Consider the following 66,785-nt stretch of genomic DNA (forward strand, 5'->3'; position numbering starts at 1 on the left):
AGCTTATTTGAGACCATTCTTAATTTCTGTATTACTTTTACATTACTTTTAGATTTCACAGAGGGTTTGAGGTGTGAAGGGATCTCTGGAGGTCATTTAATCCAGCAGGGCCACCTCAAGCCTGTTCTCTAAAACCATGTCCAGCCAGCTTTTGAATATCTTCAAGGTGGGAGTTGATATTTCTTCAGTTTAGGTGTATCAGGCAACATGTGGCTCTGAGAAACCGTGAATTACCATGATAGTCAAACCAATGCATTATTTTTAACTTTAAAATTGGCCACTGCTTATGCCTGATATAACTGTCTACTATTTAAGTCTACATCCCAGCATTGCTGCTTGGTTGTGATGGTGTGATGACAGGACCCCCTCAGCCAGGTTTAGGGCTCAGGTAACCACCTCATCAGTCAGAGGCCATGAAAGCCTCCAGGCTTTGGCCTGGAGCTCCAGCTGAGCTCCAACCAAGATCTTGTTTGGGCAAACACCTAAGTATGTGGAGGGATCATCTTCCCAGCCTCCCTGCTGCTCATGGAGGCATGATTAGAGGGGATGATCAGCCCCTGGATGGGTGAAGTTGGCTGACATGGGCCTTCCCTACAACTGCCAACAAGCTGACTGTGCATTTTACCTCCATGAAACTGAGGACCCCAAAGTTGGGTGCCCTAACAGCAGTTGGCATCACTGCCTGGCTCCCTGCAGCTGACAACAGCAGCCAGCAGGGATGCAGCCATTTGTAGGGGGTGGCTCATTCTTGAGATACCCGATGTTACCCTGAAAGAGCTCATGTCTCCCTGACAGCACCCAAACCACAAGCTTTGACCTGGGTTTTGTTTGAGATGCACGATTTCCAGCCCAGGAACACCATACAGAAGGTGGCTTAAGGTAATCACTCTCACAGCACGGACCTCTCTGAGTACCCTGCTCCGTGGGACTCACCTTGGGCAACCCATTTTCATTTTACCATGTGTGCTTAGCATTGTCTGATGTTGCCTGCATCCCATGAGGGGAAATTAAATGTTCTTTGTTGCTTAAATTTTGTTGACTGCTCTCAAAGCAGCCTCTCTCAGGGGCTTTACATCTGACTGATTTGGAAAACTCCTCCTCCTGTCTATGGCAGGATTTATCTCCCTGACTTTTAGACACAATTGTGCGAAAGTTGGTACATCAGCTGTTCATCGCTCCCTTTCAAGATAGGGGAAAAGAAAAGCTATGCCCACAGTGTGAGTCATCTGATTTATTTTAGACAACTACATTAGGATGAGATGAACAGCAGCAATTTCTCTCCATTAAGGAAAAAGGAAGCCCAAGCTCCATGATATAAACATTAGGTATCAACATGACAGATACCTGTGTCTGAGCAGAGCACCTCTATCCTCATGCCTCACTTCCAGACTGCTGGTGGGAGAGGTGCCTGTCTGGTGAAATTCTACTCCATCCTGAAGGTCCTGTGTAGCCCAAAGATTGCACAGCTGCAGCCATGTTTTACTTCAAGGTATGCAAGTGCAATGTAATTACACAGTAACGAGTCTTTCCAGACTTCCAAAGCTTACGTTTCTTTCCAAGTTTGGGCTGAAGCTTACCTGCAGTCTCCCCAGAGGTCTATTTTGCTCTTTCTGTTTTGTATATCTGAGTTCTAATTTTTTTTTTTTAAAGATGTTCTTGTCTTATTTTTAAATTTTGGGGATGTTGCTGTGCATGCTGAATTTTAAGAAAATCCTTTTTGTCTGTTGCTGCTTCTGCACTGAGAAATGTATTGACTTGGCTGAGCACTTTTAATTAAAATACCTGATACTGAAATCTTCCAAAGACTCGTGGAGTGACAGTCAGACACACCTGGCTGAAGCTGGAATCGGCACGTTTTATCTGTCATTTGCAAGTGCCTGTCACAACATGCCAGGTTTCCTCCTTGCTCCCTGCTTAGCTTTTATCTATTTGACAATGAAGAAACACAACAAACAAAGGGAAAATTTGCATCACAAACATGTATCTCTTTGCTCAGCCTTCCACCTTCGAGATAAAGTTTGTAAGTTTTCCATTTTGATTGGTAAACAAACGCTGTCAAATACAGGTGAGCACCTCCTTAGTCTTCGCTGTGAACAGGAGACAGTGGGAGAGTAACAAAGCTTCTGAAGGGTACCGCTCACAGAGCATTTACTCAAAACCGAGGAAGACATCCATCTCGCTGTTCATGTGTAAAGTAACAACCGAAGGATGAGCTGTGAGCCTCAGATCTTATTCACTCTGGTTGACTTTACCTGGAGTCCCTGAGAGGAAGCTGAGGTCAGTGCCTGAGAAGAGCCTGCCAGCCTGGGGCAGCTGATGGCCCCCACAAGGCCACCAACATTGGGCAGCGTCATGACGATGAGGCCAATTGTCAGAGTGGCTCTGAGTGGGAGACTGGCAGCATTGGCACTAAAACCTCCTCTTTCTAGCACATGTATATTAAGGCTGATTTGCTTTGGAGTTCTGCACAGGGGAGTTTTTTTAGGGAGCGTCTTTTTTTGGTAATTATATATCAAAGAACAGGCATTTGAGTGCTCCAGCCATGATCACCAGCAATAGCTGAGGAGCTGTGGCTTCTTGTGCCAGCAGAGCACGAATTAAGGCATCCATGTGCAGCATAGTCATGTGGCCCATGAGACCATAACACACACACACACACACACACACACACACACACACACACACGAAGAATTGGATGTAGTTATCTATTTGGTAATAGAATTAACCAATCACAGCCATAAAAGAAGGATTTTCTAAAAGCAGACAAATGCCTCAGACTTCATTAGATTGGGGCAAGTTTTCCTCTGTCTCACGGAAGGCAGGATTGCAGCAGCAGCCAGCTGCCAAAAGATGCTTCTGCGGTGCCTCTCGATTGACTCCACTCCTGATGAAAAATCTTTCCTCCCGCCTTCCATGCCAACAGAAATAATGTGACACAGACATAAAATCAAGTCAGTGTAGACAGAAGTATTGCAGCTGGATGCCTTCAAAGCCTGCCCTGGGGTAGAAGCACCTGTCCCGGCTGTACTTGCAGCAGCGGTTCTGGCCCAGGGTGGTGGGGTCAGACCTTCCTGGGTCTCGGTCTTTTGGGAAAGGTAGACTATACAAATAGTGAGGGGAAGGTGAATCAGTAGAGAAGGAAGAACAGGGTAACTGAGTGTGAGTGGTTTTTTTAACCTAGCTAAGGCTGATTTACAGCTGCATAAGGAAGCAGAGCTTACTTGAGGAGCTGTAAGTCTGGAAGGAGAAAAACTGAAATTCAGTCTTGCCCATTGGGCCATCCAAAAGCTGCAAACTTTTAGGTAATTATATGTAATTTGTTACCTGTAACATACAGGTAGTTTTAGTTAGTTATGTGTGTAATTATAATATGTGAGTAATACATAATATATAGGTCATAAAGTTATATATCTATAAAACATGCTAGAAAATTACCTACAGTTTCATGTCCTGAGGTTCTGATTGATTACACACCCTCTTTCTTGACCACATCCAAACTGTCAGGGAAGCAGGATGTTGCCAAAACTTGTCCTTGTGCAAGCACTGCTGTTACAAGTAGCTCTGGGCCCAGGCCACGGATTTTGGGTTGTTGCTGGAAATCGGTGCCTCTCATCCTCCTGGAGGGTACCTGAGGAGGCAGCTCAGTACACGTTTGTGTACAGGGCCAGTGACTGAGGGAATATTTTCCTGTGATTGTGTGAGTCCCAGGAGACTCAGCTGATGAGAAATATTTCTCTGTGATTGATGTCTCAGTGGATTTCTGGCAAATACTTTGGGGGAGAGAGAGGGAAAAAAAAAAGAGCAAATCTTTCATTCAAGAAGCTCCTTGCAAAATACAGTTTCTTTAGATTGCAGTTCAGGTTGCTCTGGACAGCTGAGAAATATGCCCTGAAAATGCAACTATTTTTGATGTCAGGGAAGGTAATAAAACTCGCATAGATGATGCTATAATCCAGGGGATAGGCAGTAAAACTGGCAGTACTGACAGATGAGCAGCCCTCGGCAAGACACAGTGTGTGGGACTGAGGACCAACCCCAGACCCTGTGGGGACAAGCCTGAAGAAAGGACATCTTGAGCAGGAGGTGGGAATGCTCAGGGCTCTTCTTGCCTTGCTAAAGGAGCCAGGAGCAGGGAGCCAGCCCCAGTGTCAATTGCAGGGAATTGCTTGTGGCACTCAATACCCTTTCTGCTGCAGCATCACAGCACCAAAGTGACGGGACACAAATGGATGGGAGATAAAAAGGACATTTCAGTGTCCCACTGAAATGGTGTCTGCAGAGGAGTAAGAGACAGGGTCACAGGTTCCAAAAACCACTGTGCCCAGTACTGGAAAGCAGTGGCTGCACTATGACCTATGGTTATCAGCCCTTCGGTGTCCAGCCCTGCAACGGCCAGTGACTTGCTGACTGGGGGCCAAAGATGTTGAAACATTTCTTGGGTGAACCGTGGCACTGAAGGAGTGGGCAGGGCTGGTGGCATGCGGGTGATGACATTGAAGAGAGTCAAGGTGGCCTTGCAGTACATCTGCTACATGGGAAAAATGGTCTGAATCTGCTCTGGACCTCCAGTATACCCAGTACAGAGGAGCAACGGGACTGGCTTCACTAGGAGAGGTGCAGAGTTGGATCCTGGTCCATCTTCTGTGCAGTTCATATGAAAAAGGGACCACTTGTTTTTCCACCCATGTGGAAAGTGATACACTAGATGCACCTCTACTCTGCAGGCAAGAAGCTGAAAGGAAGGAAGCTGATGCAGCAGAAGAGGTGTGAGCTATTTTGCCCCTGCCCATTAGGGCAAGTTAACTAGGATATAGTGTGGGGCTGGCTCCTCTCTCCCTGAGATCAGTTGCAACCCATCAGCAGCACTTCAAAATTTGCTATTGGAGCTTAACTGAGCTGAGTTGGAGTAACTAAAATTCAACAAGTCTCAGAATATTTCATGTTCTGCCCTGCATGAACTCACACAAATATATTTTTCAATGTTTATGGTAAAGCCCCCTCATGCAGCTCAGGTCAGGCTGGTGCTCCTTTCTGCTTTATTAATTCCTTGACTTGTTTTTCTTTTTCCAGAGTTCTCTGCAGGTCATTCTTTCCCAGCGTACCAAGGGATGGAAGAACACATTGAAATAATTATTGATAAACAGTTACATCTCGAAGCTACATAGAGCCCTTATTTCACAAAGATGTGAACACAAAATAATTTTGCATTGTGTGAATTATTTTCCTATTTGAAACACAGAATCTCTCTCAAATAGCTTTAAAACCCTTATTGTAGTGGAGCATCCAGTTTGTTCCATTAACTACTCACAGAGTCAACTGGAGAACCACTGTTATTAATTTGAATGGAAAGCTAAAATGCAGTTCATTTTCTGTAATTGCAGGCCCATCACCTAAAGACCCAGGAAAAGCTTTTAATCCAAGGCATTTTTAGAAGGGTATGATTACATCGTGTATCTTCATAAGGTGCATAATTACCAGGGCACCAATCACAAAGAAACACAAAGAGCCAAACTTCTCAGGCTGTTAGAGTGAGGTCCCCTCCCGTCAACCTGGGGCCACCAGCGTGAGGGGTGCTGGGGTGGGCACTGGGTACCTTTCCAAGACCCAGTCATGATGTTTCCCCTGCAGTGGGGAGCAGAAAACCCAGCAGATGTCCCAGTGCCATGCTGCACATCCAGCACCATCAGTGCCAGCAGTGATGGAAAGCCCAAAATACCCCTTATGCCTCCCCATGCACTACCTGTCAGAGTATGATGCAGAGAGACCCTGAGCCTGGAGGAGGCATTAGTAGGCTGGAAAATGCATTGGAAAAAACAGCACTTAGATGGTTGTACGGGAGCAGCTAAGCATCACTGCAGCAGGACAGTGGACAGGAAACATGCAAAAAAGTTGAAAAAATGATGGAAAGTTTGGGAAGAAAAATCTGAGGATAAATGCTATTTAGTTGAAGGATGAGAAAGACTCCATGAGATGCAAAATATTTAGCTGAAAAAATTTCACTCCAAGGTGAAAACAATACACAGGTTGGTGTGATTTTCATCCTGGGATGAAAATAGGATGAAATTACTGCAGCTGGACAGCTGACCTAGGATCCTTGGACCAGCTCCCCAGGATAGAATGAGGGCTGCAACAGTGTGGTGGCTCCTGGCCTGTCCTGACTGCCCTCATGGATGTCACCCCAAGCCAAGCTGCCAGCCACACTCACACTGCAGCCAGAAGGGACTGTGTGGTTTAAATTTGAGGTCTTTGCTACCTTCACTCTACTAAATCAAAACAAACCACATTGCATCTTCAGCATGTCTGCGGGAAGAGGCAACTCCAGCTGGAGGAAAGAAGAAAAGAAAACCTTCAGTTTTGAATTACTGCTTGACTGTTCCACTCAAGGAGGGACAGCCATGATCATTTGCTACAATTCAAAGCCATGGCAGCCTGGAGGCATCCCAGCAGGACTTGCAGCTGCAGTGTAAGACCACTAATTCCAAGCAGAGTCCTTCGTAGTTGCAAACCTGACTCACAGAGGAAACTCGGATCTATAGAAACATATAGATGCCAGAAAATCAACCCACTTAAATCTAGCATTTGAAATGCATTAACGTACCCTTTCTTTCGGCTCTTGGCTTCAGGTCTCTCTGGCTTTAAGCACCAATGGATGCTGAGCCATGACTGCAGCAGTGGAGTGGCGAGAGAGCTGATGCTCTTTCTTTCCAGGGTTGTTTCACCAGTAAAGAGGAACCGCCTCTTGCTGCATCCCCCAACAAGGGACACACTAACTGATTGCAAAAAGAGTTAAGTGTACTTAGCACCCGGGTAGATGAGGGCTAAGGTGGGTAATAGTGGTGGCAGAAATAGCTGCTTGGGAAGCAATTTAATTAATAAAAATGTAAGAAACAAAAAGGTCAAGCCTTGCCTCTGCTGTGCTGCATTTAATCTGCACATGTACATAGGACTTCAGCCTCCCGGGTGTTGTTTTTTTTTAGCTGGCACATTTCCCCAAACACGATAACATTTCTTAACTTTAGTGGATGACATTTTGTAATATGTTTAAGGATCTGTAATATTTTATGCTTACAGCTTTTTGCGATTGTTGTTCCAATATGGCAGTGATGCCAGTATTAAAGTTTAATATGATTAGAAAGCTCAACTGTATAACCAAGGGGTTATACTCTTTATCTATTCTAATCTGATTAAAAGGTTTCTCTTCAGTAGCTTTCCACAATCACTTTATAGCAAGACCTGGGAGCAAAGCCACCAGCACTTTGGTTTGTCCCAGACTGAATGAAATACCAAATGGGTTCCTTAATTGAGTACTTCATTCCTTACCACACAAAGCTGTGCCCAAACTGCAAACCCAGCTCATTTGGCTTTAGTGGAGCTGCTCATTGAGAAAGGGCTGCTTAAGGTTCAATATCTGCCTGTTTAGGGGCAGAAAAAAAAGCATTTTGGGTCTTGCTGCCTGGTAGTTTTGCACTGTCATACACTGGGAGTAAAACAGAGCTGCTAGAGGAACTCCCTTCACAGCAGAGATTATTCTGCGTGCTATGGATCCATAGTGTTAGCAAATCTAGCTCCAAGACCAGAGTTAGAGAGAGCTCCTGATGTGTTTACATCAACCCTTGCATTTGCATCTTAAAAAGAAAGGGGTGGTTGTTCTACAGACCACCTCCTCGCAAGACCCCCAAGACTGAGTCACCACTGGGACCACTGATTCCCACGTAGCCGAAGCTACTATTCCCTACTGTGGCAGGCTGCTGTGGGATGCAAAGTGGCCTCAGTACCATTATCTCTTTTCTCTAAACCTGAGCCATGGTCTCTACAGGGTCTCTATAGCTGTTTGCTGCAGCTAAGACAGGGTAGGAAAAGTCTGTGCGGGGAATTGAGGCTACTACCACTCAGGAAGGAGAGTGAAGAGGGGCAGCCCCTCTTAGATACAATATTTGTCCCCAAGAATCACAGAAGAGACTTGTGGCCTTCCATTTCTTTCCCATTTCCTCCATGTCCTGTGACGGGAGCAGTTGGCTCTCATCCGTCCTTCGGCAAAACCAACTTGGCATTCCCTACTGAGAAGCATGCTGTTTCTGCTTGGCTGTGCTTGCAACCCACGGACTCCTCCAGCCAGCCTTTACCAGCATAGCTAACAACAAAAACAACCCCCAAACCCAAACACATTTCTTCTCCTTCTAAAACAGCTTCAGGCACAGTGAATGCCATGGCCAATGCAGAGCAGGCTGCCTTTAACCGGACTCTTGGCCCAATTTGATTTCTGAGTTGTCTGAAGTTTTCTGCATGACTCTACAGGAGTTCATCACCATTGTGTCAACTGCAATGCATCACTGACATAGGTGTTGCATCCATACTGCACTGCTAACATTCATGAGACCTATCTATGTGATACGGCAACAAACAGAAGGACAACACCAACATTTAGTCAAGATTAAGCTTTCTTACTCATATATTATTTGAATTGTCCCAAAACTATGAAGCCTAAAGCCTTCTCCATCCTCTGGGCAATAAGTCATCTAAGGACTGTTCTTCACTAGCTGGACAGATTTATGTCAGGTATGACAAGGTCACTTCTGTCTCTCTTTTTTCTATGTGTCAAGAGAGAACCACTTTTTAGGTGAGTAAGCTCGCCCAAAAGATGCCTGAGACAATTGCGATAACGATGTTCACTGATCTTCCTTGGTGTTATAACATCTTGGGCCATGTGGCATCAGACATATGTGGCCTTAACTCCATTTCTGCTGCCACCACCCCTGCCCAGCTTGGCATACACATACTTTTAACTCGGCATGATCCTACCTTAGCTTGTTAATAATTTTTTATGATCCATTAAAATTGCCTCACAAGCAAATGGTCAAGTTTCTTAACTAAAAGGAATTTGCCTTGCTTCTGTCACACTGTATCTGAGAACCAGGCTTAGATTTTGACTATACTCACCCCAAATCTATTAGGGAATTTGCAAATATATGAATTCTTAATTCTTCTGTTTGATTTCCCCCCTCAGTTGCTCCTGACTCTAAACAGAAAGTTTAGAGTGGCAAATGAAGTACCTTCAAATTTCACTTCACTGGCATGCTGTGAAGCAGAATAAACCATTTTACATTCCTAACTGAGATCCCTAGGGTCGTTTGGGAAAGTTGTTCCTCCCATGAAGATCCAGCACACAGGTGACTAAGTCCACCACCTTACACAAAGCTCTGTGCACCTCCAGGTGCAAAAATGAACTCATTCATCTGTCCGTAAACCAAATCTCTGGTGGTCCAGCTCTTACCTTACAGAAGTACAAGACCTCATAGCCTACTGGCAGACATGAGTGGTTTCTTCTGCATTTCTGTACACAGGCACAGTTTTGTGTTAAAGCAACTCAACTATTCATAACCCACTAACTACTGCAAGGAGTAAGAATACAGACTCTAGGCAACTTTACGGCAATTCATTAAGAAATTGCTTTTAGACTTGTTCTAGCATTGCAGACATCTAAAGATAGAGCATACTTGCCTGCAGGAGATGGAAACTGATAACCAGGAGGCTCAAGTTTTCGCTGTAAAACTGATGTTTCCAGCAGGACTGTCTCCTTGCATCAAATCTCTGCTGTGAAAACATCCTCAAGCTGATCAGTACCAGCTGGCAGTGAGGGGGAAAGAGGAAATGCTACTTGTGGCAAAGTACCATAAGGCACAGATCTTACCCCCACTTCAGAAACACTTCTCAGCACTGAGTTCTAGTTAAACAGCTGGTATATTGCCCTGGCAGGATGAGCATGCCCTCAGACCCTTTTGGTACATTCATTAACTGTAATTTATGATAAATCACGGCAGAAAAAAATAACCTTCAAACTGAGTCTGGATTGAGCTACCCGTATCTGTTGCAAAGAGTGAGACAATACTTCGAGTTATTACAATGTGTAGAATGAACTTTTATTTTCATTCATCCTTCATTAATACCATACAATTAGATAGCAGTATCTGGAAAAAAAATAAACTTGAAATAATTTAAAACAGAAGGCACAGAAAACCAAACCAAACTATCAGCTACAAGAGAAAGGGGAAAAATGTTTCAGGAAGCGAATTTATTCTGAAACGTTTTATCACTAAATATTCTGATCAAAAGCTACAGCACACAGAAACAAAACTGCACAGTATAAGCTAACCCATGCTTTTGTTACATATAACATATAAAAGGAAAAAAAAATCTAAAAATATCTTTGCAGAATTTTGAATGAAAAGTGTAATTTTTAAAATAAAAAATATTAAATCTAATACATATGTCAAAAACTTCCCTAAAGTCTACACTAAGATGTACTTTACAAAAAAGTCTGCATTAAGGGCAAAGCATACAGTTAAACACCATCTGAGGATGGGAGCAAACTTGTTCTCAAATTAGTTAGAGTATCAAATAAATTTGGTGTTTGTTTCAGAAACAAGGATTCTCACTACAGTAATATACTGGAGAGGACATTCTTTTGTATTTTAGTATTATGAAATGAAACTGATAGTATACATTACAGAGAGGAATAAACCCACTTCACTTACATGAGCTTTTTACTTTTTTTTTCTTTTTCTTTTTTTTGCAAAAGAGTAACTTCATTTCTTTTGAAAACAAAGCTACTGGAATTAATGACATGCGATAATATGCCCCAATATTATACCAGCTAAGTCTGAAAATAAAGTTCATGCTTCACAATTGAAATATGCTGTGACTCTCAAATACATTCTCTGGTAATTAATAATACAATACAGAGGTCATTCAGAAAATCAGTTCCGGTTGGGAACCTGGTTTATAAATGAAGCTCTTTTGCAAATACTGAGAACACTGACAACGCACAGGGTTAGCTCCAGGTCAGCACACTTTCTGTGCTCCACCCGTCTTTTCTTACACAAATGTGTGCTTAGCCTGCAAATATCATGGAAAGGCAAAGTCTAGAAGTTACAGGTTCGTTTGTAAAAATACTAAATACAATCCAACACAAATAGTGTTACCAACAACTTAATAGCAGGTGCTCTCTAAAGGGAAAAAAAAATATCCTGAAATGCAAAGAGATCGTTTCAGCATTTGATATCAAGGCATTTGCACATTTGTCAGCAGATGACAGAGTAAGAGTGAACTTTGCAGTTGGACTTGAAATCAAAGAGTCTTCCTTCTAGCCTGCCCACCTGTAAACCATAACATATGGTTTCTTAATAGCTTGCTTTTTTCCCTGGAAATAATTCTCTCATTTAGAAAGTACAAGTCAAAGTATTGTTTCCACACTTGAATAAAGACAGCTGACAACTACAATAGAAATGGTAAAAATGATCTTCATAAAAATGTTCATCAAAATTCTCTGACATAGCAAAACATTCATTTGTGAAGTAAAGTCTAATACTGCAAGCCATTTACTCAAAGGCGACCTTGGGCACGTGTATTCTTGCCAGCATTGCAATGGTAATTACTTCCATATTTCTTGTCATTATAGGGTACAAACTCTGTAATATATTAAAGTTTCCTAACAAAGAGTCCAATTATTGCACTTTATAAAAATTCCAGTAATATCAGGCTTTTGTCCTACTTTTCTATGAACACTGATGCCCTGCAAAAAAAATCTGGGGGACCAAGTAATTTCTGATGAGTAAGATGGAATACTTGAATCAGTCTGAAATATGGAATCAAAATTGGAAAGGCTTACAAAATGAAGAGATGTACCTTTAGAAACAGGTTTTGATTCATAGCAGCAGATAAATGTGTCATTCTGGAACTGACACATGTTCTCTTTGTAGGGAAGAGCGGTCACATGTACATTTATATATCATATATAACTTGAGGACTGTGCAGAGAAACCCAAAGAACTGCTAAGTTCTTCTGCTGACTCTACAAGCCTGATGAGAAAAACTCAATGACAACCATAGTGGAGTGGGAGTTCCTCTGTGAGCTTGTGTACATTTGCATTTGTGTCAGCAACAGACACAGCAAACAGAAAAGGCTGGAAAAATATACAGAGTAAGTCTGAGAGGCCTGTAAAAAAGGAAAATACAGCAGTTTTGGCCCTGCTTATAACCAGCTGTATTAATAGGGGAAAAAAAGATAGAGGAAATTTTTGTGCCAGCTATCTAGAAGAAGATGCTGCTTTGAACAGAAGTGATTCACACATCTATATGAGGCTTCCAGGCCAGCAAATCACAGTTAAAGTCACTTTGTTCCTCTGCTCCTTCAGCATGGGAACGAGTGCAGAATGGCTCATTCCAACCGTGGATAGTCCATTTACAGCAACAATCATATCACCACACCTAAAAAAAAAACACAAGAAGAAAAAGAAAAAACGACATTATGAGTCCTGCTCTGCTGTAATTAGTACACACCAACAAACAGCACTGCACTGCTGGGGTTTGCATCAGGCTGGAATGGTAGCTAAAAAAACCCAAAGGGGTTCAAATTTTAAGTCTGTCCTACGACTGATAGATATATCTGCTTATTGCAGGAGTGTTGGACTAAATGACCTTTAAAAGATCCCTTCCAGCTTTAAAAATATTCTAGGATTCTATGAAACTTATCTGGGAAATTCCCAAACTGCTAAAATTCAATTCTAATACAAAGATAGTTCTGTATTAAGAACAGACCTAGAGGGAAACGTGAAAAGAGCGAGTTGGAAAGACCTAATGGAGTCAGGAGAAGATAATGAGGTAGCACGTGCATGACAGAAGCATTTCTGTTTGTTTGTGTGGATTATAGCACATTTACACCAAACATGCCTTTACTGTAGGAGGTGTAAGTAAAGATACTTATGGTTACCAACCAACCACATCCCAACCGAGAACCTTGTTTTCAGTGGCTTATGATTTTGTCAAATATAACTGTTTGGCTTGAAATCTCCCTCAGCAGATGGTTCAACTGAGAAGTTGGAGCATCTCTGTGTTTTGAAGCAGGGAAGAGAAATTTTGGAAGGTGCTGCTTGCTGGCCCTGAGAAAATTGACCTCAAAGGATTAAGTTTTGTTTTTTTCAGACACTCAAGAGAAACTTCAAAAAGGCACATAAGTCCTTCCAATGTCGAGCTTGTTCCATCTCCAGACATCTCTTCTTTGTGACTTGAGCGTGGTGTTTGGCATTCCCCAGAGCAGTTGAACATGACCTGGGAGATCAAACGGGACTTTTCCCGAAACTGATCTTCCCAGTTATTGGAGGCACCGAAATGGGTGGCAAAAAGATGCTTTCCTGAACTCTCCCGGTGCCCTCCACCTGGCTAGAGCAGAGGAAGAGGATGCAGTGTGACCAGTCAAATGTGCGTTCAGAAGTCCTTCTCTGTCAGAACCAAGGAACCACATCACCCAAACCACAATGCTACGGTTCACTGAGTGGCATCTCACTCACCCAGCCTTTCTGCTGAAGTCATTTCACCTTCTATAAAATCACACTAGACAGATCATGTAAGCAGAAAACTGTCTAAACTATTCAGCTGTAAAGTTATTTACCACCTTCCCTTCTAGCCTAACAAAACATTTAGATAACTTAAACAAAACAGAACAGCTTTAAAGAGACCTGCCCCACAATAACTCAAGATGCAGATTCTAAAGAGCTTTCCCTTATTAATGGCCCATTTTTAAGTCCATATTCTCAGCGAGACAGTACATTTGAACCAAGGGTACTATATCACAATATCACACGAGCATCTTTTCCATTCTTTACAAGGGGCTAAATGTGACCATGCTGACTCTTCCCCCCTTCTTAGGAATGATGCCTGAATTTCCATTTGTGTGAAAACTTCTAGTTATTAAGTCCTCAACCTGAAATTATTTGAGTTGAACTGAGATCTTTACTTTAATCCAAACTGTTCCACAGTTGGAAAAAAAAAAAGTAATTTTGTGTTCAGCCAAGTTATTTTTTCATTTATTTATTTAGCCATTGAACTGAAAAATCAATTACTGTCAAGGCTCTAAGCGTAAGCACATTTTTTCCTAAGTTACTTTGTAAGCAAATCTACATGTAAAAATCATGCCATGAAACTTCAAGTTGCATATTCTTGACTGCCACCTTCACAAAATCAAGTTTATGAACAAGAGAAACTTAAATAGGAATTTTAAGTCCTAGTTCTGAACTAATCCTACATGAGGCTAAGATCTGTATCTGGATACTAGACCTGGGGGCTGCATCCAAACATAACGTGTAAGTAAAATCATATAATTTTTAAGGTTAGAAGGGACCTAAGGAGGTCTGCAGTCCACCTTCTGCTGCAAGCAAGGTCAGCTGTAAGATCTCACCAGGACTCTCAGAGCTTTACCCAGGTACGTCTCAGAAACCTCTAAGGGTAGAGACTACACAACTTATGCCACTACCTGACTATCCCCAGGGGAAGTAGTTTCTCCTTACAGTCTCAACCTTGTTTGTTCAGTTTGTGCCTGCTGTCTCTCATCCTCTTGCCCTGCATCACTGAAAAGCTCAGCCTCTGTCTCCTTGATAATCTCCTTCTATGTACTGGAAGAGGCTGTTGGCTGCCCCTGAAGCCCTCTCCTTGTGGGGCAAGTGCTCCAGCTCCTACCACCTCAAGGGCCTCTGCTGAACTTGCTTCATTTATCAGTGACTTTCCTGCCAACTAATGACTCTCAGGGCACTGCCATGGGGACTTGATTCCTTAACAATCTTCTCAGAGATATTTTTCATCTACTTTCTTGCCCTTCCATTAAAGCAGCAGCACCCATCTTCAGTACCAGGGTTTCCAGCAGTGGCTTCAGAAAGTTATATGAAAGGACAAAAGATTTTTCCCTACTTTACAGAGATAAGTTCTCATTTCTAGCTGTTCTCTAGGAAGACAAAAGCTAGCTAGTTCTGCACATATACATTGCATTTCTCTTGGCCTAAAGAAGAAATCTACAGGGAGATGGAGACAGCAGGTGACATCAGCACCACAGCTGGGGAGGAGCACAGGAGAGGCAGAGATGTCAGCACAACCATCCTCTCTGACAGATATCCCTTCCCTGTTAATTCCCTGCATCACACTCATCAGGGAGGCAAAGCGCTACAGGGCTGCACGATCCCCCAGCACAAGATCCTACAGTGTATTTCTTTAAACAATTAGTTGCACCAGCATGTAACTATTTAAAAGTGGTTTGTTGCTGTTATTACTATTAGCATTTCTACCACTATTATATTAGCTTACTTTAATCTTCCATCAAAGTACGCAGGAGTCCCAAGAACAATGGTTTTAATGAAGAAAGGCTGGTTTGTGTGGTTCTCCTCATAGCCACCGACGATGCTGAAGCCCCAGCTCCCTAAATTGCTCCGCCGCAGTACTACATCATGGCAGCTATGTAGGCAGCTGTGGAATGGAAGCACAGGATAGCAAGAGAAAAAGCCGTGTATAATTTTACAGTAGGCACAACATCTGCTGTCTCACCATTACCACTGTGTTAAGTGTGCAAGAGAAGGGGAGGGATGGTGATTAGACTTCTGTTCCCAGAGTAATTTTGCAGTATTCAAACCAATTACCAAAAAACCCAACAATCTTGAGACAGGAAAGTGTTTTAAAAGAAATAATGCAGTACTAGAACAACTACTTAAAACACAGTTAACTCTGTAAACTGACAGTAATAGAACAGCATTCTTGAGCTTTTGCAGGTGGTAACAATGTGGGTGGAAAATTGATACCTGATGTGTTTAGTTCGAGAGTCAAAAATGCAGAGTGTTTTTCTTCCACCCCCAGTCAGTTTAGGCTTTTTCTACTTTAAGTAAAAATTAAAATTCCATACACAATCTTTTTTACCTCTGAACTGATGCATCACCAGTAATGAAAATATACACGACTAATCATTTTATTACACAGAACATAAATAATTCAGATCACGCTTTACTAACTGTCCTGCTATATGGTATCTTCTCTAGTGAAAATTAATTCTTGCCAATGAAGTTGACAATGACCGTAACCAAAAAAAGAACCAAAAAACCCCTCAAAACACAGACATTAACTTTTGAGTAAAAAGAGGCCAAGTTCTTTACTATTTTTAAGAACAGCAGCACAATGCATAACATAACTTTAGGAGCCATACATGGGCATCTGTGGTATAGAAGAAATAACCCACTGCTGAAGCATAGAAAGGAGTACTTTTACCAGAACTGAGGGTCATTTATCGAGATTAGGTAACTTATTTATACTTGAATAAAAGAGAAATTAATTGACAGTTAAACTAAGAAAAAGTGAAATCTCTGGAGGACCAATGCATAGTTAGTCCTGTTATCTTTGGCTGCATTCTGCAACCAATCTGTCTGGTTGTTGTTTTGGTTTTACGCTTAAAGTACAGACCTAGTAACTCTATCAGAGAAAAAGGAATTAACCTGCATGCCCTGACTGAAGTTAATAACACTATTTGCTGTAGCAGAAGCTCTTCTTGATAGCAAGCAATGCCAGAATGAGTTTATAGCTGCAGCCACATGAGAGTGAAAACCAAAGAGTACAAATGAAACATGATGTCCATCAGATTACAGATTACTCGAGGGGAGGGAGCTCACTGCAAACCTTGAAGAGTTTTTGTGTTTGGAAGAGATGGTAGTGGATTCTTGAAAAAAAAAAAAAGATGGGGATTTATAACTATAGGTTCATCTGTGTGTCTATAGTTACATGGCTACAGTCTTGACAAGGGATGTGTCAAGAGTGTCAAACGGCCAAAGCCTAATCCAATATTCTGAAGTTAAATACCTGGCCTCATAAATTCAGGTAGTAGATTAGCAAAGAGACACATGGGTATATACTTCGTATTTTTATTAATGATTACTCTGGTTTTAGGTATTTTACAGAAAGTTATTATATGATTAAACAATATAAATGATGAATTGTGTTCAATGAGAAGATTCCACATGGGTAGTCACTATGATTTGTGAAGGGACGAACCCAGTCTATTCACCTTTGAGTTTCCCAAGGAAACATTGCTCCTGCTCACAGTCTGCTTCATAAGCACATTGCCAACGAAATATAGTCAGGCAGGCAGAAATAATGGCAGATAAGACCTAATAAGGTCTCTGCTTCTTTATCTCTCTTGGACTTAGCTTAAAACAGCTAACTAATTACTCTACTGATTCATTCCATACCTTGGAAGTCCCAGCCACATGACCCACGATGGTGACCAGCTAGCATCATATTCATTTTCACTGATGGTACTCAATTGTTCTTCATTAGCCTGGGGCTGTTCCTCTACAATCTGGACTTCCAGGGCTTTCAGGGCAACTATGGAAGAGGCAGCACTAGCTTTCAGCATGGCCACGGCCTCGCTGTGACTCAGGTTAGTCAGATCGATGCCGTTGATGTTCAGCAGTACATCACCTGTTCAAAGGCACAAGTGAGACCACATCAGTCTGACAGTCCTTCCTACTGACAGCACCTCCCACGCCACAGTTTCATTTCATACTGTGTTTTTTGGACCTGAGACAGTCTGAACTTACAGACTGGGAATGTGAACAGCTCTGAAGCCTTACATTGAGAGTTCGAAACATTAATGTATTGAACTATTAAGCTGGATTGGTATTATTTATTTCCCCATAACACATCAAATACTGTGGCTTTTATTGTATACTGCCCTGAAAATTTGAAATAGAAATTACCTAAGCATTTCACCAGCTCGGCTGCAACTGCTACTGCAGATGCCATGACAATTGTTTCCAGCAGTGGATCTTATGTTCACTCTAACCTTAAAAGTGAAGGAAGAATGCTGGAAGGAACAATACAGACACCTCAAAGTAACCTATTTTTGTAAATAAGCAGGGTTCCACAGAGTGTTTTAAGTTATCCGTTTTCTAACTTGTTACTCGGGAGAAGAAAACGGAATTCGAAATCTACTGGAAAGTTTGGTATAAAACCCAGTTAATTCAAAGAAAGAAACTGAGCATCTCTACGAAGATAATATGGAAAGAGTCAAAGTCACTAAAAAACCAACCAAAATTAAAATTTAACTTCATAATATTTTTTAAAAGTCTCAGGATGAAAACAAGAATGTTACTAACTATTGAAGCAGCAACAGTTTCCTTTCTTTACACGTCTCACCGATGAAAGCCAGAAAAAAACAAAGCAAAAGTGTGAACACCTGGATCACATTCGGAATAAGACTCAGTTTTTAAAAGGTTTTTCCTCCCAGTAGCTGCTGTGGCTACTTTAACGTTACACAATGAAAGAACAATAGTACTTCTTCTATCAAGTGTGTTTTTCATCATAGTACAGAAAAAGAAAGCATACCTGCTGGTGTGTGGGTGTAAATCTCCCTCTCTCGGGAGCATATAAGGATGCTCCCACACTGTTCTTTTTAAATGTACAATCTGTGAAATTTTTTTCCTAAATTTCTTTCCTAAAACATTCTGTAATTCTGTGGACTGTGAATTGCAGATATATTACAGGCAGTCTTTGTTTCACATACAATACGTTTTAATCATCAAATGCTTTGCTATCAGTCATGCAGGACTGCCTTAACCTATGCTGAGTCTAACCTCCTTGTTCCCTTCTGCAAAGCCAAGGAATAAGGGCAGGTGCTGCAACACTCCTGAAGACCAGCAAACCCAAGAGAACGCATTTGGGAACTAGGATCAACACTGATGTGGCTTCTGAGGTAAACTTAGCATGGGTAAACTGTGGCCTGTCATCAGAGCATCTCTGCTGTTCAGACATTATACTGGGGAGCAGAGATTTCTTGGACAGAGATGTGGTCCCGCCCACTATATTAAACACAAAACCAGGATGTGTGTGCTACAGAGCAAAGCATCCCACCAGACCAGCAATCAGGGAATTACTGCCAGCTTTAAAGAATTTAACCAGACATTTCCTGGTCTTATCTGCTTCCCCTGCTATCACACTCTAAACATCCCCTTCCCAGAAAAGGTGGAAGTGTGATACTAAATACTGTATTTCTATTACTGAATCATGAAGAAAAGCATCCATAAGCATTTCCCTACATCTGTGGAAAGACTTTTTGACACCACCTGACTCCACAGAATGTAGTCATCAGAAAGCAATGAGAGGTCACCCATGGCACCAGGGAAGTCAAACCCCACCTCGTTTAATCCTGCCGTCTCTTGCCAAACATCCGTGAGGCTGCACGCTTGTCACAAAGATGGGCAGTTCGCCACTTTTGCTGCCTCTGCCTCCTGCCACTGTCATTCCCAGAGATTCATGTGGCTCTTTTTTCACAGTAATGTGCTTTTCTTGGCATGTAACACACTGGGAGAGATCCTGTTTGATAAGGATAAATAACATTGTTAAAACTAAGGAAAAAAACCAACCAAACAAAACCCAAACTCCAGAACAAAACGCAACTAAATACACCCCAGAACTACACTTTAGCACTTTAACAGAACAGTTTAGAAGGACTAAGTAGTGGAAATCAGCTTTGGTTGAATTTCCTCCAGATCAGACTACCTCTCCCTAAAAAAACCCCAAACTAAAATAAAACCCAACAAAACCCCCATGGCATGTAGATACTTAAATATAGATGGAAAGTTTATAAAGGCCTATCTTGAAAATCTCAATCTAGTTTTAATTAACATCCTACACTGGAACAGGCTCAATTTTAGGACGACACTAGAAATTCATACGGTCAAAAGACTGCAGACAAACCAGAAACAAATCTTTTTGTGTCATGGTGAACATCAACATGATGTTCCCAGAACTGTCCAGAACTACAAAGAAGCTCCTAAGAAATGAACACACATGTGCTTTCATGATGACAATAAGAGACCCTTTAAAGCCCTTATACATCATGTTTTCTTTTGCAGCTGGTATGTAGACTCTCCAGAGCACAAACTAAGGCCAATTGATGCTAATCAACTTCTTAACAGTGAGAAGTTGTATTTTTCTAACTACAAGAACATCTCAAGCAGAGGCTTTATTCCTGCAGGTCTTCCAGATAATTTGACATTAGCTTCATGACAGTCTCCTCATTTTGCCGTTCTCTCCCTGCTTGAGACAATGCAGAACTCAGCGTGTTGCAGCCAGGACTGTTGACTCATGGAGGAGATGACACATTCCTCCAACATGCTCTTTATAAGCTGGATCGTGGACACCACACCTCCTGTCCTTCCTGGTTGAAGCTAGCACAGTGGCAACAAAAACATAACATTCTTGAATGACAGTTCTTCCATGCAAGAATAACACATGAATCACTGTCTTAGACAAGGAAGGTCTAACAACTACAGCTGTATGAGCTCATAGAACTTGCTTCTTTCACTGCAGTCCACAAATCCCAAAACATACTGAAAAGCTGTTGTGTGTCTTTTGTTCCCAATCCAGACACGATGCAGCACCTGAATACTTGGAAGTCATCACAATTTTTTTTCATTAGGTAAAAAAGAAGATATAATCCTTTCTTCTAGTTTTGCCCTGCTACACACTTGGACCATCACATGAATAAAGTGGTATTTATACCTCCCAGAAGGAGAAACACCAACCTTATGTGAGTTAGGTCTGCTGTGAAACAGCTGCTGGGACTGGTGTTGGTGTGAGTTGCTGTTGTGAGTTCCGGTGTCTCGGATAATACTGACTGTCTGTGACTTCAGGGGTCTAGAGATGATCAAATTCACTCTCTCCCCACTAGCCTGTTGAATACATAAGACAAAGTCATCAAGTTTGATAGGATATTGATTATTAGAGAGGGAGGAAAACATGAAAAAATGTGAAACAAGACAACAGCAGAACTTATTTTCCAGTTCCTGTTTAGACTGCACAGTTCCCTACTTGCTTCTTTTTGCAATTCTCCCCAAAATGGAGGGGATATTAACACTCTTCCTTCACCTCTGATGTTACATCTACATCAAGTGGAAATCCCTTGTCAAAAGGATCACTGCTCGGTTTGTGTTACAAAGCTTCAAACCTTAAAATTCACCCCATTCCATTTGCATTCTTCATGAACTTCAGCAACACATAGCAATAAATGGAAGAAATGCCTGTGTGATGGCTCCAGATCTGCAGATTTTGGTCAAAAGCTCTGAACACCTCTGGTACTTCCCAAAGACATGTCCAAGAAAGACATTATACATGAGCAGACCATCAAATTCTGGAGTTTGGGGAATATCAGGAGACTCAGTTACCAGATGTTAAATAAAACATCAACTCTTTCTATTGCTGCAAAACCACACCTTAATAGATAAAAGTTACCCAATGTTAAATTTCAATCACTCTATATAAAAATTGGGAACTGAAATTACAATTCCCAAGATCATTGTTATTTTCCTTTCACTGCAAGGAAAGTTCTTAAAATTATTCCTGAAACAAATATTTACTACTCATTTGTATCAGAGTTCTCTGTGTGGTGCTGGGTTAGGCAAAGATGACTGCACTACACTGCAAGAACCTACTACTGGTATATTCCAACTTTCCTAAAAACAGAGCAATTTTCACCAACATCCCATCAGCAGGAAGTAGCAAAGTGCTGCAGCTGTTTCCTTACAGACTGGGAGAAAGGCATAGAGTAAAGGTTTTACTGTGGGAACAGGGAAGGGTCATATGTCACATTGCATCAAGCTTTGGATAACAGTCGTGTCCAGAGCAGAGCCAGACATGGGGAATAAACCCTTTTGAACACTCAAAAAATGAGTTTTACCATGCAGAACTCATGGAAGACCTACATTAGACTTCCCAGCTGCCACCTGTTGACAGCAAGAAGTCTGACAATTACTTTCCTGTTTCAACTCAATTCCATGCACAGGCAAATCAATACAAAATAAAGCCCACTTTTACAGAGCTTACTGGCAGATTAAAATACAATACATACATAAATAGAATAAAAATAATCCTCTTTCTTTTTTTCTGCTAAGCAATAGGTTACAATAAGCTACTCTGCTCGCTCACATGAGCCATTTTCTAACCTTCAGGCTGCATGCCAGGGAAGACTAACACACTTTTCACTTCTGAGGAGGTGATGTTCATCTGTTAGTTGCAAAAGCAGATCCTGTTCTGCACTATTATTTCCAGAACATAGATCACTGCAATTTGTACTGCCACAGGCTTTTAGGCATTACATGACTGATTCTGTCTGGGACAGACTCTACCTCAGGCTTTGCCCAAGAAATAAAGCTGAGCTCAGGTAGGGAATGCAAATTACCTGTATAACCTGAGCAGCAAGCTCTGGTGTCCCATGCTTCAAGTCATGTCCATTAATTGCAAGAACGCGGTCGTTGCTGCAGAGCCTGCCATCCTGAGCAGCCAACCCCCCTTCCAAAAGGTCGAGAATAAAAACTCCCGGCTCATCTGTTCTGCGCACGAGCTTAATGCCGAGCTGCTCGCTGGAGTCGCGCTTGTGCAGCGTCACTTGGAAGCTGTCCTCCCGCAGGGAGCTGGGGGTGTCCCCGTGGTTGTGTGTGCGGCTGCCGAAGCGCCTCTCCCTCAGCACTGTGAGGTGCAGCACTGAGCAAGGCTGGGAAAGCACAGCTCGAGCATGGTTGTGAGACACGTTGCTGATGTCAAAGCTGTTGACCTGCAAAACAACAACAACAACAACAAAAATATATCAGAAATATATATGTTCCTGGTTATGGAAATAAAGTCCTTTCCTTTCTGAAGTAAATTCACTCACTGCAAAACCAGCCTTAGAGCAACCTACATATCTGACCCTACTAGACTTCCTCTCTTGTCCTTCCATCATCTCCTGCAAACTCATATTGGCTGCTCAATTTAAAAATTTATTTTTAGGTTGGAAAAGACCCTTAACATCATGAAGTCCAACCGTTAACCCAGCACTGCCAAGTCCACCACTAAACCATGTTCCCAAGTGCCACATCTACAAGTCTTTTAAACACCTCCAGGGATGGTGACTCCACCACCTCACTGGGCAGCCTGTTCCAGTACTTAACAACCCTTTTGTGAAGAAATTTTTCCTATCTAATCTGAACTTGGTACACCTTTAGGTTTTTTCCCACAAAAGTGACAACATCTTTCTTGCATCGAACACCCTCTGCCATCACAGGCCAGGGGTTTTGTTCTCCTTGTTTCCTATACTTATCTTCCTTAGATCTTTAACACTGTTTGTTCTCCAGGCCAAGAACTTTGGCTTTCAGTGTCAAGCCCAGCATCACTTAAAACTGTAAAATAATAGCTATAAAAAGAATACATAAAAATCTCTGAAGCAAGCTTGTGTCTTACAATAAGCAGTACCTCCACAACATGAAAAAAAAAAAAACCAACAAACCTCAGAATCCAGAATAATGAAATTTGTTTATTAGGATTGTGGAAAAAGGTGGTTGTCCTAATTCTCAAGTCTTAGCGCGAACTTTGGTGATTTTCCACAGACTTTACCTAGGTCAGAGTTTAAGACTTCTAAGCTGTATCCCTCAAAATCCAGTTGTAAATGAAAAATGAATTAAACTTTCCTGCCTTACAACTAAGAATTGTGTTTGGCCCACTGATACAAAGATCAGTAATCTTCAGTCATTTCTTGTAGAATAAGGTAAGAACTGACAGTGCAATGAGATTTGGCAGAAAACAGAAACACCACAAAAAATCAGCACAAGAGCTGTGTTTGCCTTGTCCTGTAAAAAGGGATTCAAAGTCAACACTAAAGCTTCACCCTCAGAACATACTATTGTGCCTTAGTGGAGGAACCCCTGCCCCGCAATTTCAGCAGACAGAAACTAACATCAAATGATCTACACTGATCTGCCTTACCTATGCCTTCTAATGCTCCCCATTGCAACCTCAGTAAAAATATAAACTTGCAGCTTCTCACCATCTAATAGCAATATTAAAGCTTAAAATGTCTGAGGAGAAAGGACCTAGAAATCTATGTACAACAGCTGCCGCATTTACATCACACGTCTGAGCTGAGGGGCTCCGAGAGGTCTGTGCCAAACCATTTGGCCGTGGTAGTTTCAGAATGGTGAAGGGGCACTGTACCCTCACTGAGCCACCCCCAGCACAAAGCCCAGCACAAAGCCACTGCTGCCAGCGGCACCATGAGCTCAGACACCAAACCATGGTCACGTCCTGCTCTGCTACTGCCCTGAGACAGGCTGTAACCCTGGGCAAAGGGAAGAGGGGCATAGCTAGGAGAAATAACATTTAGAGCTGCCCCCCACAAAAACCACTACGGCTCATCCATCAGAGCCCTTAAATTAAGTCCAGTTTTATTTTTAGCTGTCTCTAGCTAAAGTAAATACATAAAAACAGAAGCATTCAAAGGGCACAAAGAATACATGCAATAAAATGTAATTCTTCTTTCTACAAGGCAGTTCACAATTTCAGAATAAAACAGCCTTAGCATTTCTTGGGGAAAGAGATTCTCATTAGGACATGCTTTACGTGAATTACAGTCACAGTCCAGCATAAAAAAGAGACAATTTGTAGAGCACTTTGAATATGTTAGGCACCTATCTGTACCTTGCAGACAACATAAGCTTTTATGTAGCTGTTACAAAATGCTGTTCCCACAGATCTTAAAAGGGTAATACTTCTCATTTGACCGGGCAAGAAAATGCTGAGTTTCACCTCATAGTCCTTTCTGGCTTTTTTTTAGACCTTTACTGCTCATAAAAGTCCCTAAAGACATTTTCAGAAATATCAAACCAAAGTATGCATGGTGGGCTGCATCTAACTGTACCCAACTACAGACGCCAGAGAATGAGTCTGGTCATTTTAATATAACAGCTCAGCACATGCACAGGTAAATTCAAAGAAATAAAGGTATTGTAACTTCCAAAAAGTTTGGCTTTTAACCTCTGTACCTCTCCCTTCGAAACCCCCCTAGCATCTGACAGCCCCACTGCCAGCATGTTCATAGGGAAGACTCACTGCAGTTTGTAAATTCCTATTTACAGTCAATGTACTGCCATTTATGGCCTTGGAAACTGTAATTGACACCTAACCAAATAGCAGGAATTTCCAAAGCTTCACTGGAGCTCAAACTCTCTATTCTGTCAACCAAGTGGAGCCCTTAGTATCAAAATAAATGAGGCAGCATTCAATCAGTGTCTGCAATTACTTGTTGAAAAGACAACATTTTGGAAACCTCTTGTGTTGTTTTCTTGGCCAGACACTATGCTAACACTCCAGGAGAGGAAAAAGGCATGTTTCTCAAAAGGGACTTTATTTTCTGAAGTGCAAACTGATTTCATTCCAAGTGTAACTACTGTATTTAAGCTACTTCTATCAGCTTGATTTCAAAACAGTGAAATAAAGAAGGCTGATACTACTTTTGTACTGATCTTAGGCTGCCAGATCAAAAGCAATCATTTTTACTGAAGTACTTTTGAATTGACAGTAATATATTTGTTCCAGGTGGAATGATTAAAAATACAAAAAAGCTGGAGGACTGTCCTGTTTATGCAGCACTCAGTTACTGCCATTCTTAAGTGTCCTATAAACAATCCCTTCCCCTAACATAAAAATTAAAACGTCAAAATTAAAAGAATTTGATCTTTTTATACTGTCTGTAGTAGTTACTTAAAACCATAGAAAAATACACAATCAAAACCAACTTATATTTTAATTTTCCCTTTTTTTGAAAATACTTAGTGCACCTTGCTTCAAATCATGCCATTGAAGACTATCACTGACTCTTTCATACATATTGAAAGATGCAGGTCAACTGCCTAGGCTTTTGGAAGATAACAGTGAAGCTAGATTAAAATAGCAGTTTAGATGAAGCCAGCCTTACATTCCACAAATTGCTTTTTATATACAACAAGTTACGCCAACTTGTTAGCCAGAAATAACTTCGGGTTCCTTCAAAATGCATGCATAAAGTTGAGACAAGGACCAAGTCCCACAGCATTTAAAAACAGAAAAATAAACTTGTATTTTAAGCATTGATAAGAGATGCTAAGGAGGAAAAAATTCCAGGGACTGGCCCGAGAAACAACATAAAGCATGATAGCCAAAACTACTAAAACAACAGGCTTTGCTCTGAATATTAATTTGCCTTCCAACTGATAATTGCAATGCTAACACTGACACAACATAGTCTGACAAGGAAAATCTCCCATCTCATTTTAACAGCAGTTCTGCAAGGAGTGAATGGAAAGCAAGCAGATAGAATACACAATTAGGTTCCATACTTGAAGTATTTGGTCTCCAGCAAGAAGTCTTCCATCTCTGGCAATGATCCCATCTCGATAAACCTCCTGAATGACAATGTTGATCAAAGGTGTTTCATTGCCACCCACTATGCTAATTCCTAATTCGATGTAGGGATTGGACCGATGAATTTCAATAGTAGTGATCTCTCCTTCAGGCAAGGCAGGTGGCTGTTGATTTGCTGCCAATTATTTTAAAAAAGAAAGATGATTAATATCCTTTCTACTTATTCATTTTCAATAAAACAAATCACCAAAGGATAATGTAAGAGAGGCCACAAAGCAGTGGTTTAACAACAAACTAAAGCGCAAACAGATTAGTTTCACTACTTGATGAAACTCCTACTGGTTAGAAACAGCTCTCTAATGACTTAGTAGCATCCATGCTTCCTGAAATGGGGTCATTTGGATTGTAAAAGGATACCCAAATCCTTTGGATCCTGTTCCTTATAATAAATTTTATACATTGGGTTGCTTGCAGATTTGCATTTGGTGACGATGATAAAAATGTATTTTAGGGGTTACCTCACGGTAACCTCTTTGTCAGCTGGTTTCACAATTGCACTAGGAGCTGCTATTGAGTTACTAGGTCAAGGGAAGAAGCCCATTTCTGAAGGAAACATGGAGACAACTAAAGAAGGAAAGGTGGAATGCCAAAGGATGGCAATTACAGAGGAGAAAGATGGGGACAGGACCACCTTCCTCTGTGGTAAGGCTCAGCACTTCCTCTCTAAAATTCCAGACGCTAGAGGTGTTACTGCTCATTCAGTACAGATGGATGCAGGAGTAACTCAGCTGCCTTTCTGCTCGAGCAGGACAGCACTCCATGTGCAGGAAGGTTGCTGATCCAGTTGGGGGCAAGGAGGAAGAGGGAAACACAAACCTCATCTTAGAAAACAACTTCTGTAATTTTACAGACATTACACTCCTTCCATCTCACTGTGAGGCCAGTCCTACTAGTAGATTAACATGAACTACTGCACCATGACCATGACATGATACATACCAGCATGGTATCTGACACACACCGAGATATTTCTTTCCTTCCTGTGACTTTATCCCAGTTGTAAACTTACACTTAACCAAAACCCAGTAACATTTCTCCAGAAATTGCAAAAGAAAAGAGCCGAAGATGAAGATGCACATTCACAGTTGGTAAGTGACAAGCTCTGACACCACAAATGTTTCCACATCTGATAAAAGAGGCTTGAGAAGATAAGTGATGACATACTGTCTGCTACTGTGTTCTCCTCAAAAGGTGGATTGTCGATGCCGGACTCGTCTGTCCATGTGGGAAGGGCAGGCGAGGTAAAGCTCTGCTCAGCTGGCACTATTCCCTGATCTGCATCTGGAGATAAACTGCTGGGCTGCTCCATCCCACCGACACCACTCTCTCCCTCTGCTTCTGCTTGCAGCTTGCTCGTTTTCCTTCTCTCCAGAGCAACCCTTCGATGAGAAGCCCCAGGACACCTGTGAAGACAAGGTTTATACCATACTTCAAGGCTGCAGCCATGTTCGTAGCACAAAATCCCTGAGTACTCCATTGAACAGAATTAGCCTTCTTCAAAGCCACAGCTTTAAGCTCATTATAAAAATAAATATTAAACACATTGAATTTTAAGGCCAAAATATGTTTTACTGGACAGAACCCCAAGATAATACTGCCTTTTCCCCCAAATGTCTACTACTTTTGGCCATGAACTAAATGTGCTGTAACACCTTCTGAATGTGGACTTCATTTGTTATCACTGAATGGTTTGGGTTGGAAAGGGCCTTAAAGATCATCTAGTTCCACCCCTCTGCCATGGGCAGGGATACCTCGCACTAGAAGGTGGATTCTGTACATTTCAGTTTCTGGAAGATAACCCTGCTGAAAAGACTACACAAGACTGGCAAAAAAACCCACATAAGAGAAGCCCCTTTCAAAGACAGGTCTGGAGACCCACTGAAGCAATCTTTTTTCACCTTAGTAAGCATCATATTTTCCCGGGGTTGAGGGAGGAAAGAGATGAAAATTTTACCCATATTGCACTAATTGTTAAAATACTAAAAAAAAATTACACTTGTCTAGGAGTTTGTATGAGAAGTTCAACAAAAGTAACAGCTCTGCTCATCATCTCTTGGACCAGTAGAAGGTGTTTCATTCCCCTTCTATCTCCTGTTTTCTCTGACTTCACACAGGAGGTAAAATTTTTTGCTTTTCCTTATGTAACAATCTTCCCTCAGCATTTGATACTTTTCACTATAAACTCATTTTTGTGAATTTCCGTTCTTCTTAATGCAATATTTATTTTTGCTCATGTTTAAGAAAGAAGGGCTACAATGTTGCAAATTCAAGAAAAGCCTTCATTTATGGAATAGTCTTGCGTTTATGTGTAGATAATTAGATGTGGACACCAATCTTACATCTGCCTCTGTGACAGTTTTGCCAGTGTCTGATATATCACTTCTTACAGTATTTGATGTCCTTAAAGCTCCTGCTTCTGAAGCTGCTGACCACCTAAAAACACTCACATTGTAGCATTGTCAGAAAAAAAGGAAACACATTCTTGAAAGGACTCACTGTTTGGGAACTTGACAGATTGTTATAACAAAAGAAGCAATTATTTATTTTTGCAATGGGAGAAGAAATGAGTTAACAGAGTTAAAGGTAGCAGAAGTCTAACCATATCCTAATTTGTTAAACCAGAATATTTTGGGAATCACAATTCTGTTCTAGTACTCTGTGAAGGGCATTTGATAATATATGGTTAGAATGTTTCAACATGAGGGATTTTGAAGATAACCTAATAACAAAGTTTTTGGGTCCAAATAATGTTGATAGACATTACAAATAATGTTGATAGCTTTTGTGCCCCCCAGCCATGTTATACATACATAAAGTGATATATATAGAGAGAGATACATAAAAATCATTAAAGCATTTATATATATATATATAGTCATGATATGCACAGAATGATAGAATGGTTTGGTTTGGAAGGGACCTCAAAGATCACCTAGTTCAAAACCCCCTGCCATGGGCAGGGACACCGACACCTTCCACTAGACCAGGTTGCTCAGGGCCCCATCCAGCCCGGCTTTGAACACTTCCAGGGATGGGGAATCCGCAGTTTTTCTCGGCAACCTGTTCCAAGAAAGTGCCTCACCACCCTCACAATAAAGATTTTTTCCTATTATCTAACCTAAATCTACTCTCTTTCAGTTTAAAGTTATTCCTCCTTGACCTATCACTACATGCCATTGCAAAAAACCCCTCTCCAGCTTTCTTGGAGCCCTTGTAGGTATTGGGAAGGTGCTATAAAGTTTTCCTGGAGTTTTTTGTTCCCCATGTTTAGAAGACCAGCAAAAGGTAACCCAAATATGCTCTGAAATATGCATAAAAACATACATTAGAGACAGTTCACGTAATAACATGACGCATTTCAGAAAAAATTTCTTAGGGCTTTCCCCAGAGCAACTGCTGGTCATCTTGTTCTTCAAAGTGAAGAAAAGTGCAAGCATAAAAGATGAAAATTATTTGAAAGGTTATGCTTGGTGAAAAATTTTCTCTGATTTTAATGATTAAACACAACCCTACTTCTTGATTTTGCCCAAGCGATATTTACTGCATAAAACCATTGATATAGTGGTGATCAGCTAAGAAATCTGTTCCGTGGCCAGAGTCACGTAAAACTCAGCAGGAAATTTCTCACATTGACCATTTCACAATGCAAACCTCAAAACCAGAATCCCCAAAAAAACAAGAAAAGGAGAGATGCAAATTTCTAAATTTCTAAAATACTTCAACTTGATGGCTTAGCCTCATGCTCCCTCAAATCTTAACTCTGGCAATAGGAAAAAAAAAAAGGAACAATCTCCACCATCTGCAGCAACACAGCAAGAGGTAAATGCTCTTGCAGAGGAAATCTCTGGGAGCTCTGACAGACATGCTCTCTCACACTGCTCCATAAGAATTTAGCACAAAGGCACCCCAAGCTGCACATCCTTGCTGTCCCTAAACTGCTCTGCTATAGGAGTGGGGATTTTTCAGCAAAGAGGGGAATGAACTATTCAAAACTGACGCTGTCAAGAGGACAGCTGAGCCTAGACAGCAGTGTCCAGTGTTATAGACTGCTTCAGCAAACCACATACTCCTTTAGGTATCTTCTACCAAACCACTGTGCTGTAGGCTCTGATTGAGCCAGCTCACAAGGCCTGAGGAAACCAAAGGGCCTGGTGGAGATGGCAAAGCACACCTTCCAGTTTTATTTTTTTTAAACTGTATCAAACCAGGACAGTACAAAACTCAGCCCTGGAAGTGTCCTATTTCTGTCAAAGCCTTCTAAGCTTTGTCCACAGCCAAGTCCTCCTCTACCCTCCTTCACAGAACACATTCTCCCATTTTTACCTGGCAGATGATGAAAGTCATCACACAAAATATAAATAGATTTGAGGTTTATTTTTGCCAATATTGTTTAATTGTCATTTCAAAGGCTAATATCAAGAAACGTAAAGAGCCTTCTGAGCACACCTACTCAGTTCAGTGGAATCCCTTTTGTGCAGTATTGTATGGGGCAAAAAAGAGGAAAACCCCTCCAGATTCTTCCCCAAATTAACCACTAATTGTAACAAACTATGACTTTCAACCTGGTATAGTGCAACTGCACTGCCAGGAAAGTAGTTGTCCAGTGGAGACATTGATTCACAGGATGCCAGTTCTTAGGTCTTTAAACACCATATGCCTCCTACCAAGCAGCAAAGCCCAGTATTGGTATTCAATCACATCTATAAGGAGATTTTTGACTTCCACTTGCAACTTAAAGATTTTTATTAGCAGTAGGAATGTATTATTCACAAACAGCAGAACCATACAGCAGTTGTAACAGTTAACAAGCGCCAGTAAATCTCTAAAGGTGCACACCGTTACCAATATTGCTATTGTCAAATATCTGGGATAAAGAACATTTTGGACTAAATCTTGTAACAAGTAATGTACACAGATGGGCATCTTGTGATCAAAACAAGCTTTGAAGATTGTATGGGTACAGGAATCCATTCTCATAAAATGAATTGCATAACTAAGGGCTGAATTGAGACTGAAACATGTCTTACAGGAACTGCATTTCATATCTACCTACAATGCCAGAATATCTTAGCTAGAAGCGAGAAAGGCGGGAATGTTTTCTAAAACTTGTAAAAATTATTTCTTTCATGAATCAAGATGCTCAAGAGTAAGATTTCAACTCAAACTATTCTATGATACTAAAACAACTAGCTAAAGTTGGCTATTTAACAGGAAACCTGAAGGGCAGTTCTCGGTATGTAAAACAAGCTTCTGCTTATATTCATCGACTTCTTCCTCTCCCCCCTTCAACATCAGTTCTGCACGGTGACGAAGCATAGCTTTTATCTTCCATTTCTCTTAATTCATATCAGACAGAGAAGAAAAATGGTCTTTTTTGGTTTGTTTGTGGTTTTTGGTTGGTTTTTCGTTTGTTTGGGGTTTTTGTTGTTCTGGTTTTTTGTTTGTTTGTTTGTTTTTTTGGCAGCCAAATCTGCTATATTTCTCATTTAAAAGCTGACTTCTTGGAACACTAGCAGCAATCCCTCTTTGCTGATAAAAAGAGCTTTCATACAAAATTGAGATGTAGTTTACAGGGTATTTCTGTGAAATAACAGTAGGAGCTTGAAAAACATATTTGCTCACTGACTACTTACTATAAAGAAAGAATTCATTGTAACTTATGCCATCACCTTCTGCCCAGTCTAGAGGTTTGATAAAAGCAAACACACTAAATAACCTCAAACCAGTTGCACTAAATCATTTTCCAAGCAGGATGCGTATTTAAGCAAAGACTGCAGAGAAGCAACACAAATGCTTTTGCTATTGCTCATAAAACTTTGCTAGCAAAGTGACCTTAAGCAGTAATTCTGGTGGCAAGATTTACAACTGCAATTCAAAGTAAAACCTGGTGCTGCTCTGGAAAGTTAAGCGTCTGGGTCTTGGTTTGTCTTTTGCCAGAGGGAAAACAACAAAAAAAAATAAAGAGGAAAAAAAAAAAAGAAAACAAGGCACTAGGAGTTAACTAGGTTTGTGAATCAGAGAAGACTCAGAAAAATCAAAAAAGACTGGTTTTGTTGCATACTTTTCTCTCCCACCCAAGGACGTGAGAGGCTTACACGGAGTTAAGTGGCTTCAGAGCAGACAAGAACCACAATTTACCTTTGATATTTAGGAAATTAAATTGGCACCTACTTTACTAAACATTAACAAATTTTCTGTACCAAGTGACTGTAAAAAATCGTACGATATTACTTCTGGGTTTTTTCTTTAAAATCAGATTATGTGTATTGTGTTTAACTTTGAAAACTACAGTTTGCAAGTGAATGTAATGAAACTCAGAGTTTGAGAAATCAAGAATATTTTTTTATGCAATGAGGTATCATGGAGTGCAATTAGTGACTGTGAAGTTTGTGTCTCATGCCTCTCATCTCCTTGTTGGAGCATCTTGCAGTAACCTTACACTCTGAGGTACCTAGTGGATATGATAACATTTTCTTCCAGCTTTTATGCTCAAATGGAGTCGATTAAAACAACACCGGAAAACCCGAGTGTGAAGGTTTTTAGGCACTGAAAAGTAACAAACCATACTACATTTCTTAGAAAAACAAACCAGCTCATGTAAAGGCTTGTTCAGACTGGTTTATATTAATCTATGCTGACAATTACAATAATACTGAATTTTATATTTCTTTCCTAAATGTAATGATCAGTAGTAGAATTTTACTGGATTCGCTAATCCATACAGAATCAAATTCAAACTACGCAGTTGCTGCCATCGTTTATGGCAGCAATGATAATTTACAGGTGTTCAGATGTTTGCAAATAAACTTAATTGAAAACTGTAAATCACCATATACTCAAAATGTGTATCGGCATCCCAAGACAACAGAAGGAATTGAAAATGAGCAGCCTCCTGCAACTGAAAGCTTTTTTCCAGCCGACAAACAGGAAAAGCTAGTGATTCAGCTCACTCAGATTTCATAATAACCTTTTGCATTAAGTAAATGAATATTTCATGTATACCTAAAGATGGCACACACACTGTTCCATGTACAAAAAAATTACATGACTCTGTTGTAAACAACCCTAATATCATTCGAAGAGATGTCAACCAAGGAAAAAGGACTGAAGAGGTGAGGGATACAACACTGGGAAACCAGAAGACGAATCAAATATTTAGCAGTAGTCTTGCTAGCATTTTACCTTTTATTAAAATCAAATCGGTTTAATATTAGAGTTATAAATGAAACAAACAATTAGGCCTTCTCACCACCCGCAAGTAATCACACAGATCAGAAATTACTTGCCAGAAGGAAACAAACAGGAGCCTGAGCTGACGTGGAAACTTCAGGGAGAAATAAAAAAAGAAAAAAACGCAGAGGGAAAGGCTCTTCATTAGCCCCCATATCTCCCTGACATGGACACTGCACTACCACAACCAACAAAACCCAGGCAGCTCCAAGGCTCATCAGTCTAGAGCTGCTCAGTGTTCTGAATGCCCAGGGTCCTCCCAGGCTCTGAATCCCCAGAAGCCTTCAGGATGTGGGGAAGCAGGAAGACAGCATGCTGGAAATATGAATGTGAACAAACTGTTTCCAAGGCAGGTGGTGGCTGTCCTCTTTTCCTTCTCTGTGGAGCACTTGCCTGCACGCACACTCACACTGTACCTGACTCTTGATCTCCCTCTGTAACATCACCCTTCACCTAAAGATGGTCTCCAAATGGACAAAGACCAAGACTTGGAAAGAAGTTCATGGGATAGGCCCATGCACCTCCCAGATGAACCTTTCTGCCTGGGTGGTCACCAGTGTTGCTGGACCAGACTGAGGGCAAGCAGAGGAGGTTCATCAGTCATGAGAGGTACCCTGTCCACCTACCTATCTCAAAGCAGAATCAATTCTGACATAACAATTCCTGATAAAGGTCAGTTTAACATGTTCATAAATGTTCTGAAAGTGGGAAATGCACAATCACCACATAAACAATCTGTGCCAGTGCTAGACCATTATAAAGCTTTTCTCCCTAAAACCTGAACTAAATCTTCTTTGTTCCTATTGCATTATTTCTGTCCTCTTTGCAGATAGACTTTGCACATCTCTAATTTTTCCCCTACCATAATCAACCCTCATTTATCATTTTTTTTGACAAATAATTTTTTTCAGACTTCTAATGAATCACGTCATTCCCCCTATGGCTGCATCCAAGCAGTCTTCACTATTTTCTGCTGTGATATACTACCAGTGCTCTAGCTGTACATAGTCACAGACTGACCATTTCCTAGGGTCTTCTACAGGGAATTTAAAAGCCATCACTAACTCTCTCGCCCTCCTGCCACCAATTTCTACTGCTATACAAACTGGCATAGTAGGGTGTAAGAAACATGCAATGCAAGCACTGGCACCGCTCACCTGTTTTTAAGATGTGCCGCCAGGTCACATCGCTGCATGACTTCCTGACACGCAGAAGAGAAGGGGCACAAAACAAATAGCTTGTCTAACAGTTTATGAACAAGGATGCTGGATTTTTTGCAGAGTTTAAAATGGAGTCTTTTTCGATCCAGCGGGCAGAAATCCTTCTCCTGCAGAAAGTTCCTTAGGCACTTGTAGCAGAAAGTGTGTCCACAGGGAGTGTCCAACGGCTGCAACAAGGGCTGAAGGCAAATGTGACAGACCAAGTCATCGTCCACTTCGTTTTGGTAGTTGTAGAGATGGTTCTCCCTTGTCCAGTGTTGCTGGCCACACTCAAAGCACAGAGGGTTCAAGGAGGCATTCTGCTCCACTGCTGCCATGTCATCACCTGTAGTCCCCATTTTACAGCTAAGAAGACTGACGGATCCTCCTCCTCTTCCTCCTCATAGGAGGAGGTTGCTCATGTAAAGCTCATAGGGAAGCTTCTTCCAGGGTGACTTATGCTCTTCAATCAAATGTCATTTTCTGTAACAAATAAAAAAATAAATTATTCATTTTGCACTAAATATGAAAATTCTTTTCAAAACATTCAACTCCGGGTTTATTATAACACAACAGCTAGATAGATTAAGGGAATATTCCTGTTTTCTCTAAGTTTATCATAGAAGAGAGCAAATAAAAAGTCTACAAGTATGACTCCTTTTACAACACAAACATTTAATGTCTCTGTAACAGCTGCTGCACTGCACAGTTTTCACCTGCAAGATGACCAGTTTGTGACAGCAAGGACACTGCATTATGCAATGTCACACTAGAAGCGTATAATTAGCATCTGGCACAAAAATACCCTATTGTGGAATAACAGTTATATGACCAAGTAATTAAATGTGTTCTTTAATATGAGATTATTATTTTAATCTGGTTCTACTCTCTTTTTAGGATTTTGACTATACAGAATATTACATTATTAGTAAAGTTCTAAGTTAGAGTGCATTAAAAATAACAGCAAACGGCTTACCCTGTTCCTTCCATTAGTAATATTGCATATATGTCACCACTTATTTTCAGGTTCTCTCTGTGGGTTGCTACGCAGTAAGGACAGATTCTATCCAATATGACCCACCTGATTTAGTAGAGAGGCCAGTAACACAAATATGGAATAAACTAATCATATGAAGCTGTTGGTTTCAAACAACTTAATCCTGTTTTTCTTTTTATCTAACAAAGTTACAGCAGACTCAATGTGACAATAAAGGACTGTAGGCCTGTCACTGTGGGACTTATTTTCTAAACTTTTTATGTTATTAAACTTTGCCCCTCTTAAAATAGCTGCCTGGTCGGGAAATTGTGCAGCCGTCAGTCTGCAATTTCCAACACTAAATCCTTATCTCTCCCAACCTTATTTACCTTTCTCTCCCTTATGGAATTACACTGCTTGACACTCAAAACAGGATGATTTAGAACATAAAACAAATTTTCTCACAGTCTTAAGAGACCTCTATATTTGTTAGTTTTGGTAAATGTTCGCAGTGGTGGTGGGGGAAGCAAATCTGAGCAATGCTTACTTTGTGACTAAATTCTTAATTGCAATTCAGCAGGCAACACTCATGACAGACACTTACTGTATTCTAGCAGAGTAGCAGCAACCATACGGAGAAATGAAAACTAGTAGTCTAGGTACCAGCCCATCACCTTTATTTTTAGCTGCTGAAATGTAGTACTAAATATATATTCTGAAATTCATGTGCAATACATGCGTTTCACTATATCTTACTGTTTAAGAGATTCCCTGTTTTGGTTTTTGCCCCTTAACCTCACACAGCCAAGCACAAGACTTAGAGCACATTTTACAAGGATTATTATATCCTTTGACGCAAAAAGGATTAAATAGTAATTTGTAATCCAGGCTTCTATTCTGCTGTGGAAATTGATGCTCATCGTTGCCCTGTCTCGTAGTAGATAATGTGCACCTTCTGGAAAGGATTTCACGAGAGAAGAGCACAGCAGTTCTTTCTTGCTGGAGATCAAGAATGCAAAATGAGACCCCAAAAGAGATTAGTCAAAAACCAGTCTTAAACGTATTATATAAGAGCTCAAAGATTGGAGAGCAGATAAGGAGAGCAGCGCACGGGGTCCACGTGCTCAAACCGCAGCTCTGCATTTGTGCTGCTGGATTAATGCAAAAGGGATGAGAACCATCTAATGGCTGTTCTTTATGTAATGCAAAATAAACCAGATAAATGCTCTAGAAAAACACTGCATTGATTTGCAACTTTACCAAATTATTTTGCTACTCAGGGCACCAGGAAAGGAACACGTGGTGCGTGCCGTATTGTACTTGGGGTTACCTGCAACACCAACAGGCAGGGCAGGGGAAAGGGACATGCAGACAGGCAGCAAAAGCCATTTCACGAGTGCATTGTCCAAATGGTAGACTCACTTCTACCATTGACTACGACCAGGATTCTTCCTCCTTCTCCAAGTAACCCAGGTCCCAAGAGAGGACCAAGTCTGACACCAGTAAGGCTACAGAAAAACCCAAGGACCATTCTGTGTACTGCTATTATGGAGCTCCAGTTATGGACTCCTGACAGTGAACATCCTGAATTCACCTTCTTGAAGGCTTCTAGCACTTCTATCCTTTGAAGTCTACGTAACTCACACAGCAGTCTGTGACAGAACTCCAGGCAATGTCATACAGTAAATATACTCATGAGATACTTTGAGCTGTGTGACTTGCTGTGGTCAAAGATACTTGTGGCCCCTCTTTTAGAAGGTTGTAATTAAATCCTTGCATGTGTTAAAAACTCTTTTTAATAGCTTACTATAAATTTTGAACAAAAGGTAAAATCAGAAAAGTTATTGAGCAATTGAGTATTCACTGCCATATTAAAAATTATCACAACGAGTCTTCTCTCCTAGGAAACGTATATCCAGAGACAGGCTCTGTTCACTGAAGTCACAAGAGCTTGTCCTGAGTGAAACACAGGCAGTCACTCTATGGCCCACCACTGCAGCAGGTGAGCAGACACCACGATTGACCCACCCCAGTTTCTGAATGCTGTGCTTTGCTGCAGAGGTGCCACTCCAGGCCAGGGGTAGGCTGTTCCTGCTGACAGCTGACATTGCCTCTAGTCAGTCCTTGGTGCTGCCAGTGTCCTGTTAGCTTAAACTATTAATAAATGCCATATGAAGTAACCCCACCACCTTTTCTGCAGCTGATGTCATCACCCTTCCACAACCATTCTGCCAGCAGAGTTGTGGAAGAAACAGATAGTGGATTGCAACATGAAGATTCAAAAGGAAAAAAAAAATCCCACTGCCACCACCCAAAAAAACCCCTAACCAACAACAAAAAAACCCCAAAACAAACAAAAAATAAAACATCCCTCAAAAATAAAAAAATAACAAAAAATAATAATAATAGAAAAATCGAGATTTCTGTACTTTCACACTTCTGTCTGCTTTTTTCACTACTGTGCTGTACTTGGGGCAAGCCCATTCCATCACTGAGGAATCACTCACCAGGACTTGTATTGTTCATATACTGTGGTGCCTAATTATCAATTTAAAGACTTTTTACTATTTGCTCCCAGTGCAAAATATCAGCTTATTTTCAAAGTCCACAAACACAGTATTTGTAGTCTGAGCAACAGTTGGGATGGCAGGCAAGGTCTAAATTTCACTGATGTAAAGCACTATACCCCTGAAATCCACAGTATTAGAGCATTGCCATTTATAATACCCTACTTCAACCCTCTTTCTGCATCCCTTATACTATTTGCTATATCTGTTATCACAGCAGATCACCAGCATCACAGGATGATAACAGCTCAGGAAAGCTGCAAACAGGAAAAATAGCCAGAATTATAAAAAATATGAAGTGGGTAAAAGAGCCAGCCAGGCCCGTTATTCAAGTCTTATAATTCCCTAGAAAATAATTCTCCCAGGACTTCGTTAAACCAGTCAAATAGTGCAGGTGCTGCCCTGCTTTCAGTTTTAAATCACAATCCATTTGGAAACCAGGCAAGACTGGACATCTGACTGTGCAAATTTTTATTTTAGTTTTTTTGAGTGGAGTGTGCACGAGAACGATTTTTAGGCTGCAAAAGACAGCCTTATCCTTAGGCCTCCTCTAGTTCTGACTTACTGATTCAACTAACATTCTCTGGAGAAGCCTGACATATTTTTACAAAAGCATAAGATGTCAGGCTTTATACCTACATCAGATTTCACAATGTTTATTCCTTCTATCTGAATAGGCACTATTAAAAAAACCCCAAACAAACCACAAGCAAACTGGAATTGTAACAATAACTTGGCCTTTTTACTATGGTTGTCTTTACGTAAGTCACAAATAATTAACACTAGTTCCAGTTTGAAGTTAATGGAAATATGTATTTTGCAATTAATGCTCTCAGGATTTAAGTAATCTATTTCTAAATTATCTCAATAAAATCCTAGAGATTTAGAGCCCATTAACTGACTGGTCAAAATTTTACAAAAAAATCCTGAGTATTCTCCAGAAGCAAACAACTATATAGAACAACTGTCTTACCAACTAACCTCTTCAAAAATTACCTTTACTATACCACTTATTTTCTTTGCAATCCCCTATGCAATTTTCTCAACCAAAAGCAAAGGTCAAAAGAGCACCCTTAGATGAATGACACCTCTGTTCCTTTGCTGGACTCTGGTGTCCCAAAATGGCTGGGATGCAAATCTCAGTTCTGTGCCTAACAACTTTCTACACCAGAATGGACATATTCACACCAAGATCTATCTCCCCATTGAATCAATGGTTAATTTCTACCATGTAGTTTAAACCAACTGCAAGTGAAAAACCATCCACCCATATTTCCACTTGATTAAAGGCCACCAGGTACTGGCTGCTGCTTCTTCTCCTCCCAGAAGGCTAAAATTTTGCTGCCTCCTGGCAGTACAGAAATGCCTCAGTATATCCCTTCCTTATCCCTCTGCAGTGTGGAAAGGGAGGGTATGGAAAAAACTCTGACAGCTATGGTGAAGACTTCATGTGACCCTGAATTCAGGCAGTCCTTTCTGGGTCAGTCAGATTTGACCTTGCAAGGCAACACATAACACAAACTGATCAGTAACACTGAACAACAGTACGGTCATCAACCTGGATTTCAGGCTTAATTTTAAAATGTCACAAGATTTCCAAAGCCTGTTCTCCATGGTCAATGGCACCTGAGTACCTATGCTAGCTAGGAAGGGTCCCATGATACCCAAACTCCCATGCCTTATTCAAATGCCAGGGTTGTGAACAGGATGTCTGAGCAGTCAGGGCTGGATCAACACAAGCCCCAGGAAAGGGAAACTAGACAGTGGTTAAATCCATTCCTTAAAACCACATCATAACATTAATTAAACATTAGTTCTTAGTTTCCAGTCCAGCAGTCTTCATAGGAATTACGGTATCAGGTTGATGATTCCTAACTGTTCTCAAAGCAGACCCTAGCTTGAGTGGAAGAATAAAAAATAGAAGAAACTAATAAAAAACATAATGAGAATAAACAGCTAGTGAACAGCACTAGAAGGGAAAAGTGTTATTCCCCATCTTCCCATAAGCGTGACCCAGCTCATTAGATACAATCTCTGCTTTAATATTAAAGCCATACAGCAAACAAGTGAAGCAGTACTAGCAACATGTATTGACTTTACAATAGCCATGTTAATTATACTGATATCTGAGGGCTGCATTGCCTTCAGACACCAAACCCCAATACAATTCTAGTCCAAGTTTATGAGACAGTAATCCTGTTAAGACTCTTTGTCTTTTGAAAATGCAAACAAATGAAAGTGTTGTCAAAAAATAGCACCTGTCAGCTCAAAGTCAGGAAACAAAATCTACCAGATATGGACAGGGCACAGCAATTAGCCTGGGGCAGTTTTCTGCTAAAGCTGCAGACACACTGTCACCGCATGCCAATTACCCAATACACCTATTTTGGTGCCAAAAAAAAAAACCAAAAAAAACAAGTAACCCTTTTCCATGTTTTTAAGTGTTCAACAGAGTGACTGGAAGTTTTATATTCAAAATAAATAATATTGTACCTGAATGGTGACTTTGTTCCACTGAACCAAAACCAGGCAATGCCAAGTTTGCAGTAAAACCACCTCTCCATAGATTATTTTTTTGCCTCTGGGATAGCCTTTTGGTTCCATCAAAGGAATGCCCTCACAGACAAGATGTCAACCCTACACCAGGTGATGACGCCATTATCACTGCAAAGGCACTGGGTCACAGGTGACAGTTTTCCTTCCCCACCTCAGGAGCGAGGGTTTTTACATGCAATTCCTTAAAAAACATGCACATGCACTCCCCTTGCTGAGTATTTTCACAGTATGGCATTTTTCAAGGATGCAAAACCCTGCTTAAATCTGAGGAATAAGTGTTTTTGGAAAAATTAACAGGACTGTAAGCTGTGTTTGATATTTGTAGAGTGCTGTGTTTCCATGGCAACTAGGGGGCTACGGGCTTTAATTACCATTGAAACGTTAAGGGTCCCCGCTGTACATCAGGGTGTGAGATGCTGCCACGCGAGCGGACTGGCAGAGGAAATGTCTGTGCTGCCCTCTCTGCCCCACGGCTGCCTACAGAGGTTTAGAGGTTCCAAGCAACCATCACACCAGGAAATGAAGTGATGTACAGAACAGGGACACCAAAGGGAAGCACAAGACTAGTCATCCTTAGGAGAGATGATGGATGATGCCCACCTCCCAAAACCACAACCTCAAACCCAGGGATGCTCAACATCCTTAACAGGAGGAAAGAGAGGGACATGGTGCCCAAAGATAAAACAAATGGCCAGAAGGTTTTGCTCAAACATGCAAAGATCATCTCGCAGCCATCTTCCGTGGCACAAATGGAATGCCTTCTATTTTGGGACCAGGAGATTAAAACAGCTTTATGTTAGTCAAATTGGTTTCGAATGAGATAGGGAAGATGAGCACTGTGACTGTACAGAGGTCCCTGCAATGAAATATCCATTCTTTGTAGCAAATACAGAGTTACATCTAAAAAATCACCTCAGAATAGAAGAAAAGGAGGTAAGAGTATGAATCTTTAATGAAGATACATCTACAGATTAAATTTTCCATATTCCAACTGAACAAGATTAACACGGAAAAGGGAGGAAGTAGGACACTCAAGCCAAGTCAGATGAGAGCCACTCCTAGTCTGCAGGAAGTACGAACCCCGCCGGAGAAGAATGAACTTGAGCTTGCACCCTCTCCTCTACAGGCATGGCAGCCACTGCTGCCCAACCTAAGTGAAGTATTGCTCACAAGTACTTCCCTCCTCTGCCATCCCACTTCACAAGAGAGGCAGGAGCTGTCTTTATAATTTGTGAGAAAATTCCCTTTCTCTAAGTAAATTAAATTTTCTGCTCAGTGGAAAGAAAAGTGCCTCTTTCTGGAGGCTAACCCTATTTGGTGTCAGAAGCCACCACACTGCAGGAATGCCTAAACATGGGACAAGCACCTGGCAACTCAAGATGCACTCAGGTATCTCAACAACCAAGCAGGTCGGCAACTTTTAGGTCTAAGCATATAAAAAGATCTGCAAGAAACCTCCTTCAAGTTTCTAAACCTGTTTCCAGTTTTTTGCAGCAGTGAAAAAACAAAAAGTAAAATGAAATGAAAGTGAAAATAATGCACTCTTACCTGCCAGGAGACCCAAAGACAAATTTCCTTCCTAGTGCAAAAATAAGGAAAGCAGTATCTAATTACACCTGCTGTAACAGGTGGGCTTTTATATCCAGTGGAAGCAAAGAGAGTACCCCAAGAGTCAAAAATCCACGATAAGGAGACAATTAGTAAAGCTTTCTTCTCACTGATGGAGCAGAGGAGAAAGGCAAGAAAGAGTAAAACATTTGCTTATCCGCCATGGATATTTTCTGCCGTGCAATCTGTCCACCAGCCCTTGCCATATGTGCCACCCTTTCTGTTCGGAGATATGAAGGCAGCGGAAAGCTGTCCATCAAGATGCTAAACCTTCTGGAAAGCCCTCCCCTGTGCACTTTGCCCTGAAAAGGGGACTTTCATGGATGAACAGAAAACACTTAACTAGATTAAATGTAGCTTGCTCCTGGAGATGCACAGAGAGAATTTGATTTGATTAATTCAGATTTTAAGGAGCAGCAGAGATCCAAAGAAACTAAAGGAATCTGAGAGCTATGTTCCCTTTTTCTGCTCTTCTGCATAACCAGCCCCCAGCCCTACGGGTGTGCATGGAGGAAATTCAGGGAGACAGCACTGGGATTAATTGCAAAATAGCTTTGATGACAGAGAGAAGCTGGGGGTGGAGGGGTGTAAAGGATAAAAGAACTTTCTGAATAGTTAAATTGCAGGACTTAACTATTTTCAAGGAGAAACGCCAGCCCATCTCTTCCTTCAGGCATATGCCACCTTGCATAACTTGTTACAGCTGGTTTCCCCCATCAACCACAACTTGAGTGATGGTGGAAAGCTATTTTCAAAGGTAAACTATGCTGTTACTAAGCAGTTTTTTTGCTTAGCCACATCACGAAAAAAACCAAAGCTACCTCCTACTAAGGCAACAAAAACCCCACAATCTCTCTCAAAACAAGCATTTCTAAGATCTGTGCGAGACAGAGCTAAGAAGACTCGGTTTAGAGACAGCTCAGATAAATGATAAGCCCCACGCTGTCCTTGTCCTGCAGGAAAGGAGGCAAAGTCCTCTGCAGGAGTGAGTGCCCATGGGCTGAAAAGAACACATGAGAACTCATGACCAGAGGAAGAAAGTTGAAAGTACAGGAGAGTAGTGCAGAGGATGGTCTAGACTTGGTCTGAAGCTTGCAGCTTCAGCCTCCAGCCTCAACCTGCCAAACCCCAGCAGCTAAGGAGCATCACTTGGAGAGCTAAGGCAATTGCCTAAACTGCTTATTTTCTCCCTAATGAAAGAAAACAAATATCATCACATTAGGACTCTCTCTCAGAAAAAGAAGAAAATAAGAGCCTTCTTTAAGCCCACAGTCAAAGGAGCATTTAACTCAGCCTACCTACACGCAGGCCAAATTAGCCAGGAGACATGACTTGCCCCTGAGCAGGGATACTGCAGGCAGTGACCGGCTCACCTCCACAACCACCCCTCTTGGTCTGCAGCCCAGCACAACCAGGGATCAGGGAAAGCTGGGCTGGCTCTGGTCACTACTCAGCAAGCAGGTGGCTCATCCCTAAAGCACTGCCACACCTGAGCAGTCCCTATTCGTGCCTGGGAATGACATTAGGATCCCATGCACTAGCTGTCACTTGAATTAACTCCATGATAAAGGTAAGTTCTTTGATTCTTAATGCTTTAGGGGGATGGCTGTGCCTCTCCCTATTAAATCTGTTGAAGAAATTTAACTCTGCTGCTGTACATAATTTAATTTCCACCTAATTTCCAGGGAGAACTTTCTTTCTGGTATGTGTAAAAAGCTGGTTGACCCAGCTTTGGGCACACAGAAAAGGTAGAGCGAGACTTGTCCTCATGCTCTTTTATATTTGTACAAAATACCCCCATACTATTTTTTAGGATGCTTTTCAGAAAATAAAACCTTTGAATTGAGACTTTCTGCTTATGTTGCCTGTCATACCTCAACAGATGTACTCTGTAGAGATATTGAAAATGTATGGCTCCACACATTATCAGAATTTACATAACAAGAACATGTTAGATCTAGAAGTTGTAGTCTTAAAATATACAAATATTATCTTAAATAAAAACCATTTAAATACTTTGTATGTAAACAGATATTTACATGCACAGTAGACTAGTGCTTGATCTGGGGCCTCCAGACAGGATTCAGAGAGGGAAGTGGATGTTGAGTTGACTATGTAAAATCAAGTCTGGTTATACATATTTGACAGAGACAAAAAACATGGAGCAAAGCCTGCTTTTTAGTCCCACTATAGGAATCATACATTCTCCACTTCAGCCCTTGTAATTACACAGCCACCAAGAACGAGTGGAGACATTTGCTGAATGAAAAAAAAATCAAATATTTTTCCTAAAACACTTCTCTATCCCCTAACCAAGTTTGCCAGCTGTTTATTTGAAATACTTTCTCCATAAGTTTGTCTAACTGCATGTTAAATACACACACAAACATATATAAATAAAAACAGAATTTCACCACCTATTACATAGGGAAGCTTTTACAGCGCAGCTATTTATCCACCTGAGGTGCAAAGTTTGGCTGCTACAGTGTGTCCCTTGAATCCTGTTACTGCTCTCAGAAAGAAACTACTTCAGTGGGAACACTGTTGGAAAACAGTTCTTTAAGATTCAAGTGAAAATGCTGGCAAAGATGCACAGCAGCACACACACAGCAGGCCAAGAGGTCCTGGTATGTATTCTCGCATGAGTGACAGGGGCTAAATATTAAGCAGCAATCTTCCAACTCACCCTTGCAGAATGAATAATGTGGAGGAGGGAGAGCTGAATTGCTGTTACAGCATTTCTGGCCACTTTCCTTGATGGCCTTGTTCTCTTTGTTTAAGAAAAAATAACATTCCTAAACAAAGGCAGGCAACTGAAAACCATTACCTTCTAAGTGAGTAGTACAAATTAAAATCAAATCAAAAAAAAAAAAAATGACACTAAGGACAAGTAAAGTGGCAGCACCTACATAAAACATCAAACTGAGAGCCATATGCAGAAATCATATATAACAGATAATATATGTAAAGAACTATAAATCGAGAAATAAACTAGAATAAAATCGCTCAATACAAGAGAGTTAAGTCCTCACAGAAGGCTACAAGCAAACGGGGAAAGCTCAGAAGTTTGTTAGGGTGGGGAGGCATCAGGGCTCCCAACTGCTATGCTCATCTAGCGAACAAAAACGGAGTTGTTGAAAAAAAAAAAAGGCCTAGAATTATGAAAGAAAAATGCATTTCAGTTCTTAGATACTTAATCATAAATTTGCAAAACACATACAAGACATTTACTCACGTCGCTAGGCAATTCTGATTCACCACATTTTGGGAAGAGAGTGGGAAAGGAGCAATGTGCTAAAGAGCCCCACCAGGTAGGCCGTTCAGATTCCTAACTTTAGGCACCACTCTTCTGTATTCATGGTCAAAATGGTTGCAGCAACAGAGGCCAACAGAGGCATGCTACATTGGGAAGGAGCCAATCTTTTCCTCCTCCTCCTCCCTGTCCAATCTCTTTTCAACATGCTGAAATTTTGCATTTGAGATTCTGTGGGGGATGATACAATTTTTACTTCCTAATTTATTCTATGCATTCAACCCCTAAGAGCTAGCTTTTAAAATACTAGTCTTGCTTTGAAGGATAGTACTTCATAAGCAGTGCTTTTGAAAAAAGGTCTTTAAGAGGCAGACAACTCACCCTCTGGAGTACCCATCTTCTTTGCACTCCTTAACCACAACACCCATTTTCTCAAGCGAAGCACTTCTCAACAAGTTAGGTTAGGTTCATAGACATAAAAAATTCAATTTCTCTTTTATTTCTGCACTTCTTTTTTTACTCCCAACCTATGCTAAACACTTTCTCATGTTTTATGCCAGATACTTAGATGAAACATTTTTCAAGCTTTATAAACATTTTTTTTTTTAATTGCCATATTGTCCAAGAGCCAGAAACCATCAGACACAACAATCCTGCTGCACTGGGAGCTGTGTAAATGAACCCAAAGTATTATGGTGTCTCCAAGATAAGGACTCACATTCCCATGGGATATATTTCTTTTTCACGAAAAAAAGTCGCAGTGCTGTGCAAAGAGACTACGAGATACCAGAAATGCCACATGAACACCAGTGCTGCTGTAGACACCTGCCTACCCTTCGTACAGAAGCAGCAGCAGCTGTGTTGGTAAGGCCAGGTTAGCTCCATGCAATGGAGTATTTGGAAATAGCACACTTCCAAGTTTCTCTGCTCCTATCAGCAACAGGGATCCAAGAAATTACTCAGAAGTTCACCTGCGAAGTCCCTGTTCATAAACTCCAGATCCCGTAAGAAGCAGCTCAAACTTACCATCAAGTTCACAGCAATCTAATGGCTCACAAGAACAGGGTTTAATGGGTTTAAAGACAATGCCACAAGTCATTTTCACTTAGCAGAGTTGCTAAAAAGCTAAGGAACACCCAGAAAAGAAGTGCACACTTAATCCTGAGAAGGGTCCCTTCTGTATCAACCCCACAAAAAGGAGTCTGCTTTACAGTTACCAGTTTCCAGCTAGACACAGACACTTGTGTCAGAAAACCAACCTTTTATGCTTCCATAAAGAACTGTTTAATACTGCAATAAAAAACAGCCTTGATTTTCACTGATTTTGACAGTTAAAATCTAATAATTTCAATTTAGTGAACCAAGAGGACGACAGACAGGGTAATTAAAAGCCTTTATCCTGTACTTCATGTGAAAACCAGAAATGCAGACAAGAACATGATGAGAGTCTCATTCAAAGGAGACATTTTACTTTAAAAGCAGCAACTCAACTACAAGCAACACTGTCTCTTAATATCAGTCATATGGGATGAGAACACAGAAACAAGTAATATCCCAGGCAACTAGGCTGCCTCCATGTGTTGAGTGACTATAAATAAAAGACATAGGGAGAATGGAGTCATGAAAAGGCCATCCCAGCTGAAGAATTTTAAGATGGAAAAGGTAAAACCTTTCATGGAACTGAGAAGTTACACTAGAAAGCTTCTGCAATAATATAGCATACTTTGGCTAAAGGGAGTAATTTGCATAATTTCCCTTTGTAAACTTTGAGACTAGAAATTTATGAACTCAGATTTACTGCTTGTCCACACGGACCGATTTAATTGAACATTAGGTTTCAATAAAGTTAAATTCTGAACTGATACTTTTTTGCTGTTAGAGTATGTTGTGTTGCTTTAGCTTTAGTGAATCCTTATTACTAAATGGAATATAAACCAGAAAGGGTTTACAAAGAGTCTTGTTTTTTTTTCCACTGAGTACATGAAAATAAATCACTGTACCTTTCCTATATCCAATAAAAGGTGTTTTGTTTCTGGATGCTAGATTTGGAGAACAGCACATCTACTGAGGCACTGGCTGGCTGAAGACCCAAGTTTTCCACTGCCCTCCAGACTCCCTTCAGACTTGCAAATGTAACCGAGGAGATACTCTGGCTTAGAGATTCCCAATACCAAAAAACTGACAGCCAGAGCATGCAATGAACTAGCTATAAAACTGTATTCCAAATAATTATTGTAAACATTGATACACAGTATGCTTAAGGTAAGAAAATACACCAACAGAACCAGTGAACCTCACCAACAATTTCAAATCTTCAACTAAAAAACCTCCTAACAGCCACACCTGATGCCTCACTTGCTCTCTCATTTTTTTTCTCCTCTCTCCTTCCCCTCCTCAAATCCCGGAAAAACAGCAAAATGTGGAATATTCTTTGGGATAAACACTTCCAGCTGAAAATATTAAGTGCAGTTATTTCAAAATACCTACATACCAACAAGTCCTGAAAGCAAATAGATTTAATAAATAAAGAAGGAACAAAAGTCTGAATGATCTTCAGTTTCTCATTCTGTTTTTCAGGAGTATATCATCCTCTTCTGATTTTAAAAAAATCTTAATCAAAGGACTTGTGTTACCTAAAGTTTGCATGTGTTGCATAGCACCCAGCGAAACAAGCAACCTTTTTTTGCAAGGTGTTTATGAAGGCTACCTGGAAGTTTACCAAGGTTTCTAGGATGCCCATTGGAAAACCTTATGGATAACTGTACAAACACTACTCCACACGTATCCTAGGAGACCAAAGAGCTTTCGTATTTAAGAGCTTATTTCCCAGCCACCCTCTCAATACACATCTCATGCAATTATAAATAATACAAATAGCTGTGAGAAAGGAGGACACTGGTTTAATTTCAGCCAGAACATATGCTGACCTCTGCTTGTATCTGCATAAATGTTGCATTGTATTTCACTACTTCTTTCTCACCTTCTGACTACAAGAATACTATGTAAGATACCTCAAGTAATTCACGAAATGGTGTTTTTAAACTTGAATTTTTACAACCACACAAAGATATATTTTTTTTAATCTTTAAAAATTCACACACATTCATGCAAATCACCATAAAGAGCCTTTGTATTCAGCCTGCTAAAAACAACATATAATTTAGGAAAAACCCTCCAAAAGAGAAATTTAAAAAAAAAATAAATAAACAAAAGCACAAACCAGCTAATTTAAGAGACTCACTTTACACTTCATGTTTGAATAGCCTATGCAATTGAAACAAACTGAATCAAAAGCAATCCCTTCACTGCTTGTTTCTAATTCTCATCACAAGGTCTAACCTGCAGTTAAGCACCCAGCGCCCAGACTCTCAAGAGGAGCAGCCTTAAAATGCTGAGCAGAGCCCCAGAAACACCCTGGTACAGTTCCTTGGCAGCCGGCACCCAGGTTCTATTACAAAACCTGCAACACAGACCATGACAGCTCCTTCTCTTCCTCACCTTTTTGGTCTACATTTCTTACCCTTCCATCCCAGTGGAGGTGAGAAGGGAGCACAGCATACCTGCCCAGCATAAAGGAAAAGAATATACTGTTGGCCTCCTGGAGGAGGGGATATCACCTCACAGAGAACTTCAAGGAAAAAGGTTGTTGGCATATTGGTATACACAAATTAATTCACCAGTGGGTAATTAAAACAGAACCAGTTCCTCTCATAATCACCAAGCAGCTCTTGGGGTTTGATTTACTTAAAGCAGTAAATTAATCACCTAACCTCGCACGAATATGAGTGAAGTCCAAATAGCTGCGGCTCAGGAAACACTAGCCAGGGGAGAAGCCAGGGTAAAGGATCTGCACTCTCTTACATTGTGTCCTTTCCAAATCCTAAACCTAATATTAAAATTAACTGCAAGCTAAAATGTCGCCAGCAATTCCTCATGAATGCATAATGAAACATTGCTACTACATCTCGCACATCACAGTTTTGTAAGCACACTCGGCGAGTGTGTGTGGGCATCACACATGCAGGAATACTTACAGTAACTCCATGCATATTGTGGCTTCACAACACATACAGGAGGTTTCAAGTCTCTTGTCGTGCTCTCCGTGTGCTGTATGCTATAAATATTATGTAAAGGAACACAATGTTTGCAAGAAAAACAACAAATTGGATTATATAACATTCTTTTTCTTTCTTCTACTTGTCTATTTAAGAAAATTCTGGTTTTTTGAAAAAAGGAAATGAAAGTGAAATCTTGAAACAGTTCTCAAAACTGCACATACTTTCTGAAAAAAAAATCTCAATTTCTGTATAGTTTTATAATTCAGTATCTCAACACTGCAGCCATATTCAGTAAAGAAAGTCAGTTTTACATCCTGAAATTGCTCTACTTTTTTCAATTAAAAAAGAAGGAGAAAAAAGAGTATTGTTTTTCTTTCAAATTAACTAAGATCCTAGCTTTTTGAATACTAGATACACTACATATTTGCAGACTCACAAACTACAAACTACTATCTTTCACAGCAGCTTTTATAAAGTCCAGTATACTGGATTTCAATAACATCACTTGCAAATTGAATACTTTAGTATTACTTTCCCCTTATATTTGACATAATATAAATGATATACAGGAGTATCTACAGCCACCGAAATGTGATAACCAACCATCCTCTCCCTTCACTTAGTTCCATGAAGTGGCTGAAAAAAAACCAACCCAAATTTACAAACACCACAGTAAATCAGCAGTAGACAAGTATGCTCCAGTGGTGAGGGCTTCAGTTTGAAGTCTCAGTGGACGCTTCAGAAGATGTCATGGTGGTCTTTATACCACTCTCCACTTGAGAAAATATGACTGCAAAGTAAATTACCCATATGAAAAACTACCAAAATTGTTTTTCTTGACTTTCTTGGCTTGGCATGGTCTTAAACAAACACTTGGATAAAAAGTATAATGAAGAGGACTGATGTCCTCCTAGTTCATAGGAGAGCTGCATGGCCTAGATGAGACATCACCCTGGGGAGACCACCAGAACATTTAAATAAATTGTCCACTCAGAAGTGAGGCCCATTCTGCTCCTTCCCACTAGATAAAACCTGTAATGGTATCTCAAAAACAGAGAACACTTGGAAATTTTTCACCTCTGCTAGAGACATTTCCAACAGCACTAAAACAACAATGTCAATGATATTTATGCTAGGTTAGGGGCATTTTCTTTAGGTTTTTACATTTACCTGCAATACACCATTTCAGATAGAGAACAAATATAAACCTATCTTGGCTACAGCATTCCTCTGTCAGGGATGCTGACAGAGGGCTTCTTTTAGCGTGCACGTGTCATTAACTAAAATGAAGTCATGGTTAGAAATGGCATTTGCTAAGATACCAAAATTTTTAACATGAGGATCTTAGCTGTATGAACAGCATGTGAAAAGTCACACAGCAAAGGAAGGGAGTGTAAACAGAGCCCTTACTCTGGCACATGGAAGCTGCCCCCCAGACCAGCCCTGCTGTCACACGGTTCCCTCCGAAATCCCAAACACCAGTATTGTTTCTACTACTGTGAAAGCAGAGGACAGCCAACAGGCTGAACCAGAACTCACTATGTGAGCCCCAAAAATGCCTTCAGGAGTCATGTCTTCAAAAGACCTGAGTGGCTAAAGGAAGAATGTTCTCCTCCTGAGTGATCAATCTATTTCCTTCAACAACATTGGGTTTAACACACAGACTACAGTTCTAGTAGCACTTTGTAACAGGAAATGTAACATTTTAAGATTTCATTTCAACTAAACATGCTACATGTTTGCTACGAACAGTTGAATAATGAGATTTTATGGGAAAGAAAACCTACCACAAAACCTCTTATCATACTAACCTCAAAAAAAACCAAACGCCAAACCCAAAAATGTATTTCTGAAGGAAGCGGTAAACAACTTTTACTCTCATTACAAAGTTGAGAAATGTGCATACCACCACTAAAATATAATTAATACACAGCCTCCAGAAGAGTCCGAAGGAGCAATTTAATTAACCACCCGCTGATTTCATAAATGACAAGAACACACAAAGGTAATGGCACCTTATAATGGAAAATGTCCTGTTTATTTAGCTGAGCAATTGTGCTGTTCTATGTTGTGCATAAATATGAGGAAACATATTTTGAACTCATGACATTTTAACTTTGTAAGGTGTGACAGAACAACATACCGGCCATGATACAGCCACTGTATACTCCACTTATTTAATGCCTTTACCCAAGAACCTCAAAGTCACTGACAATCATAAAAGTCTTAACCTTTATGGACTCCTCTTTTTCCATGCCCTCTTCAGAAATGTGGAAGAGCTGGAAGGAAAAAAACCCAACACTTTAGTAGTATGCCACTTCAAACAAACTATTGCCTCACGTATGGACTTTGTTTATATCTGTAGTTCTCCCACTTTCATAAAAAGGGATCCTCTGTAAGCCCTATGAAATACTTCTGTTGACTATCTTCTAAACTCATTTTGCAACTTCTCACCCTTTTTCTTCACACGAGGAAAGCTTCTTTTCAGCTGCTACATCCTTTATCAAGGCTGAAGAGCAGCAGCTCTTACCAAAGCAGGAAAACAACATAACAAAATAAATGAAAGGCTCTTCCTTGTTTTTATCATTGGACTTTTCAGGGATAAAGCTGAATTGAATTAATATTCCTTCTTGCATTTATGAAACTCAAAATGCCTTTGTGTTGCAGCACTACAACCATCATAGTCTATTTCACTGAACATGAAACAAAGTAACATCTGAATTTATGAGCTGTTCATCTCCCTATCTAATGGACACACTAGAAGCATCCCAAGAAGATGTGAAGAGGCTGGAGAGGGTCCAGAGAGGGGAAAGGTGATCAAAGGAGTTAAAAGCCTGCCATATGAGAGGCTGAGAGAACTGGGTTTGTTCAGCTTTGAGAAAAGAAGGCTTAGGGGAGACCTTATCACCATATTCCAGTATTTAAAGAGTGGCTACAAAGAAGCTGGAGACTCTATTTCACAAGGAGACACGTGGAAAACACAAGGCGTACAAGTCACCTTTTGGAGATTCCGACTGAACATAAGAGGCACAATCAGCCACTGGAATAATCTCCCCACAGAAGTGGTGGATTCCTCAACTCTAGACACTTTTAAGATTCATCTGGAGGACAGGGTGCTGGACCATCTTATCTAGTTGTACTTTTGCCAACAAAGGTTGGACCAGATGATTCTTGAGGTCCCTCCCAACCTGGTATTATGTGATTTATACCTGCTTTGGGGTATACATAATTTAAAATGACACACTGAAGAGATTCTTCAAGCATTAAAGTCTCCACTGCAAAGTTGATTGCCAGACTACAAGGTTCTCCTTACAGGATTCAACAACATACCATAAAATGATCCTCAGCAGTGCAACACTGCAGCAGCAGGGCATACAAGGATGGATCTGGCTACCTTGTGCGCTGGCCTCAGGATCTCTCATCCCACCTGTCCCCCCTATTAGTAGCTGTGGAATGACATTAATGACCTTACATAACAGTGGTTCCCTGCCACCTGCTACAGGAAAAGCATTCCATTTGTACGATCAAATGCAGATCCCAATAGCATCACTATACAATGTACCTTGCTGAAGTGATTAGTTTGCGTGTACACATTTAAATACACATTTCTGCAGCTTTGCATCCAACAGTGAAATCTTTACCTAGTGGTATTAACTAGTCATGTTTACTGCTCCTGAGGGTTTCCCATCATTAGGTGTTTATGATATTTACTCAGTCTGTAGCAAACCATTATCAGACATACCCAGCTGTACTAGCTGCCTGTCAGCGATGCCATCAGATATGTAAACATCTTTATAAAATGATGAAACTTCCCATTACTTTTATGCACTATGCACTGTGGTCTACTTACCAATAAGACAAGGAAAGAAGAGCTCTTGAATAAATACCACAAACCTGCCACTAATTATTTTTTTGTAAACTTCTCAGGTTTTTTTAAGTCTTTCCAGCTTTCATGTGTGAGCATGTGCATTTAAGTCAGAAACCAGTAGGTCCCAAGTACCACCTGTGCCCCATGCCCCAGCTACAGCACCTTTGGGTTCCTTGTTAATATTCCCTTTGGTGACCTTCCTCGAAGGACTCTTAGGCACCTTACTGCAGGATTGAACATGGAGCTGTCTTCCTACGGTTAATCATGATAACTGCTGCATGTTTCCAAGATGCATTCACCCTGTAAAAATGGCTTAGATTTTCTGCTTCTAAATGTTATAGAAAATATATTGTTTAAATTGTAATATATGATTCAATTGTCTGCAGCTTCCAAACCAGACTTGTTTCTATTGTTTATTATTGCAATAAACTTTATCAGAAATTCTTACCTTCTTCCATGCCACAAAAACATTTGGAAAGAAAATCATGCTGCACAACTCTCAGCAAGAACTCCATTTACCCATCATACTCCTCCCTAACAACTGCACTCAAAGTTTCTTGAGTGGTCTTACCTGCACTAAGAGCCCATCCATGGTACACAGATTTCATGTGCTAAGTTAACTAGGTAAGAAGCACTAGAAAAGAGACTGACCACAGCTAGAAAAAAACTTAATCGTACAAATTCTTGTTACAAGTGTTGTGCTCCACTGGGGAAAGCTCTCAAAGATAAACAGTGCTTTGTTACTCACCAGAAGTCACCTGGGATGCAGGACAGAGGGAAAGAAACAGGAGCACTAGCACAGGAGAGCTCTGAATTTTTTACAAAATATCAGAACTTGCTGTTGAAGCAAGCAGAAATATCAGGTCTTGAAGATTACCTTTCTCAAAACCTTCTTATACGAATTCCTGTACTGCTTGTTTCTTTTTAAGTGGGTTAAATACTGCCTATTTTCCCCCCCCATTGCTAGAAAGATTCTTTTTTCCTTTATAGCAGCCTTCTCCCAAGTTCTCTGCTACACAAGTTTGAAGTTCTCTGCTACACAAGTTTGCAGCTTATGAATCTGGCCCTCACTATCTCCCCTGGCAGCCTGGAGGGACATGAAGTAGCTGGCAGTCCTCCCTCCTGCCTCCCAGTGATCCCTCAGCCCACTTCTATGGAGATACAGGATAGATACAAGGAGATAAGTTATTAAGTGATCAAAATACATACAGAAAAATAATTAATTTTAAGTATTACATGGGGGATATAAGTAGTTTATTAACTGCATCTTCCAGATTAATTTCTAATTCCACTAGGTCATGGCACAGTGAAATAATTTAAATCAAGGGATTTAACAGCACTTTGAATTAGTTTAATAATGCTAAAGCTTACTGTATATATTCAAGTATTTATCTCACAAGAACTACCTTTTTTCACTATTTAGTAAAATTAGTTCAAAAATCAAAGTATTTCATTACCATTGCTGGTAGAGAACCTTATTTAAATTTTACAACGATAATGAAAACAGACAATATCATTTCATGTTTAAATACAACTTAAACCTTTAAACTTAAAAGCACTCAATTAAACAAATCATACTGCTTATCACTACAAAATTAGATTCTTTCAGTGCAGTAATATTGCCCTTCTCTGTTCCTGCCCTCCCTGCCACTGAAGGCTCATGTTTGATTTCTACCACTGAACAGCCCTTCCATCTGCTTCCACGGCACAACGTAATTTTCAAGTGGCAGAGTCTTGCCTTGAGCTTGAATCACTGTCACCAAAAATCTCATCCTTACAAAATTGACTTTCCATTCTCAAAATTAGAAAGATTAGAAAATAAGATATTGCCCAAAGTGTTTTTTAGGTTTCTCTGCATATAAAGTTTGACTACTTTAACATCGACAGGTCAGCCTCTGCACAGGACCCGCTTTCATACAACCCACACAGATTCTTCAACCTAGCAGTTCAAACAACATTTGTTATCTTTTACCAAGTACCTGCTACTGATTGCTTGCATTTCCACAGGCTTTCCCATGGTTTCTGGTTGTATGAGCAACCTTCAGGGTGCTTTTCACTAGCACTATCTCATTTCACATTTCAAGAGACCAGGAGAACACAGATGCTCAGCTTCCAGGGCTCAGCTGAAGTAACTTGTAGCTCACAAACCCACACCTTCTTCTGCCATGTCCCTACATCTCTACCAGCATGACAGCTAGAGGGTTATTTTTAAAATGCCTTATGTATGTGCATTGCCTGCTTTTAATGAAATAAAATCCAGAAAAATTTATTCAAAGAAAAATATGAAGACTATCTGCCATAAAACTTTACTGGCAAACAACCTTAAAATTCCCTAAGGACCCTAAAAGTCCTTCGACTCAACTTTCTGAATTGAGAGGAATCCACTCTACTGCTACATTTCCTAAGTAATTTCTTACAGAAGAATTACATTAAAAGTTGAGGGAAAATTTAGTTCTTTCCATGCCAAGGTGTGCACTTACTTTGTGACTTTTATAAGCTCAAGAATTGCTAAATTCATGTAAACCTCTTAAACAAATAAATAAAGAACCGAGAAAATTTTTCTTCTGGAATTACTTTGCAGTGTAACTAGAATGGTACTTCTCCTTCACCGCAATATGTTGTGGTACTAACTCAAAAGTTCACATCGTTTTCATTTCTTTACTACCAGTAGCAATCTAGGAAATGCTGCCATCAATAGTAAATCTATATGAAGTCACACTCCTCCGGTGCATTTTATGCATAGCAATCAGTTCATAACACAATCCTGTGTTGTTTAAAATTCAGTTTATTCTTCAATTACTCTGCTAGCCCGACTCTAATTTATTGTATTTTCTGGTACATTTGGTTTTGGATATTATGACATCCTGGCTCACACCATTAGAGAGGAAACATAAAATGGTGAGGCTGTCTAAGGACAGCTGAGAGTAAGATAGCAACAGTCTGGAAAATTAACAATATCACTGTCTCTGTGCTCAGCTAGACCTCTCCTGCATTAACGCTAAAAAAAATTTGGCAGTATTTCTCCAGCATAGACTTGACATCCAGGAATAGCCTCAGAGGCACCATAAAACCCCAGCTAGTGTGGCAGGCAGCTGGGGCGGTCGGGAGGGCGGCTCAGCTGCAAAAGAAAGGAAACACTGGCCCTGCTGCTGCTTGGAGCCCACCAAAGAAACCAACGTGGTTCTAAATGCCACCAATACTGTACACACTGATTTTTTGGCTAATTATTTTTTAGCCTTGCATTTTCTCAGTCCTAGCTACGGTTTCTTTCTCCCTGCACCCAAGGTGGAATGAGACGCGGGAGCCAGAAGCCTTCTCAGGGCATCTTCCTTGAGAACCCCGGCAGAAGGGAGGGCTTTACCTCCCCCTCCAGCTTTGTGACCGACGCATTAACCTTCAGGGCATGCTGCCAGCCCCACCTGCTTACTCAGGCTTTTGACAACCAGGGAAGCTCTCACTGCACTGATTTGCCCTTCGAAGATGCATCCTCTTTCACTTACTCCTCCCTACGACATTTGGCGTTAGAACTGAATTCAGAGGATGGAGGAGCAGTCCTGATGAGAAAACGCCATACTCTTGTATTCACATCTGACCTTTATCCATACAACAGATTCTGACAATTTCAAACACGAAAAATGCTCATGTGCCTGCACAACTTGCTCTGTCCCAAGAAATTCCACGCTGGATTCTTAAAAAAAAAAAAAAGTATGTTTCCCTTCCTTTTTCTGTTTTTTAGCAAGTCTAAAGACAGCTTACTAAAAAAACACCCAAGAGTGAATGTTTTGCTGGGAGACCCAGGCAGGCAGGCTCATGAGAGGCTGTCAACATTGGAAAGAATTTGCAGTGGAGGAAACCTGGCTGGACCCAAATCCTCACTCATTATTTTGTCCTCCAGAAAGCAGATTAATTTTCTCCTATAGGATAATAAAGTTTTCCCCGTCTCTAAGTTGTCTTGTAGTTCAGGCAGTATTGCCAGCTCCTTCTAAACCTCATAAACAATAAGGATTTTACTAAAAATGAAGTTGCTGCAATTGTTGCATTAAAAAGACAGTGCCAAAAATTACATGTAGCAATGTTAAAACATGATGACTCGGGCTGCAAGCTAATTTACAAAATTAAGAAATGCCTCATTTTAGCTTACCCACTGCCTTCCAGTTTTCCAGTTTCTGTTAGGTTGCTTGATCTCACACTTAGGAAACCCCACTGAAAGACAGTTACTGGTGCACGAGAAATAAGGAGTACAGTTTCAGCTCATGAAGACTGATGGAGTCAGTGAATCACATCAGGTCATATTTAGGTGGGATGAAGAACTGGGACAGAGGGGCTCTCCCCTCCTGTTAAGTGCTAATCCCAGGCTCCAGTGCAATGAAATACGACCACAGTGAGACACTCTCATTTTGATGTGTGGCTTCTAGGAAACTACCGAACAAATTCTTTGAAACCACATGAAAACTTTGGCTCCAACCATTTTCTCTTCTCAATCCCACATACTCATAAGCATCGTGCCTATGCTTATGTTGCAAATCAGTGCACCTGTTCTGGAGTCCCCCTGCACCCGCTCTCATTACCCTCCGTTTGAAACAAATCCTGAATTGAGATCGGAGACTTGATTTCACCTCCCAGCGGGCAGAAAGTAATCATCAATAATTGATGTCAGTTGGTTTCATTTGGGGCACTGCCTCAGGCATGCAATCGAGAGTTATGGTATGCGCCAAGAAAAGGAGGATTTGTATATAAAATGATTTGATAATCTGAAAAAATCCCTTAGTAAACAAAGGAAGTTTACAGATAATTGTATTAAAGATTACAGTTGTTTTAAAACAATGTAGAATGTATTTGAGCACATCTGGGAAGAAAGATGGCAGCATTAAAAGCAGTATCTTTGGGGAAAATTTTCCCCCCCTCAAACAGAAAACAGTAATTAATTCACTATTAAATCCTAATCCTTGTCAATTCATGTAAAAGCAAAGCACCTTTTCTAATAAAGACTGTTATCAATATATTTAAATTAATTTTAAAAATATTTAAATATGTTTTCATACAGTTCTAATATCTGATTAAATGATCTTTAAATGCTTCCACTTTATTTCAAATTTGAAAAGCAGGCTTATTTTATGTCAGAAAACTGAGGACAGAACAGCCTGTGGACTATGTTTTTGCTATCATATGTTTTTCAATGTCTTTTACTGATGTCTTTTTACATATTTTACTCATCAGCTGGAAAATCAAGAAAATAACTCCGTTTATCCTATAAAGGTTACTACTTTTCCATCACACAATTACTGTGTTCCAAACTTTTGGTGTGGCGATTCAGATAAAAATCCCCTCAATGAAACCCATAAACTGTTCATGACTTTTCTATAATGAATGTTGATAATTAATAATATCTGTACAGATCTTCTACTTTAAACAACACATTGCTGAAGCTCCTCACTGCTGTAACTGCTGCCAGCGCTAGAAGAATAAAGTTACTTCACAATTAAAAAGGTAAAAACTACAGAACTGAACAATAATTAAATCGGTAAAAACATACTGGATCAGATTTCTATGTTTTTTACTACTGTATTTCTGCTTCATTCTTCAGTAAAAAAGCTTAGATGTTAGAGATAAATTTGGAAGTAGTTCTAAGTTAAGGTCTGAAAAAAAAAAAAGAGAGAATTGTTGAAAGAAAATAGTAAGTACAGGGTTTGTTTTTTCCCTTTCTATGCCGTTTTACTTCTTTATATAAAGAAATTAATTTTATATATATGCACAAATATTTGTAAAGGAAGATCAATGACGAGTAGAATGCTAACCAGACTGGTACAAGCAGCCCTAGCAAAGAAAGGCCACGAGGGATGCTTTACTATAACCACACCATCACAGCTGTGGTGAATCGAGTGACTTCCTTGGGAGCAGAAGCCGGCAAAAGGACTCTCATGCCTACAGAATACCCCATGGAGTCACCACTGCAGTCAAGCTATAGGGATGGCTAAATAAGACTCAGCATGTCATACATCATCTGAAAAACAGTATATATACAGGATAGCAACTACTCCTAACACACATGGGTGCATTCAAGTGAAATCCCTTCTCTCCTGCATTTCAACTTAACTTGCTTAGCAGGTTTTCAGGTATACACGGCCTCACCTATATCAACACCCCAGAACAAAACATCTTTATCCTCAAAATCAGTATTGCAGCTAAAACAGAACTTCCTCTCTGACGCTGTGAGGCAAAAATAAATAAATCTCAGCACAAAGTTGACATCACTGTGTGAATTAAGTTGCCTTCACTAAACTTGAGACTTACTTAAAGACAAAAGATAGCTATTGTGAAATCCATATGGTTCTGATTGTTTGTAGGAGGTAACATGTCAAGCTGTACCCAAGTTCTTGATTAAGTATCTTCCACTTCATAGCAGCACGGCACTTCTGACCATTTCCTGGCTTCGCAGCTTTTCAAACTTTTCAAAATATGACTTAGGAAACCGTTACATTTCTACAACATTTCTCTAGTCAATGGCACATATCCCTTACTGCAGAAGAAAGGACCGTTAACAGTTTCATTTCACACTCCAGTAACCCAAAATTCTGTGTTACCACTCACTTTAGTGTTAATTTTCCCATAGATTCTCTTTTTCTGCTTACACGGCAAGACAACTCAGGTCAAGTGCTCAGACAAGATGTGCTGCTGATTCTCCTTTTCACCACCACTGAATCACCTTCACTTTTGCTTCACTGCAAAGTTATTTTCCCTGCAAAAAGCAGGAGAGCCACAGCCAATATATAAGTCAGCAGCTACCAGTCAAAATGGATTTCAAAGGGGGGAAAACTGCTTCACACAACTAAGCCCATAAGTATTATTTATACAGGATCATTCCGACACTGTATAAATACACGACAACAGGTATATTTTCTGTTGTACATGCGGGGAAGCCCAATTCAGCTCATGTCACTTCCAGCTACAGAATATAAAAGTATCTAGAGCAAACAGACATGCTGAGCCATCCGCCAGGTAACAAGAGTGGAGAGCGGTTATTTTGCCAGATGAAGTAGACAGATACCTTTTTTTACTGGTGATTTCAAAAAGAAATACATTTGGTGGTTGTCACTGAATTCTTATGAAGCTTTGTAACGTCTACATACAGATCTAACTTACATGTCTTTTTTAAGACATTTGCATGAAATGCATGACAGATCCACAAATACACAAAAATATTTGTATTTTTATCATAATCGAGATTAGCTTTACCTTTAACATCTAAAAGGAATTAAAATAGTTAAGAAGCAAATCTAAAATCTGAAGGCATTCAGTACTGGTTTAATATTAGGCAGGAAACCCTGTGATTTTTACACCTTCAATCTTCATTAGAAGCAGCAATGACAGATTAGCAATGCACTAATTGCAAAAACAGTTCAGGAATTTAATTGTACTAATTTTTAATTAACATAAATGCAGGACAACTATTTTACTAATTCACTAGGTGAGCCTCCATTAGCTTCTGTTAGTAACAATAACTGGATGAGAAAATCCCTCTTGAGCAAACAAGACATAAAAACAGGAAAAAGAGGCCAGACAGAAGGAAATCCTTGTCAACCTGCTCCAGAAGAAGCTTCACTGAAAAAGTTTTCTTTAAGTTTAAAAAACAAGTTACTTCAATTCACGTGGGGGCAGCCCAGGGGAGCACTGTGGGTTTGGATGACAGCTGTGGTGCACAAATACTGTGTCAAGGGTAGTTAGAGCTGTACAATCGGAATGGGGATTATAGCAAACTCTCTGAACACAACTAGAACAATTACACAACATATTAGGATCTATGAGGTCTTGTGATGCATCGATCAGCTTTCACTTAGAGCTATTTCACTCTGGTTATAAACAAATGCTAACCAATTTGATTTTAAAAAAAAAGGGAGAAAATTATACAGGGCAGGGGAACAGAACCAATAAGAAGAGGCAAGAAGACAAAGGGTGGGCTATTGGAGGTAATAATAAGCAACCCTCTTCTGCATGAAGAGGCGATAGTTTTTACTGGGTTTTTTTTCTATAACTTTTAACCTCCAAATGCACAGAGGCAACTTAACAGCCCATAGTTATGTATTTAATCTACTGCTGATATTCATTGCACTATCCATGAGGCAGACACAGACAAGAATGTCTCCAGCATCCTCCATGAAATGTGACTTGCTCTAGATGTAGGTTATCCAGCTATAGGATGGACTTGGATGGTACCATTCTGCACAGACCATTACTGATGGTAGCAGAAAAAAACAACTGTGTCGAAGTAAAAATGTGGTTAGCTTAAGAGCCTTGTAGAGGTTTAGTTTTTGCAGGTAGTGATGTCAATTAGAGCAATGATTTGGATGACATGGGCATACTCCCATAGGCTCTGTTCTACTGCCGTAAGAGTATGACACAGCTCCTTTCATCTGGGGACTATGAGGTAAGCTGACAAAAGCACATTCACATTACGACAAAGTAAAATGCACCAACAAAGGTGGCTCACTGATACCCACTAAGTTATTGTTGTTTTGCTTTGTTTTTTTTTAAATTAAGACTTTGTTCAGGAATACCAACCAAAACTCGATAGCCAGAAAAATCATGACACACCAGGATTCTGAAACGTTGCTTTTTATCAGAAAAAAAAACAAACCTCATGGGTCGGTCCCTTCAAAGCAAACACAACATTCCTGTGGCAGAACGCGACAGCTTGTCCAAGCACAAGACTGCTACTACGAAAAATCACTTTCCACAAACTGGTTTCAGCACACAAGTCAGCCTCCATTAGCTTTGCTTGAATTTCAATTTGCTTCTGTTGTGCCAAAAACCTCTGCTGCACTAGCTTTCTTCTTCCTATCTATGAACTCAGAAATGAGGATTAGAACCAATCTGAAGAACAAAAAAAGCCACAGGAAGGTAAGAGTTTAAAATCCTGTGTCACTGATATTGTTTGCCTTTTGGGACCAAAATTTTTGAAAATGACACTGCATTAAGAGAGGTTCTCTGTGGTAGAGAACTTGGGTTCAAGAAAAAATTGCATGCAAAGAAAATAAAAAAAAAATCTACACAATGAGTACAACTGCAAGAGTCATAAAAGTGCCAACATAAAGAACACTGACTGGAACCCAATAATAAACTGTGCTTATTTCAAATTGTTTGCTAACCAGTCAGCCCCTGGGAATGCACAACACTGGCATCCCGACATCTTCCACTGGACTTGTGCAACCTCTTCAGACAAGGTCATGGAAACATGCAGTGGCACTGTGATCTCAGGGACTCGGGAACAGTCTATATCACACTCTAAAATCACTCCCACTGCAAGGAATGTACAATACAGAAGTAGGAAGCCTGTCGCTCAGTTTTCTTCACTCTGCTGAATAATATCTGACAGCTTTATACCACTCCAGGCAACCAGATCCAAAACCTGATCCCACTTTGCCCTTCTGCAGCTACTGGGTTCCTCCTTTTTGCCCAGACACGTGGGTTCTCCTTTAATGTGTACCACTTTCCATTGTGCTCTACTGCTAGAAAAAGGATAAATAACTCATAGTTCCTTCTGCTTCATTATCTAGAACTATTTATTACTACCATTTACAGCATTTTAAAACTGGATCAGTTCATACACTGGATATACTCCATCACATTGCATTTTGTTCTACAAACACGGGTTCTTCACAAAAATCTTGCACAGCCCATCAATCAGGGGTTAAGCACATAACATCTCTCCAATGGAATATAAAAACACTTCCTTCTCCAAGTGATAGATGGGCCAACAAGAAGAGGTGCTATGCTGGACCTTGTTCTCACCAACAGAAAGAGCTGGTGGGGAATGTGAAGCTCCAGAGCAGCTTTGGCTCCAGTGACCTTGGAATGGTAGAGTTTGAGAACTTTAGGGGAATGAGGAAGGGGCACAGCAGGGTCACTACCCTTGGCTTCCGGAGAACAGATGCTGGCCTCTTCAGGGATCTGCTTGCTTGAGCATTGTGGGATAATGGCATGGAGGGGAGAGGGGCCCAAAAAAGCTTATTAATATTGAAATATCACCTCCTCCAAGCTCCTCCAAAATGGGACTGAGCAACCTGGTCTAGGGGAAGGTGTCCCTGCCCAGGGCATGAGAGTTGGAACTAGATGATTTGTAAGATCGTTTCCTACTCAAACCATTCTATGATGATTCAGTGATTCCTCTGTGGAATGAAGGAAGAACAGCCAGGCAAAACACAACATCCATCACTCTATCCCAAAGTAAACCAACTCTTCCTGGGCAAAAATTGACTTCCATATAACACTGATCTGACTCATTTATAATTTAACAATTACTTTCTTAACCAATTTGGTCTGGCTTATTGTGATAACAGCAAGAAAATTCTAGACATTCTTAACAACATTCCAAACCCCAGAGCAACATCTACTTGCTTACTTGAAACAAAAATGAGTCTGCAAATATTAAGCTATGCTACCCCAGGTTTCCATTTTTAAAATGAAAGTAGTTCCCATTATTTGAGTAGGAAAATTGCAGAAATGCAAAACAACTTGAAATCTTGCATTTTCACAAATTACCTGACTTTGTATCAAATCACTGCACACTTTAGATTTTGTGTTCACTATCTAATGCACAGCTCAGCACAGTATTTGCCCCTGTTCCAGCCCACAACTGACATCAACTGAAACAAGCGTCTATAAGAACATAAAGGATTGACATCTCTGATATCACCAAAGTACTTCAGAAATGAAAGAGGTGCCTGTAGCACTGCAAAGCACATTGCAAAGATGAAGTCAGCTCGGATACAGCAGTGCTACACCGTGTAATGCAGAGGCAGGGCTGGAGGCACCTCCACACATGCTGGTGGATAAACCAGTCCCCAGCTCAGAAGCAGAAGTCAGCTACCATCGTTATCTCATGCAGAATACAGAGCAATCAGTACGAAAACATATGACAGGTTTATCCCACGAACTTTGTGAACATAAATCCTGACCCTGAAAACATTTACATGCTGGCTTAACATTAAGCCTAAGAACAGACCCACTAATTCCAAAAGAAATACTTGGATGTTTAAAATTAAACATACATAAACACAAACATCTACAGAATTGGGACCAAGAAAACCAAAAAGCACAAACCACAACATTATTACTTTTTATTGCTCTGCAGACAGAATGACCCAACAATTACATAACTTAATACTGATATTTAAAAGCATTTTCATCCTCAAAAGGCACTACAATTTCTAAACAACAAACTCCACTGACCTAATAAAACAATTAAGCAGCATGCAATTCAATGGTGTCACATTAAAATGCTTCTGCATAGCAAATCAACAAAGAATTTTCAAATATCAGAGGCAAGTCACTGCCGTATCAAATAGGCAACCAGCTTCCTCTGGTGCCTTTTACACCAGGGAGCATTTTAACACTGAATGAATGCTGTTCTCTTATTAGTTACAATTCCTAATGTCTAATAGCTCCTTAAACAAGCGTCATCTTGCTGATCCAAGGCAATAATTTATATTAATTCAATGTCTAGTACACATCATGTCTTTACACATTTCATTTTGATATTGTTCGTACAACTTCCTCACAGCTGCTTTCAACTATATTAACATTTTTTAAGAGTACAGAAAAATGGGATAAAAGAAGAAGGGATTATTTTGGAGTTATTTTGGAATATTTTCAAGTATAGTTTTAACTGGTAACTAACACACTTCTGCTGTTTTTCAGTGACACAGGCCCATAAATATATACCACAACTGAGGCTGACAGGCTGTTCAGCACATGTAAAGTGTTACAAAAAAAGAAAGTTTCACTGAGGTGGTCAGCGTTTCCAAGAAAGAAGACTCCAAGCAAATGCTAAAGCCTACAATGTCAAAGCCAACATTTTTGGCATGACAGCTTTTAGTAGGCTTATTTTTTAACCTGTCCCAAGAGAACAGTACTTTTCCACTTAATCACCAGCTTATATTCCTCTTGCAAAGTTTTGTCCCTAAATAGTTGCTCTTTTTTTGGTAATAGAAAATTTGAGTCCAGTGTTAGAAAGTCATAGTGTATTTGCAAGTCTCAGACCTGAGGCCAAGGCCCAGGGCTCTCTCTTGCTGAAGTCACTGAAGGCGAAGGTACGGGTCAATATGTTTAAAAATTCAGTACTTAAACTCTTATTTTAAAATTATGCTGGTTTTTTTTTCCCAATATCCACACATTTTAGAATTGTAACAGTACAAGCACTTTAAAAAATAATATTACAAACTTTATTAAAAAAAAGAAATCTACTTGGGCACAATGGTGTTCTTTGCAGCCTGCTGAATTTGGAGAAAATAATTTTATGTTGTACTGTGTTCAGAAAAGAGGATTCCTTACTCAGTGAGCTGATCATTAGCAAAAAAAAAAAAAAAGAGTAATTATGAAGGACTCTCATTAAGTCTTAATAGTTCTAGCAAGTACATTGATATAACTTATTTCCATTTTGAGGAAACTTGTGTTAATAAAGTCAGGGCAGCATTTGGTATTAACATGTTTATTTTCCAAGTGGTAGGGACACTAACCAAAACCATCTGATGTTTCTTCCTAAGCCTCCTTGATCTGCTGCTGGATTGCAGCTTACAATAAAGCATTGCAAAGCCAGAAAGAATTGGGTAGAGGAATAAAAAATGAAATCAGTAATTCAAAGTGTTTATTTAATGAGAGTCTAGCTCAGAACAGTTTCTCTCTTGAACAGATGCTCAAAAGCATTTATGATTTGAAATTTACTTCCAAAGACTATCAAACGTAGCCCAAAGCTAATCCCTAACAGACATTTTTTTAACTTCACAGTCAGAGACAAAAAACAAACCGCAATATCATGTAATTAAAAGAGGAATTAAAGGAAGCTCGGACGTACTTAACAGTGGATTTCTACAGAAGTAAACAATCAGCACTATGCATTAGGAACACGGTAAGAAAAGTCACCAGGGGCTGCTAGATCCGCCACTACCACAGCTCCAGCAACTGTTTTCTCAATTACTTGGCCAAGTACTAATGTTCCGTCAAAAGCAGCGATAATTTTAAAGTATGCCCTGTTAAAGCATAGAAGACACGAGGTTTAAAGTTTTCTAACCACGTTTTCAGCAATAAGAGCTAACAAATGAGGGAGATGAACGGGAAGTGTGGGTCGGAGCATCGAGGGCTGGAGTCGACGTTTGGGAATAGCTGCCAACCACACGGGTTCCAGCGGCATTTCGCAGCCAGCCCCGAGTTCCTCTGGCGCAGCTGTAAAACACACAACCTGAAACCCGCTCCTGCAGCAGGGGTTCGCTCGCAGCTGTTCCTCTGCCTCCCCCGCACGCAGTAATCTGACTCCTTTCCAGGCAGCAGCTTCTTTAGCAGAGCCACACGAGAGAGTAGCATAGGTGTATCGGGGGACCCCCGAACCAGGTGCTTCCCGGGCGGGTCGCC

At 40.4% G+C, this 66,785-nt stretch overlaps 1 protein-coding gene across 2 annotated transcripts; it reads right to left on the reverse strand.

Annotated features, from left to right (window-relative positions):
* Positions 1-10,059: 10,059 nt before the first annotated feature.
* LNX2 (ligand of numb-protein X 2) lies at positions 10,060-60,114 on the reverse strand. Of its 2 annotated transcripts, none has more exons than XM_029960973.1 (10): positions 60,014-60,114; positions 34,457-34,981; positions 27,234-27,472; positions 25,985-26,184; positions 22,039-22,410; positions 20,387-20,533; positions 18,995-19,172; positions 17,048-17,279; positions 15,126-15,284; positions 10,060-12,263 (listed from the first exon to the last, which is right to left on the reverse strand). In XM_029960973.1, exons 2-10 carry the CDS (start codon positions 34,855-34,857, stop codon positions 12,128-12,130), a joined length of 2,064 nt encoding a protein of 687 aa, XP_029816833.1. In that variant the 5' UTR covers positions 34,858-34,981; positions 60,014-60,114; the 3' UTR covers positions 10,060-12,127. The 2 variants fall into 2 exon arrangements, with proteins under 2 accessions (XP_029816833.1, XP_017926941.1); XM_018071452.2 differs by having other exon boundaries at positions 59,973-60,063.
* Between the last annotated feature and the right edge of the window lie 6,671 nt (positions 60,115-66,785).

The sequence above is a fragment of the Manacus vitellinus genome, unplaced genomic scaffold (genome assembly GCF_001715985.3).
Source record: "Manacus vitellinus isolate BGI_N305 unplaced genomic scaffold, ASM171598v3 scaffold_2_pilon, whole genome shotgun sequence".
Classification (NCBI taxonomy): Eukaryota; Metazoa; Chordata; class Aves; order Passeriformes; family Pipridae; genus Manacus; species Manacus vitellinus.

Coding starts and splice junctions, on each gene's coding strand:
- LNX2 (XM_029960973.1), bottom strand. CDS start 34,857: ATGGGGACTACAGGTGATGACATGGCAGCAGTGGAGCAGAATGCCTCC. Junction 26,185..27,233: donor GGAGAACACAGTAGCAGACA/GTATGTCATCAC, acceptor AATAATTGGCAG/CAAATCAACAGCCACCTGCC. Junction 19,173..20,386: donor GCAGACCTAACTCACATAAG/GTTGGTGTTTCT, acceptor CTTATCAAACAG/GATCTCTCCCAGTGTGTTAC.